The sequence below is a fragment of the Macaca mulatta genome, chromosome 19 (genome assembly GCF_049350105.2).
Source record: "Macaca mulatta isolate MMU2019108-1 chromosome 19, T2T-MMU8v2.0, whole genome shotgun sequence".
NCBI classification, from domain to species: domain Eukaryota; kingdom Metazoa; phylum Chordata; class Mammalia; order Primates; family Cercopithecidae; genus Macaca; species Macaca mulatta.
Window position 1 is genome coordinate 12,493,952 of NC_133424.1, and position 53,888 is coordinate 12,547,839.

General features: G+C 42.5%; 2 protein-coding genes and 2 long non-coding RNA genes across 9 annotated transcripts; 2 read left to right on the forward strand and 2 right to left on the reverse strand.

Annotated features, from left to right (window-relative positions):
• The first annotated feature begins 12,780 nt into the window (after nt 1-12,780).
• ZNF441 (zinc finger protein 441) lies at nt 12,781-28,634 on the forward strand. Of its 6 annotated transcripts, none has more exons than XM_015122971.3 (5): nt 12,781-12,907; nt 21,973-22,099; nt 22,981-23,044; nt 24,612-26,316; nt 27,378-28,634. In XM_015122971.3, exons 1-5 carry the CDS (start codon nt 12,905-12,907, stop codon nt 27,387-27,389), a joined length of 1,911 nt encoding a protein of 636 aa, XP_014978457.1. In that variant the 5' UTR covers nt 12,781-12,904; the 3' UTR covers nt 27,390-28,634. The 6 variants fall into 6 exon arrangements, with proteins under 6 accessions (XP_014978457.1, XP_014978458.1, XP_001108024.2 ...); XM_015122972.3 differs by having other exon boundaries at nt 24,612-26,182; XM_077977667.1 differs by lacking the exon at nt 12,781-12,907 and adding an exon at nt 12,973-13,298 and having other exon boundaries at nt 24,612-26,182.
• A 2,780-nt stretch (nt 28,635-31,414) lies between these two features.
• On the reverse strand, nt 31,415-33,576 carry LOC144336744 (uncharacterized). Its single transcript, XR_013409068.1, has 2 exons — nt 32,778-33,576; nt 31,415-32,189 (listed from the first exon to the last, which is right to left on the reverse strand). It is a non-coding gene; the product is annotated as an uncharacterized LOC144336744 (long non-coding RNA).
• Nucleotides 32,189-33,562, forward strand: LOC144336717 (uncharacterized). Its single transcript, XR_013409041.1, has 2 exons — nt 32,189-32,385; nt 32,617-33,562. It is a non-coding gene; the product is annotated as an uncharacterized LOC144336717 (long non-coding RNA).
• A 4,398-nt stretch (nt 33,577-37,974) lies between the features above and the next one.
• LOC715327 (mitochondrial import inner membrane translocase subunit Tim8 B) lies at nt 37,975-53,356 on the reverse strand. Its single transcript, XM_015122984.3, has 3 exons — nt 53,346-53,356; nt 52,495-52,502; nt 37,975-38,410 (listed from the first exon to the last, which is right to left on the reverse strand). Exon 3 carries the CDS (start codon nt 38,395-38,397, stop codon nt 38,146-38,148), a length of 252 nt encoding a protein of 83 aa, XP_014978470.3. The 5' UTR covers nt 38,398-38,410; nt 52,495-52,502; nt 53,346-53,356; the 3' UTR covers nt 37,975-38,145.
• Between the last annotated feature and the right edge of the window lie 532 nt (nt 53,357-53,888).

Sequence of the window (53,888 nt, forward strand, 5' to 3'; positions counted from 1 at the left end):
TTTAAGGTTACCATTAGGCTTGCAAACACTATCTTAGAACCCATTATTTTAAACTGATGACAACTTAACAGTGATTGTGCAAACAAATGAGAAAAGAAAACTCATGAAAACTCTACACTTTGTCCCTAAAACTTTTTGTTGTTTCTATTTATATCTACTCTACTGTCCATGTCTTAAAAAATTATAGTTATTATTTTTTGAATGATTCATCTTTTAGTTTTTCTACTTAAGATTCGGTCACACACCACAATTCCAGTATTATAATATTAACATTTTGTGTTTTTCTATGTACTTACTACTACCAGGGACTTTTTTTTTTTTTTTTTTTTAACCTTCAGAGGATTTCTTATTGCTCATTAACATCCTTTTCTTTCTAACTGAAAAACTGCCTTTAGTATTTCTGGTGGGACAGTCTGGTGTTCATGAAATCCCTTAGCTTTTGTTTGTCTTGGAAAGCCTTTATTTCTCCTTCATGTTTGAAGGATATTTTTACCAGATATACTACTTTAGGGTAGAAGTTTTTTCCTTCAGCACATTTAAAATATGGCCATGCCACTGTCTCCTGCCCTGTAAGTTTTCCCTTAAAAAGTCTTCTGCCAGACATTGGAATTCCATCGTGTTTCATTTGTTTCTTTTCTCCTGATGCTTTTAGGATCCTTTCTTTATACTTGACCTTTGGGAGTTTGATTATTAGATACCTTGAGGTATTCTTCCTTGGGCTAAATCTGCTTGGTGTTCTACAACCTTCTTGTACTTGGATATTGATACCTTTCTCTAGGTTTGGGAAGTTCTCTGTTATTATCTCTTTGAATAAACTTTCTACCCCTATCTCTTTCTCAGCCTCCTCTTTAAGGCTAATAACTCCTAGATTTGCCTTTTTGAGGCCATTTCCTAGATCTCATAGGTGTGCTTCATTCTTTTTTATTCTCTTTTGTCTCCTCTGACAGTTTTTCAAATAGCCTGTCTTCAAGCTCACTAATTCTTTCTTCTGCTTGATTAATTCTGCTGTTAAGAGGCTATGATACATTCTTCAAAATGTCAATTGCATTTTTCAGCTCAAGATTTCTGCTTGATTCTTTTTAATTATTTTAATCTTCAGCTCAAGATTCCTGCTTGATTCTTTTTTTTTTTTTTTTTGAGACGGAGTCTGGCTCTGTCACCCAGGCTGGAGTGCAGTGGCGTGATCTCGGCTCACTGCAAGCTCCGCCTCCCGGGTTTATGCCATTCTCCTGCCTCAGCCTCCCGAGTAGCTGGGACTACAGGCGCCCGCCACCTCGCCTGGCTAGTTTTTTTTTTGTATTTCTTTTTTTAGTAGAGACGGGGTTTCACCATGTTAGCCAGGATGGTCTCGATCTCCTGACCTCGTGATCCGCCCGTCTCGGCCTCCCAAAGTGCTGGGATTACAGGCTTGAGCCACCGCGCCCGGCCGATTCTTTTTTTTTTTTATTTTTCAAAACAGAGTCTCACTCTGTTGCTCAGGCTGGAGTGCAGCGGCATGATCTTGGCTCACTGCAACCTCCACCTCCCAGGTTCAAGCAATTCTCCTGCCTCAGCCTCCCAAGTAGCTGGGATTACAGGCACACACCACCACACCTGGGTTATTTTTGTATTTTTAGTAGAGATGGGGTTTCACCATGTTGGCCAGGCTGGTCTCGAACTCCTCACCTCAGGTGATTCATCTGCCTTGGCCTCCCAAAGTTCTGGGATTACAGTGAGCCACTGTGCCTGGCCTGCTTGATTCTTTTTAATTATTTCAATATTTTTGTTAAATTCACCTCATAGGGTTCTGAATTCCCTCTTTGTGTTATCTTGATTTCACTGTGTTCCTTAAAACAGCTACTTTGAATTCTCTCTCTGAAAGGTCACATATTTCTGTGTCTCTAGGATTGGCCCCTGATGTCTTATTTAGTTCACTTGGTAAGGTCATGGTCATGTTTTCCTGGATGTTTTTTTTGTTTTTGTTTTTGCTTTGTTTTGTTTTGAGATGGAGTCTTGCTCTGTTGCCAGATTGGAGTGCAGTGGGGTGATCTTGGCTCATTGCAACCTCCACCTCCCAGGTTCAAGCAATTCTCCTGCCTCAGCCTCCTGAGTAGCTGGGATTACAGGTGCATGCCACCACGCCCGGCTAATTTTTGTATTTTCAGTAGAGACTGAGTTTCACCATGTTGGCCAGGCTGGTCTCGATCTCCTGACCTCATGATCTGCCCACCTCGGCCTCCCAAAGTGCTGGGATTACAGGCATGAGCCACTGCGCCTGGCTCCCGGATGGTCTTGATGCTTGTGGATGTTCATTGCTGTCTGGGCATTGAAGCACTAGATATTTATTGTAGTCTTTGCAGTCTGGGCTTGTTTGGACCCGTCTTTTTGGGAAGGCTTTCTAGGTATTCAAAGGGACTTGGCTGTTTTTGTCTAAGCTATTTCTGCTTTGTGGGGTACTCCAAGCCTAGTTACACCTGGTTTTTGCAGACTCACAGTGGTACCACCTTGCTGGTCTTAGATAAGATCCAGATGAATTCCCTGAATTACCAGGCAGGGTCTCTTGTTCTCTTCCCTTACTTTCTCCCATATAAATGGAGTCCCTCTGTGCTGAGACGCTTGCAGCTGGGGGTGGGGTGACACAAGTACCTCATGTTCGCCAGCACTGGGACTGCGTTGGGTCACATCTGAAGCCAGCACAGCACTGAGTCTCACCCAAAACCCACTGTAACCTCTACCTGGCTAAAGCCTATGTTTGCTCAAGGCCCTAGGGATCTGCAATCAGCAGACGGGGAAGCCAGGCAGGTTTGTGTCCTTTCCTTCAGGGCACCAAGTTTCCCTAGTCCCTGACTGGGGGTCCAGAGATGGCACCCAGGAGCCAGGGACTGGAGTCAAAAATCTTAGAAACCTACCTGATGCCCTATTCTACTGTGGCTAAGCTGGTACTCAAACCATGAGACAAAGTCTTCCCACTCTTCTCTCCCCTTTCCACAGGCAGAGAAGCCTCTCCCACCATGGTCACCAACATCACAACCCATGGGTAATCTTGCCAGGCTGCTACTGATATTCACTTAAGACCTAAGGGCTCTTCGGTCAGCCTGTGGTGAATGCTGCCAGCCTGGAACTCACCCTTCAGAGCAGTGGGCTCCCCTCTGGCTCAAGGTAAGTCAAGACATGCCATGCAAGAGCCAAGGCCTGGTATTGGAGACCCCAGGAGCCCGCTTGGTGTTCTTTTTTTTTTTTTTTTTTTTTTTTTTGAGATGGAGTCTCACGCTGTTGCCCAGGCTGGAGTGCAGTGGCGCGATCTCGGCTCACTGCAAGCTCCGCCTCCCGGGTTCCCGCCATTCTCCTGCCTCAGCCTCCCGAGTAGCTGGGACTACAGGCGCCCGCCACCGCGCCCGGCTAATTTTTTGTATTTTTAGTAGAGACGGGGTTTCACTGTGGTCTCGATCTCCTGACCTTGTGATCCGCCCGCCTCGGCCTCCCAAAGTGCTGGGATTACAGGCTTGAGCCACCGTGCCCGGCCCCGCTTGGTGTTCTACCCCATTATGGCTGAGCTGGTACCTAAGGTGCAGGTCTAAGTACCCTCTACTTTTCTCTGTTTTTCTCAAGCAGAAAGATTATCTTACTGTATTTCCCAGAGCTGGGAATGTGCTGGGTGTCACCTGAAGCCAGCACACCTCAGAGTCTCATCCAAGGCCCACAGCATACTACCTGGGTGTTACCACTGGTAGTTCAGGGCTCAAGGGTTCTTTAGACAGCAGGTGATGAATCTTGCCAGGTCAAGGTCCTTCCCTTCAAGGCAGTGGGTTCACATCTGATCAAGGGTGTGTCTAGGTATGTTGCCCAGGAGCTAGGGCCTGGAAAGGGGCTCTGCTGACTCTGCCCAGTTCCCTATTCTACGGTGCCTGAGGTGGTACCCAAGATGCAAGACAAAGTCCTCTTTAGTCTTCCCTCTCCTCTCCTCAAATTGAAGGGAGGATTCACTTTTGTCGCTGTGAGCTGTGCTGCCTGAGGTTGGGGGACAGGTGGTGCAAGCACTCCCTTAGCCACCCAGCTGATGTCTCACTAGGTCATGAGCCCCTCCCCACTCATGTCCACTGGCTCTGAGCCCAGCACAGCACTAGGACTTGCCTAGGAATTGCAGTCCTTATTGCCTAACCTGCCTTTTAAGTTTATTCAGAACCTCAGAGCCCTTTAGTCCACAGTGACGAGGCTTGCAAAAACTCAAGTTCCAACTGCTGGGATGGGTAATTCCCCTCTGGCTAGGGTTGGTCTGAATGCTCCCTCTGTGGGTAGGCATCAGCTATTTAGCCTGGTTTTGCTTTCCACTGTGACAGGACAGCACTGAGTCAAATGCAGGGTCTCCTAATTACTGCATCTCCTTCACCAAGCACACAGATTCTCCAAGGCACATGGCCACTGCCAGGGGATGGGGAGGGCTGGTGACAGCGATTCAAGACTGTCTTTTCTAATTTCTTCAGTTCCACTTTCAGTGATATGAAGTTAAAAACAGGTGCTGTGATTGCTCACCTGATTTTTTTGTTCTTAGGAAGATGATTTTTGTGTGTGTGTAAACAGTTGTTACATTTGATGTTCCAGTAGGGGGCACATTTAGTGAAGGCTTCTATTTGGCCATCCTGCTCCATCCTCCCTCTGGTTTTACCATTTTGCATTCCCACCAATAGCACCCAAGAGTTTTGGTTAATTCACATAGTTGCCAGCATTTGTTATTTTGTTGTTCTTAGGTAGTGGCAAAATAATGAAGGTGAGGGTGTATGGATGTCATTGCGGTTTTGATTTACATTTCCCTAACCATGAGTGATGCTGAACATCTTTACGTGATTATCACCTATTTGTATATTTCATTAGAGGAATGTCTATTCAATTCCCTAACACATTTTCCAATGTAATTGTATTTTACCCAGCATGCACTGCTGAAACAAAATACCAACTACTGAGGGTATTAACCCACTAACCTTTTTTTTTTTTTTTTTTTTTTTTGAGATGGAGTCTTGCTCTGTTGCCCAGGCTGGAGTGCAGTGGCACAATCTCGGCTCACTGCAACCTCTTCCTCCTAGGTTCATGGCATTCTCCTGCCTCGGCCTCCCAAGTAGCTGGGACTATAGGCGCCTGCCACCACGCCCAGCTAAATTTTTTTTTTTTTTTTTTTTTTTTTGAGATGGAGTCTCGCTCTGTCGCCCAGGCTGGAGTGCAGTGGCCTGATCTCAGCTCACTGCAAGCTCCGCCCCCCGGGTTCACGCCATTCTCCTGCCTCAGCCTCCCGAGTAGCTGGGACTACAGGCGCCCGCCACCTCGCCTGGCTAGTTTTTTGTAGTTTTAGTACAGACGGGGTTTCACTGTGTTCACCAGGATGGTCTCGGTCTCCTGACCTCATGATCCACCCGTCTCGGCCTCCCAAAGTGCTGGGATTACAGGCTTGAGCCACCGCGCCCGGCCAAAATTTTTGTATTTTTAGTAGAGACGGGGTCTCACCGTGTTAGCCAGGATGGTCTCGATCTTCTGACCTCATGATCTGCCTGCCTCGGCCTCCCAAAGTGCTGGGATTACAGGCGTGAGCCACTGTGCCTGGCCGACTGAACCCACTAACTTTTAATTCTCACTGTACAAGACGGTATTAAGTAAGTCCAAGGTCAAAGTAGTGGCAGATTCAGTGCCTGGTAAGGGTCTGCTTCATGGTACAAGCAAGGCTGTCATCTCATTGAGTTCTCATATGGTAAAGACCAAAAGAAAGCTACTTAGGGAAACGTATAAGCCCATTCATAAAGGACTACCCTCATGATCTCATCTAATTCTAACTACCTCCCTGAGATCCCATATCTTCATTCCATACATTAGGAAGTAGGGCTTCAACACTTGAATTTCAGGAGACAAACTCAGTAACTTTCTACCCTGCCTTCCCAAATTTATATCCCTACATGCAAAATACATTTATTTCATTTCAACAGCATCAAAAGTCTTGAGTCAGTCCACAATGAGCTGTAAAGCCTAAACTCAAACTCAATTAAATATCAGCTGAATCAGATATGGGTGAGAGTTGAGGTAACATTCATCCTGAGGCAACATTCTTTTCCAAATGTGAGCCTTAGGAAACAAACCGGTTGTGTGGCCTAGTGTTGAGACAGGCTTAGGAAAAGCACTTCTATTTCAAAGAAGAGAAATATGAGAGGAGGAAGTGGTGACAGTTCCCAAGCAAGACAAAAACCTGGAAGGTAAGTTTCATATAAGAATAATCTTCTTTGACTCAATATTCTGGATAAGAAATTGGTGGGAAAGGCTGTCTGACATGATCGAGGATGACACTGAAAAACTTACACAAAAGCAAAGACAAATGTTTACTAACAAGGAACTCAAAAGATCTGCTGAAATCCTCTACGATGGCAACAATAATGACATTATGATGATGTAGAAGATTTAGAAGGTGCAGAGCCATTGATTGGGACCTGAAAACATTGCAGCAGTTTTTCAACAGGCAGAGGTGTTAAAGATTATTACCCTCAAGTAAGATCCCTCAGTGGAGCAAAGTCTCCACCTCATCGGAATAATTACAACATGCCTACAAACACATTTGATGATGCAAAGAAATAAAGGAATAAAGTTCCTATAACAATGTTTCTAACTAAGCATTTGCAAATATGAAGACCGAACCCTCAGTACTTATAGATCTTCAGCCCTCAAGCCAAACAGATCCTGACTGTATCATTTAGCCTCCTCCAAAGAGTCAACATCTACAATCAGAACCTTGTTCTCGTAACATAGATGATTGTTCTGATGTTCTGTCAGAAGATTCCATTTAACCTGATCTCTCACTACTTACCTACAATACCACATGTCTAGTCACCTCAACAAATCACAATGTTAGGCACCATACAGTGATCATCATCACTGTCATTATACCTGGGTAATCAAGAGAGACAAACTAGGATTTTGCTGAATATTAACATACTATTTCAGGTCAATTCTCAAAAAGAATCTGTGTGTATTGAAGGAAATTGTAACTTTCTGGCTGACATGTACTATTTAAGGAGGCTTGTGATGGTTGCTCCCGTACTGAATAAGTATAGACTTTTTCTCATTATAATTCCCTAAACAATATAACTATTTACATAGTATTTACAATGCATGAATTATTATAAATAACCTAAAAATTATTTAAAGTGTACAGGAGGATGTGCATAGGTTACATGCAAATATGTCATTTTTAAAAAGGGACTTCAGCATCTGTGGATTCAGGTATCCTTGGGAGGTAATAGAACCAATCTCTTGAAGATCTCCAGAGATAACTATATTCAAAATAAATGGAAACTACTTAAGTCTTTATAACATCTTTATATTCATAGGGCTTATCTCCAACGTGAATTCTTCCTCATATCTTAAATACAATAAGACTAGCAAATGCTTCTCCCACATTCCATACATTTAGAGAGTTTCTCTTTAGGGGGTCCTTTTATGTCAATTAAAGGAAGTGGGAGAACTGAATACTTTTTCACATGCCTTACATTCATACAGTTTCTCTCCAGTGTGAATTTTTTCATGTATACAAGGGGAACTGGAAAAACTGAAGGCTTTACCAAATTGCATACATTCATGGGCTTACTCCCAGTGAGTTCTTTCATGCCTTAGGAGGGAAACGGACGAAAACAAAACGCTTTCCTACACTCCTTACATTCATGGAGATTCTTTCCAGTGTGAGTCTTTTAATGATTTCAAAAGGAACAGACATCCCTAAAGGCCTTCCCACATCTACATTTATAGGGTTTCTCCCCAGTGTGCGTCCTTGTATGGCTTTGTAGAAAACTGGAAGAATCAAGGGCTTTCTCACATACCTTGCATTTCTGAGATCCATCTCCAGTGTGTGTTTTCACGTGTCTTTGAAAGCTTGTGCATGAAAGAATGCTTTCCCACATTGCTTACATTGATAGGGTTTCTCTTCAGTGTGCGTTCTTTCATGTCTTTGAACTAAACTAAGATAACGAAAGCTTTTCCCACACATCTTACATTTATGATTTCTATTTCCAGTGTATGTTCTCATGTATCTTTGAAAGCCTCTGAGATGAGAAAATGCTTTTACACATTGCTGACATTCACAGGGTTGTTTTCCAGTATGAGTCTTTTCATGTATTTGACTGTAACAGGAACAACTGAAGGCTTTCCCACATTGTTTGCATTTATGTTTCTCTCCAGTGTAAGTTCTTTCATGTCTTTGAAATGGTCTGTGAAAATTGAATATGTGGGTCTTTCCCACATATCTTACATTTATGAGGCCTATCTCCACTGTGTAAAGCTTCTGAGATGATTAAGTGCTTTCTCACATTCCTTTCAGTCACTAAGTTTCTTTCCAGGGTTAGGCCTTTAATGTATTCAAAGGAAGTGGCAGTAACTGGAGGCTTTCTCACATTGTTTATGTGTAGTGGCTTCTCTCCATATTCCTGATACTCATGTGGCTTGTGTTGAGCATGAGCTCTATGGTAGCAATTACCACGAATGACCCATGCTGACTTCTCCACACACACTGCTTTCATGTGGTTTTGCTCAAGAGAGACTTTTTTTTTTTTTTTTTTTTTGAGATGGGGTTTCTCTCTTGTTGCCCAGGCTGGAGTGCAATGGCTGATCTTGGCTCACTGCAACCTCTGCTTCCCGGGTTCAAGTGATTCTCCTGCCTCAGCCTCCCGAGTAGCTGGGATTACAGGCATGTGCCACCATGCCCGGCTAATTTTGTATTTTTAGTAGAGACCGGGTTTCTCCATGTTGATCAGGCTGGTCTGGAACTCCCGACCTCAGGTGATCCACTCGCCTCGGCATCATTTTCAGGGCTGGTAGATCTTGAGGCTTGGTTAAACAGAAAGAGAAGGGTAAACAGAGCTTTAAGAAGCTGGGCTAAGGATTCAAGGAATTCTCCAGCTCAGATCCATCCACAGAGACTGAGAGAGGTCAATTTTTTGCTTGATTCATTTTCTCTTTTTCTTTTGTTCCTGGCATTGTCAGAACACTGGGTGAATATAAGCTAAAGGAACAGAGACTTCAGTGACTACACTGGACAAGGAACATGGTCTCTATAAATACACTTTTGAAAGTTACCAAACAAATAAACAATTACAGCCTGCAGCAAACATAAAGAGCATAAAAAGGAAGGGGGAGAATTTGATTTACAGAGTTACTCTTATTATAATATTCAAATGTCTACTTTTAACCTTTATTTTAGGTTCCAGGGTACATAGGCAGTTTTTTTTTATATAGATAAACTTGTGTCACGGGAGTTCGATGTACAGATTATTTAATCACCTGGGTACTAAGCATGATACCTGATAGTTATTTTTTTCTGATCCTTTTCCTTCTCCACCCTTAAGTAGGCCCCAGTGTCTGTTGTTCCTCTCTTTGTGTTCACATATTCCCATTATGTAACTCCCACTTATAAGTGAGAACATGTGATATTTGGTTTTCTGTTCCTGTGTTAGTTAAGGATAATAGCCTCCAGCTCCATCCATGTTTCTGCAAAGACGTGATCTTGTTCTTTTTTATGGCTGCATAGTATTTCTTGGTGTATATGTGCCAAATGTTCTTTATTCAGTCTACTGTTAATAGGCATTTAGGTTGATTTCATATATTTGCTATTGTCAATAGTGTTGCAATGAACATAGGTGTGCATGTGTCTTTGTGGTAAAATAATTCATATCCTTTGGGTATATACCCAGTAATTGGATTGCTGGGTCAAACGATAATTCAGTTTTTAGTACTTTGAGGAATCACCACTCTGCTTTCCACAATGGTTGAACTAACTTAAACTCCCACCAGCAGAGTATAAGCATTCCCTTTTCTCGACAACCTTGCCAGCATCTGTTATTTTTTGACTTTTTATTAATAGTCATTCTGATTGGTGTGAAATGGTATCTCATTGTGGTTTTGATGTGCATTTCTCTAATGATTAGTGATACTGGGCATTTTTTTTTTTTTCATTTGCTTGTTGGTTACATGCATGTCTTCTTTTGAAAAGTGTCTTTAATCCATCTTGAGTTGATTTTTGTATATAATTTAAGAAAGGGGTTCAGTTTCAATCTTTTGCATATGGCTAGCCAGTTATCCCAGCACCATTGATGAGTACTTCCCCACTGCTTGTTTTTGTCAGCTTTGTGAAAGATCAGATGGTTGTAGGTGTGCAGCATTATTTCTAGGCTCTGTATTCTGTTTCATTGGTAATGTGTCAGTTTTTGTAAAAGTACCATGCTGTTTTGATTACCGTTGCCCTGTAGTATATAGTTTGAAGTCTGGTAGCATGATGCCTCCAGCTTGTTCTTTTTGCTTAGGATTGCCTTGATTATTTGGGAATTTTTAAGTTATTTTTTCCCAAGAACCAATCCTTGCATTTGCTGATCTTTTGTATTTATTTATTTAATTTTTTTTGGTATCTCAATTTCCTTCAGTTTAGCTCTGATTTTGGTCATTTTAGTTCTGATTTTGGTCATTTCTCGTCTTTTGCTAGCTTTGGAATTGGTTTGCTCTTGCTTCTCTAGTTCTTCTAGTTGTGATCTTTCACAACTTCCTCTAGTTCTTCTAGTTCAGATCTTTCTTTTTGATTTGGGCAGTTAGTGCTATAAATTTCCATCTTAACACTTCTTTAGCTATGTCCCAGAGATTCTGGTATGTTATTATCTTTCTTCTCCGTTTCGAAGAATTTCTTAATTTTGGCTTTAATTTCATTATTTACTCAGAAGTCATTCCGAACCAGGCCATTTAATTTTCACATAATTGTATGGTTTGGGGAGATTTTCTTAGTCTTGATTTCTATTTTTATTGCACTGTGGTCTGAGAGTGCAGCTGGTATGATTTTGTTTGCTTGGTTTTTAAATTTGCTGAGGGTTATTTTATGTCTGACTGTGTGATTTGAGAGTATGTGCCATTTGGTGAGGGGAAGAATATATAATCTGCTGATTTTGGGTGGAGAGTTCTGTAGATGTCTATTAGGTCCATTTGGTCAGGTGTTGGTGGAAGGCTAAGGAGGAACAAAGGCAAATGTTACATGGCGGCAGGCAAGAGACCATGTACAGGGAAACTGTCCTTCATAAAGCCATCAGATTTCATGAGACTTATTCACTATCATGAGAACAGTGTGGGACAACCGCCCCCATGATTCAATTACCTCCCACTGGATCACTCCCATGACATGTGGGGATTATGGGAGCTACAATTCAAAATGAGATTTGGGTGAATAAGTCTCATGAGATCTGACGGCTTTATAAAGGGCAGTTCCCCTGCACATGCTATCTTGCCTGCCACAGTGTAACATTTGCTTTTGCTCCTCCTTCGCCTTCCACCATGATTGTGAGGCCTCCCCAGCCATGCTGAACTGCGAGTCAATTAAACCTCTTTTTCTTTGTATCGCCATGGGTGCCAGCTCCCAGTTCATAATGTCTTTTTTTGTTTGTTTTTAAATAGAGATGGGGGTTTCACCACATTGCCCAGGCTGGTCTTGAGCTCCTGAGCTCAAGCAAACCACCCACCCCAGCCTCCCAAAGTGGTGGGATTATAGGCATGAGTCATGGTGCCTGGCCTCATAATGCTTTTATATCTGGTATTCTTCATAAAAATATGAAGATGAGTGTTTTCAAATTCAAAGTCTAATGTCTCAGCCTTTGATTTAAGCATTTAATTCAATAACATTTAAAGGCTTGATGGAAGGAGCATTTCCACACTGTGTTTAGGAGACAGGAGGGCAAATTGAACTCCCAGAGTTAAATCCATTAGTGCCCCTGACTCATCCCCAGGTTTTGATCCACCTCAGGGCTCCATTTCAGGAATTATCATTTGGCCTCCAAGCTTTGGAATATGTTTGGCCTCCTGAAAGGGGTTGACTTGTGAACTGTGGATGCACCAGGCTGCTTATCTGAGCTAGTTCAAGTTTTTGCTTTATAAAATATTGCCGCCACATAATTCCAGTTTTTCCACACATTTAACAATTTTATTTTGTTTTTATTTTTATTTTTATTTTTTTCGAGATGGAGTCTCCCTCTGTCTCCCCCACTCTCTCACTGCAGCCTCTGCCTTCCGGGTTCAAGCGATTCTCCTGTCTCAGCCTCCTGAGTAGCTGGGGATGTGCCACCACATACGGCTAATTTTTGTATTTTAGAGACAGAGCCACCATGTTGGCCAGACTGGTCTCGAATTTCTGACCTCAAGTGATCCACCTGCCTTGGCCTCCCAAAGTGCTGGGATTACAGGTGTGAGCCACCACGCCCGGCCTTGTTGGGCTGTTTTTATCTTCCGCACTGAAAATTAGTAGACTGAGAGAGAAGGTGGAAGAAAGGCTTAGCCTGTGCAGCCAACAGCCTTATCCCAAACTCCTGATTCCTGGAGGACATCAGGCCCTCCCTCCTGCTGCAGTGTGGCCTGGGCTCCCTTCCTGCTCTCAAATCAGGGGATAGCTCAAATGGACAGTGAGTCTGGAATTTCCTGCACAGACTTGTGGGTCCCTGTCCAGGAGGAAGAAGGAGAAAGGTCCCACTGAGTACAATCAGGACATACTGCCTAAATGCAAATATCCCCTGGGAGGGGGTCAGGTCACAGCGCAAGGAAGAAGCTAGTCCTCTCAAGGCCTGTGTCTGGAATCTGTTTATCAGGCTCCACTCCGCAGCTGAGATCGCTTCTTCCGTTACTCAGTCCCCGGGGGAGGGACCTGGCGCACTATCCAATCAGGGCCGCGGGGCGGGGTCGTGGGAACTGTCAATCAGGCGCGGTGCCCGGAGGAGGGTGCAAGGTTCAAAGAACCCGCCGAGTCTTCTCCACGCCCCCGCACTGGGCTCCGGGTTCTGTCACTGAGAGACGCCCTGGAACGTCTGTGGCAGCTTCTGTCGCGCTGGGACCCGCACTGACAGCGGGAGGCAGAGGGAGGAACCCGGACACCGGAAGCCGGGAAATGGTGAGTGTGCGAGGTCTGGTGTCCCGACGCGTGAGAGGAGAGACTGGTTGGAACCGGCCGGAACCGGCTGTGGTGGCACCAGGGCTTCCCCGCTGGCGACACCCTGGCGCAGCTCGGCCCTCGGTCCCCTCGGCCGCAGAATGGGGCTGGGGCGGCAGCCGGGACCCCGGGCGTCCTGTCCCGTCTTTGCGCTGCCACTGCGGCCCTGGCCCTGGCCCTGGCGGCCTCCCTGGGCAACTACGCGCCCGCAGCCCCGCGTCTCCCCGGATTGTGCGGCTGTAACCGGCACAGGTTTGCGGCCCGAGTAACTGCACCGAGACGCTGAGGGCTGCAGCAGAAACAGTTTAATGGGGGGAGAGGGGAGGACACTCCAGATCCGCCTTCCTGAGAGGTTTGGGAATGGGGTGTTTTGGGGTGTGGACGGGGGCGGCTGCGGCGTGGGGTCGCTGGATGGTGGGGAAGTGAGGGGTGACTCCTGGGACGGGAGGTGAAACCGCTTTCTTCTGCTGAGTGGGCTCCCTTGTGGGGTCTTCAGCCTGCTTGGCGCCAGCCTTTCCACTGGAATTCAGGATCCGAGAAAGAACTCAGGTGGCCCTTGAACAACTCTCAGAGATCGCATCCCCAGGCACAATGGGGATGCCGGCGGTCAGCGTCTGCTGTGACCTGACTCTCAGGGAGGCGACCCCGTGAGGCAGCGGGGCTGAGGGCATCTGGTTAATATCTAACTGCAATCTCGCCTCCAGCCTGGCTCGCAGTTCCTGTGAACCCGGTGAGGAGGCTGCACGGTGACGACAGGTCACCAGGCCGACTCGTGTGTGGGGTTTGTGTGTGGGAGGACCTGTGGTCTCTTTGGTCCTCAGTCCCTTCTTTCTTCCCAAGGGCGACCGCTTCCCCTCCGAGTCTTCCAGAGATGTGGGCAGCAGGGTCTCAAGTCCACCACTGTGTTCTCTCATCCTAACTCCTCCTAGGGCAGACAGAAAATCCCTTGGTTTCCAGAGCCTTCCTCAGGCTTTCTCTTCTCAATTCACAGCAACTTTATGAACTCCTTGTCCCCCAGTTTATATTTCAAACAGAGGCTAGTATTTTAATTGTCATTTTGTTTATACATAGCAATATATGGCTCTTTGTAAACGGTTTTGTGTTTATGAACATTTCACATGCGAGGAAGCAGAGAAAAACCACGACACTTGGCTGTAAAAAAAATGGATATTAATAAATAAAATTTTTGTTACTGCCTTCCCTTCATCATCCCTAGACAGAGACACCTTTTAAGAATGTGTTTGGATTGAGGTTCCTCTTTGGAAACGTTACAGGGTGATGAGTCCCCAGCCCATCCTCTATGGTTTCCTGGTCCTGGGTTTCAGAACTGCCTGGGGCTACCCCAAGATGCCCACAACTGCCAAGTCTCTTATAGTGTCAAGTGAATATCAGTCCCTGTGTGACCCCTTCCAGAGGACACCCTGAGGTGGAGATGGTGGGACCTTGTAGTAGAATGATGCCCTGTAGTAGGGGTCTCCTGGTATACCCTTCCTCAAGAAGCTACTTCCTTAGAACACTCAGCTTTTCTTCCCCCATCCCTTTCTTGGGGACATATGGCTAGCCAACCAATTGGGTGGTGGTATTAAGGGGACAGGACTGAAATGATTCTTCCCTTCTGATGCTCTCACACTAACGAAGGGAGAAAACTATCCCTACAGACAGGAAAACCAACCCCACTGAGGTGGTGCAAGAACTTGAAAAGCTAACAATGTAGTGTCTCCTGGGATCGTGGTTACTGAACACTTTGTGAGCAGCATGGGGATGGAGGATGTTCCAGGTGACAGGAGGACCTGACTTGACACACTCTGCATCCATAGGGAGGTGGTGAAAGGAGATGATGGTATAAGGGATGCATATGGATCAACCAAATTGAAGAACTGGGAGAAGATAGAGAACTAGAAGCTGTGTCAAGGGTCATAAAACCCCTTTTTTGGTATGAAAAACATAAAACCACATTCAAAATGGAAGCTGAGGTAACAAACTGAGTAAAAATTAATGAAAACCAGGAAGTCTATAGTTAGTTGATCATTGTATATGGAGATGCTGGGCAGAAGATGGATTATTCTCCTGTAGATAACCATTTGTCTCTATCATTTCCGTTGAAGTGTCTGTCATTTGTATCACTGCCTGGCAATACCTGCTGTGTCATAGGTTCTTGTACCTTAAGTAGATGCTCTTGTTCCAGAATTTGCTATTTTTCATTGGTTTATGTATCCATCAGTCTGCTAATATCATACTCTCCTGATTACTATAGTCTTCAAAGCCTTGATGTGTGGTAGAGAAAGACCCTTCCTAACTTAATCCTTTGGGCTGCTATAACAAATTACCATAGACTGCATGCCTTAAACAACAGATATTCATTTCTCAAAGCTGTAAAGGCTGGGAATTCAGTTTCAAACAGCAGATCAGTTGTCTAATAAGGGCCTCTTTCTCTTTCTTTTCTTTTCTTTCTTTTTTTTGAGATGGAGTATTACTCTGTCCCCAGGCTGGAGTGCAGTGGCATGATCTCAGCTCACTGCAACCTCCGCCTTCTGGGTTCAAGCGATTCTCCTGCCTCAGCTTCCCAAGTAGCTGGGACTACAGGCACATGCCACCACGCCCAGCTAATTTTTTGTATTTTTAGTAGAGACGGTGTTTCACTGTGTTAGCCAGGATGGTCTCGATCTCCTGACCTCATGATTCGCGCACCTTGGCCTCCCAAAGTGCTGGGATTACAGAAGTGAGCCACCGCGCCCCACCTGGGCCTCTTTCCTGATTTGCAGACGGCATTCTTCCCTTTATGCCCTCACATGGTGGAGATATATCTGTAATGTCTATCTAGTTTTGTGTATTAAGGCAGTTGTATTAGTCCATTTTCACACTGCTATAAAGAACTACCAGAAAAGAAGTTTAATTGACTCACAGTTCCTCATGGCTAGGGAGGCCTCAGGAAACTTACAATCATGGCAGAAGGGGAAGCAGGCACTTCTTACATGGTGGCAGGCAAGACGGCACGTGAAGTAGCAACTGTCAAACACTTATAAAACCATCAGATTTCATGAGAACCCACTGTCACAAGAACAGCATGCAGGAAATCTCCCCCGTGATCCAGTCACCTCCCACAGGTCCCTCCCTTGATACATGGGGGTTATGGGGATTACAGTTCAAGATTAGATTTCGGTGGTGACACAGAGCCAAACCATATTATCAGTGTTGGCCTTACAACATGAATTAGAAATTGTCCCCTCTGTTTCTATTTTCTGAAAGAGATTATAGAGAATTTGTGTCATTTCTTCCCTAAGTGTTTTCCAGAATTCAACAGTGAAACCATGCTGGCCTGTTCCTTTTTCTTAGGACTTTTTGTTTGTTTGCTTGAAATGGAGTTTTGCTTTGTTGTCTAGGCTGAAGTGCAGTGGCATGATCTCACTGCAGCTTCTGCTTCCTGGGCTCAAGTGATCCTCCCACCTCAGCCTCCTGAGTGGCTGGAACTACAGGCATGTGCCACCACATCCTGCTAATTTTTTGTGTTTTCTGTAGAGATGGAGTTTCACCTTGTTGCCCAGGCTGGTCTTGAACTCCTGGGCTCAAGCAGTCTGCCGATCTTGGCCTCCCAAAGTGCTGGCATTACACATGTGAGCCACCAAGCCTAGCCTACCAGTGCACCCAGCCTGGCCTGGGACTTTTATTATTTATTGATTCGATTTCTTTAATAGTTATAAGACTTTTCATATTACTTAGTTCTCCTTTAGTGAGAACTAATTTTGGTAGCTTGTGTCATTCAAGGAATTGGTGCATTCCATGTAATTTATCAACTATGTGGGCATGCAGCAGTTGTTCCTAATACTCTTTTGAGGTCCTTTAATGAACACAAGATTAGTAATCATAACCCCCCTTTCTTCTGAGTTAGCTTGGCTATGGGCTTACTCATTTTATTGATCTTTTGAAGGAACCAGCTTTTGAATTGTTGATGTTTTCTACTGATCTCTTGCTTGCTATTTCGTTAATACCTTCTCTCGTTATTTTCCTCTGCTTGATTTACATGTATCTTACTAAACTTTCTTTAGTTTCCTGAAGTGGAAGGTTTTTAAGCATTGGTTTTATATCTTTTCTCTCTAGAGATTGCATTCAATTCTTTTTTTTTTTTTTTTTTTTTGAGACGGAGTCTGGCTCTGTTGCCCAGGTTGGAGTGCAGTGGCGTGATCTCGGCTCACTACGAGCTCCGCCTGCCGGGTTCACACCATTCTCCTGCCTCAGCCTCTGGAGTAGCTGGGACTATAGGTGCCTGCCACCATGCCTGGCTAATTTTTTTTTTTTTTTTAAGTAGAGATGGGGTTTCACTGTGTTAGCCAGGACAGTCTTGATCTTCTGACCTCGTGATCCGCTCACGTTGGCCTCCCAAAGTGCTGGGATTACAGGCGTGAGCCACCGCACCCAGCCTGCATTCAAATCTTTAAGTTTCCTTCTAAGCACTGCCTTTGCTACATTCTAAAACTTTTGCTATGATATACTCTTTTTTATCAACATTGCAGTATTTACATTTGCTTGAGAATTCTCTTTGACATTTTTAAAGTTGAGAGGTTTGTGACTTAAATCTCCAGGTTTTTTAGGCTTTTCAAGTATGTTTCTGTTATTTATTGCTACGTTAATTATAATACAGTTTGATTGCATACTTTATAGAATTTCTATTTTTAAAAAGTTGTTCAAGTGTGTTTCATGATTCAGAATATGTATGGTCTATCTTGGTGTATACGTCATGTGGGCTTGAAAATAATGTGTAGCCTGTTGGTGTACAATGAAGGTATAAATACACATCAATTAAATCTAGTTAATTAATAGTATTCTTGAGTTCAGGTGTATCATTAGTGATTTTCTGCCAAACTGATCTGTCAATTATTGAAAGAGATGAGTTGTTTTCCTCCAACTATAGTTGTAGATTTGTGTATTCTGCCTTGTGGTTTTAATAGTTTTTGCCTTGTGTATTTTCATGATCTGTGTTTATGGGCATAGATATTAAGGATTATTATGTCTTGTAGGATTGACCTCTTTATCATTATGAAATATCTCCATCGCATGTAATTTTCTTTGACCTAAAATCTTATTTATCTGAATTTAGTATCGCTGTTCTGTATTTCTTTTGATTAGGGCTAGAATGGCATATATTTATCCATACCTTTCTGTTTAATGTATCTGTGTCTTTCTGTTTAAAATGGTTTTCTTGTGCACATTGATGGGCCTTCTTTTTCATTATACTCTGCCAGTGCCTGCCTTTTTTACTATGTTATAACTGTTGTATGTCATAACTGATATAATTGGATTAATATCACATATATGTTATTGTTTTCTATTTATTGTACACTCTCTGTTTTTTCAACTTTCTCCTTTTTGCCTTCTTTCATTTTGACTGAGCATGTATGTGATTCCATTTGCTTACTTCTATGAGTAGAGTAAATCTATTTGTTTCTTAAATTTTACTAGTGAATTCACTAGAGTTTGTAGAATACCATTCACAACTAATGAGCCTACAGTTTCAAATAACACTATACCGGCTTCAGGGGTAGTGCTGGTATAACAAACTATTCTGAATTCCTCTATTGTGTTGCCCAATACATTGCTGATATTATTATGTTGAGCAAACCTGTATCTATTATATTAGATCAGATAGGTATAAGAAAACTAAAGAATTTCAAATGTCTTCATGTAATTCTCAGACTCTTTGTGTGTGTGTGATCCAAATTTCTAATCTATTTAATTTTTCTTCTCTCCAATGAAATTCTTTTAACATTACTGGCAAGGCAGTTATATCAATCATACATTCTATCAATTTCATTCCTTTTTCTTTTTTTTCTCCTCAGTCTAAATAACTTCAATTGTTCTATCTTCATTTTAGCTGATTTTTTACTTTGGTTTCTCACATCTGTTGAACGTCTATAGAGAAATTTTCATTTTAGATGTTGTCCTTTGCAGTTGCATAAATTAAATATGGTCCAATTTCTAATTTTGTATTGATATGATTTTATCTATACATCCTTTTTCTGGTTTTCTTTTAGTTCTTCGTTCATAATTGCCTTTACCTCATTGAATATATGTAAAACAGTTGCTTTAAAGTTTTTATTCAGTAAGTCTAATGTCTGAGGTTCTCAGAGATGGTTTATCTAAATTAAATTTTTTCCATTGATGAACTGTATTTTCATGCTCCTTTACAGTCTTTGTGGACTTTTTATGTTGTAAAGCAGACATTTGAATGTTATAATCTGGAAATCAGATTCCTCTTCACCGTTTGCCCTTCTGGTTTGTGGAAGGTTTTAATTATTCGTTTGTTTAGTAACATTTTCAGAGTATGTTTGCAGAGACTGTATTCTCTGTCCATTGTAGTCACTGAAGTCTCTGTTCCCTTAGCTTGTGTTCATCCAGTATTCTGATAGATTTCCTGAATGCTAGCAGCTAAAAGTAAAAAAGACATGCCAAACAAAAACCCGACCTCTTCCAGTCTTTGTGGATGGGTCTGTGATGTAGTATTTGTTGAACACTTAGCCAGACTGCTTACAATTCTGCTTTAGCCTTCCCTTTCTGTTTTACCAAACCGAGAGATGATGCAGAGCTGAAAATGAGGGCCTCCCCAGGTCTTTTTTGAAAATGTGTTCTTTCCAGTGCATGCATTCTCAATTCCCCAAAACACTTGAGTGCTTTTGGATGCCTTTTTTTTTTTTTTTTTTTTTTTTTTTGAGACGGAATCTTGCTTTATTGCCCAGGCTGGAGTTCAGTGGCTCGATCTCAGCTCACTGCAACCTCCGATTCCCAGGTTCAAGCAATTCTCATCCCTAAGCCTCTGGAGTAGTTGGAACTACAGGTGCCCGCCACCACGCCTGACTAATTTTTGTATTCTTAGTAGAGACGGGGTTTCAACATGTTGGCCAGGCTGGTCTCGAACTCCTGACCTCAGGTGATCCTCCCGCCTTGGCCTCCCAAAGTGCTGGGATTACAAACGTGAGCCACCGTGCTCAGCCTGACTGCCCTAATTTCTGGGGGAAATTGTTCTCTCCTTTTTTATTCCCAGGACTTAGATGTTCTACCATTTGTCTTAATCATAATTTGTTGTCCCAGTTGTTTGAAGTTTTTTTATGTATTTTTGCAACATTTTGAAGCAGTTCCTGCCAAGCTTGACCTAATTAGGCTCCATCATTGATGAAATAAAAAAGAGAGCTTTCTTTCAGACCTTTGGATGGTCCACAGATGGATTGAAAAATACAAAGGGGCAATAACTTATAAATAAGATCTGATCTCCTCTCTCTAGGGATCCACATTGGAAATTTGGTCTGCTGTCTTCAAGACTGGCTCTGACGTGAGGAGGGGTTGGGAGAAGGACAAACAAAACTCCACCAAGCTTTCCTACTATTTTTCATCTTCCTTATTCTGTTTGTTTATCTCTGTGTTAATAGTACAGGATGCTGAATATAGTATATTCACAATACTTTATCTGTTTTTGGAAAGCTGTTGCTTTCTTGATTAGAAGGATTTTAGCATTTTTAGACGTTTGTGACTTCTATTAGATTTGGTCATGTAATTTTTAATGATGACAAAAAGATCTGTTTAGGGATTTAGGGAATATTGTAGATATTCATGAGAGGTGACACTGAGTTTTTTTCTAAGAACATATGCAATCTTTGCCCTTCTTTTCTTCTTTGACATTACTTAATAAAGTTTAACATTTTTCCATTGGGATGGTAAAATATCCTTATTAGTCTTTTGTCATACTAAACTACATTTGTTCTGCAGGAAACCATTTGCTAGCTTCCAAATGTTCTCTCTTAGTGTAGTCACATAGCACAGGCTAAATTCCCCAAGGCACAAGGGTCACTCATTACAGATGCAGTGACCAGAGTGTTTTTCCCTTATTTTTTTATTTTTTTGAGACGGAGTTTCGCTCTTGTTGCCCAGGCTGCAGTGCAATGGCGTGATCTCGGCAGCCCAGGCTGCAGTGCAATGGTGCGATCAACGGCGCAACCTTCACCTCCCAGGTTCAAGCAATTCTCCTGCCTCAGCCTCCTGAGTAGCTGGGATTATAGGCATGCGCCACCACGCCTGGCTAATTATTTGTATTTTTAGTAGAGGCGGGGTTTCTCTGTGTTGGTCAGACTGGTCTCGAACTCCCAACCTCAGGTTATCTGCCTGCCTCGGCCTCCCAAAGTGCTGGGATTACAGGCGTGTGCCACCGTGCCTGGCCTCAGAGTGTTTTTTTCATGGCTGTCTTAGTCTGTTTTTTGTTGCTTATAACAGAATACTTTTACCTGGGTAATTTATAAGAAATGATATTTATTGGCCGGGCGCGGTGGCTCAAGCCTGTAATCCCAGCACTTTGGGAGGCCGAGACGGGCGGATCACGAGGCCAGGAGATCGAGAGACGATCCCGGCTAACACGGTGAAACCCCGTCTCTACTAAAAAATACAAAAAAACTAGCCGGGCGAGGTGGCGGGCGCCTGTAGTCCCAGCTACTTGGGAGGCTGAGGCAGGAGAACGGCGTAAACCCGGGAGGCGGAGCTTGCAGTGAGCTGAGATCTGGCCACTGCACTCCAGCCTGGGTGACAGAGCAAGACTCCGTCTCAAAAAAAAAAAAAAAAAAAGAAATGATATTTATTTTTTACACTTCTGGAGGGTGGGAAGCCCAGCATCAAGGTTGGGCATCTGGTGAGAGCCTTCTTGCTGGTAACTCTCTTTTGCACAATAGGTAGTAGGACTTTGTCATGACAAGAACTGCAGACCCACTGTAGAAATAGAAATTAGGAGCGATCCAGGCGATAAGACTCACTTTCTTAACTCACCAACAAGAGGTGTGTTCCTATTCAACTGTTGCTTTACCAAACATGTTCAATTCTAGCATCAGAATTGTTGTGTGGGATAAAATGGTATAAAGAGAGAATAAGAGTGGGTTTACCATGTCCTTGAATAAATGTTTGGAAACCACAGCATCATGTGAAGGTTATGAAGTGAATCTAGATTCCCAGTGCCTTCAGTTTTAATCTTCCTCCTCTGTACATGTGGAATGTTTCAGGACTCAGTGGCATTTGAGGATGTGGCTATAAACTTCACCTGTGAGGAGTGGGCTTTGCTGGGTCCATCACAGAAGAGTCTCTACAGAGATGTGATGCAGGAAACCATCAGAAACCTGGACTGTATAGGTAAGGATGACATCATGCCTTCACTTAGTCAATTAGAGACATTTATTTCTTGGTCATCAGTGCTGTTCAATTATTTGAAATATGGAAAGGGGATATAATTGGCCCTTGAACCAGCCACCCAAGCAGTCATATATTTTCTTCTCCCCTACAACTTAACCACTAGTAGCCTACTGTTTACTGGCAGCATTATTGGTAACATAAACAATTAATACATGTATTTTATGTCATATGTATTACATGCTATATATTGTTACAGTACAGTAAGCTAGAAAAAGAAAATATTCATTAGGAAACTATAGGGAAGTGGAACATTATTTAGTATTCATAGAAAGTTTTCATTCTGATTTTTTTTTTTTTTTTTGAGACAGAGTCTTACTCTTGGCAGGCTGGAGTGCAGTGGCACGATCTTGGCTCACTGCAACCTCTGCCTCCTGGATTCAAGCAATTCTTCTGCCTCAGGCTCCCGAGTATCTGGGACTACTGGTGCATGCCACCATGCCCAGCTAATTCTTGCATTTTTAGTAGAGATGGGGTTTCACCATGTTGGCCAGGATGGTCTCGATCTCTTGACCTCATGATCCACCCGCCTCGGCCTCCCAAAGGGCTGGGATTACAGGTGTGAGCCACCGTGCCTGGCCCATTCTAACTGTCTTTACATTGAGTGGACTGAATAAGAGGAGGGGTTGGTCTTGCTGTCTCAAGAGTAGCAGAGACTGAAGAAATTCATCTGTAAATGGACCTGTGCAGTTCAAACCTGTGTTGTTAAGAGTCAACTGTAGTTTGGTGTGTGAATAATGCATGATTGCAGTGTACATAAAATCTTACAGTCTTTCTATAATTTTGTAATAATTTATAGTCATTTTTCTGGTTCTAACTTTCAGGAATGATATGGCAAAATCACGATATAGAAGAAGATCAGTACAAAGATCTCAGGAGAAATCTAAGGTAATTTGCACCCACAAGAGAAAGCTGTGTCCTTGGAGTGATTCATAGTATGCCAGAAATTTTATTTTATTTTGTTTGTTTTAGAGACAGTGTCTCACTTTGTTGCTCAGGCTGGAGTACAGTGGTATGATCATAGCTTGCTGTATAGCCTCAGACTCCTGTGCTCAATGGTCCTCCCATTTCAGCCTTCCGAGTAGCTAGGGTTACAGGCATGTACCACCACATGTGGCTACGTATTTTGTTTTTGTAGAACTAGGGTCTTGCTATGTTTGACCAGGCTCATCTCAAGCTCCTGTCCTTAAGCATTCCTCCTGCCTTGGCCTCTCAAAAGGCAGGTATTACAGGCATGACATGGAAAATTAACAAGCCCACCTTAAATTTATTTATTCTTAGAAAATTTTCTTCAGAAACGTATACTTAAATGTGACATAGCTATTCAGTGCTTGCAAAATAATTATCTTGGAAACAGTATTAAGAATTCCCATAGGAATGTCACTATCTTCAAAACAGCTGGGGTTGAGTTATCTTCCACATCGTTCTGTCCATTCATGTTCAAAGAGGGCATGAAACCTACACTTTGCATGATAATGTTAGAAATGTAAATCCAGGCCAGGTGGGATGGCTCACACCTGTAATCCCAACTATTTGGGAAGCTGAGGCAGGAAGACTGCTTGAGCCCAGGTGTTCAAGCAGTCTGGGCAACATGGCAAGACCCCCTTTCTACAAAAAATACAAAAATTAGCTAGGCATGGTGGCCTGTGCTTGTGGTTTCAGTCACTTGGGAGGCTGAGACAGGAAGGTTGCTTGAGCCCGGTAGGTCAAGACTGCAGTAAGCCCTGTTCACATCACTATACTCCAGCCTGGGCAACAGAGCAAAACCCAGTTTCAAAAAGAGAAAGAAAGAAAAAGAAAGGCTGGGTATGGTGGCTCACCCTTGTAATCCCAGCACTATAGAAGGTCAAGGTGGGCAGATTGCTTGAGCTCAGGAGTTCAAGACTAGCCTGGGCAACATGGTGAAACCTCATCTCTACAAAAAATACAAAAATCTAATCCCAGCACTTTGGGAGGCGGAAGTGGGTAGATCACGAGGTCAGGAGATTGAAACCATCCTGGCTAACACGGTGAAACCCCGTCTCTACTGAAAATACAAAAAATTAGATGGGCATGGTGGCAGGCGCGCCTGTAGTCCCAGCTACTTGGAAGGCTGAGGCAGGAGAATGGCGTGAACCTGGGAGGCGGAGCTTGCAGTGAGCCAAGATTGTGCCACTGCATTCCAGCCTGGGCAACAGAGTGAGACTCTGTCTCAAAAAAAAAAAAAAAAATCAGCCAGGCGTGGTGGCATTTGCCTGTAGTCCCAGCTATTTGAGAGGCTGAGGTGGGAGGATGGTTTGAGTCCGGGAGGTGGAGGTTGCAGTGAGCTGAGATCACACCACTGCACTCCAGCCTGGGCAACAGAACGAGATCCTGTCTAAAAACAAAAAAAAAGAAAAGAAATGTAAATCCAATACTTATTAATACAAAATCATTTATAAACAAACCTTTACTAATATCTTCTTATTTTTTACAGATGTCATATGGTAGAGAGATCCTGTGAAATTAAAGATAATAGTCAATGTGGAGGACCCTTTACCCAGATTCAAGACAGTATTGTGAACGAGAAAATACCTGGAGTAGATCCATGGGAAAGCAGTGCGTGTGCAGAAGTCCTCATGGGTCGTTCATCTCTTAATTGCTACATTAGAGTTGACAGTGAACACAAACCATGTGAGTATCAAGAATATGGAGAGAAGCCATATACACATACACAATGTGGGACAACTTTCAGTTATCAGCCCTCCTTTCAAATACGTGAAAGGCCTCAGCATGGAAAGAAACTCTATGATTGTAAGGAATGTGCAACCTTCAGTTCTCTTGAAAACCTCCAAAGACACATGGCAGTACACCATGGAGATGGACGTTGTATGTGTAAGTTGTGTGGAAATGCCTTTATTTGGCCTAGTTTATTTCATATGCTTGGAAGAACTCACACTGAAGAGAAACCATATGAATATGAGCAGTGTTCTACAGCGTTTCCTGCTTATAGTTCCTCTCTAAGACATGAAAGAACACACAGTGGAGAGAAACCCTATCAATGTAATCTATGTGGGAACGCCTTCAGTTGTTCCTGTTACACTCAACTATATGAAATGAGTCACACTGGAGAACAATCCTATGAATGTCAGCAATGTGGGAAAACATTTTATCATCTTGGAAGCTTTCAAAGACACATGATAATGCACACTGGAGATGGACCTCATAAATGTAAGATATGTGGAAAAGGCTTTCTTTCTCCCAGTTCAGTTCGAAGACATAAAAGAACTCACACTGGAGAGAAACCCTATGAATGTAAGTATTGTGGGAAAGCATTCTCTGATTGCACAGGTTTTCGAAGACACATGATAACGCACACTGGAGATGGACCTCATAAATGCAAGGTATGTGGGAAAGCCTTTGATTCTCCCAGTTTATGTCGAAGGCATGAAAAAACTCATACTGGGGAGAAACCCTATAAATGTGAATGTGGGAAAGCCTTTAGTGATTTCTATTACTTTCGAAATCATGAAACTACTCACACTGGAGAGAAGCCATATAAATGTAAACAATGTGGAAAAGCCTTCATTTGTTGCACTTACCTTCAAATACATGAAAGAATTCACACTGGGGAGAGACCCTATAAATGTAAACAATGTGGAAAAGCCTTCAGGTCTTCCAATTACATTCGAGTACATGAAAAGACTCACACTGGAGAAAAGCCCTATGAATGTAAGCAGTGTGGAAAAGCACTTTCTCATCTGAAAAGCTTTCAGAGACACATGATAATGCACACTGGAGACGGACCTCATAAATGTAAGGTATGTGGGAAAAGCTTTGATTCTCCCAGTTCATTTCGAAGACATGAAAGAATTCACACTGGGGAGAGACCCTATAAGTGTAAACTATGTGGGAAAGGCTTCAGGTCTTCCAGTTACATTCAACTACATGAAAGGACCCACACTGGAGAGAAACCCTATGGTTGTCAGCAATGTGGGAAAGCATTATCTGATCTCTCAAGCTTTCGAAGACACATGATAACGCATACTGGAAATGGACCTCATAAATGTAAGATATGTGGGAAAGGCTTTGATTATCCTAGTTCAGTGCAAAGACATGAAAGAACTCACACTGGAGAGAAACCCTATGAATGCAAGGAATGTGGGAAAGCCTTCAGTCATTCAAGTTACTTACGGATACATGTAAGAGTTCATACTGGGGAGAAGCCCTATAAATGTAAGGAATGTGGGAAACCATTCCATTGTCCCAGTGCCTTTCATAAACATGAAAGGACCCACAGTGTAGAGAAACCCTATAAGTGTAAAGAAGGTGGGGAAACATTTCATTGTATCAGTTCCTTTCATAAGCATGAAGGGACCCACTAGAGAAAACTCCTGTGAGTGTTGAACATGTGGGAAAGCCTTAAGTACTTTCAGCTTCTTACAAATACACAAAAGGACTCACACTGAAAAAAGTTGTATGATTGTAAAAATGTACTAAAACCTTCCATTTTTTCAGTACCTTTTGAAAACATGACCAAACTCATACTTTAAAAAAATATGTATAATGAATATGAGGAATATGAAAAAGACTTTCTTTCGCTAGCAAACTTTCAAAGGTGGATATTATGACACACTAGCAGTGGACCTTACTACTGTAAGGAATGTAGAAATGCATTTACTAGTCCTAATTCATTTCAGTTACATGAAAGATTTCAAATTGCAGAGAACCACTATGAATGTAAACAATGTGGTGAAGCATTTAGTAGCTTCAGTTTCTGTTGAATACAGTCCTCCTTAGTTTCTGAGGTGAATTGATTCCAACACCCTCGGGAATACCTACATTCAGAGATATTCAAGTCCCTGATATTAAACAGCATGTTTGCATATAACCTAGGCACATTCTTCTGTATATTTTAAATCATTTCTAGATTACTTATAATACACAATGCATTGTAAATTCTATATAAGTTGCTTTTGTATTGTTTAGGGAATCATGACAAGAAACAAGTCTACATGTTCAGTACAAACACAGCTGTCATTGTCCTAAGTACATGTTCATGTCAGCAGCAATGTCAGGATCTGTGGAGTTTGCGAGTGTAAGATCTTTAAGTGTTGAAGGTTCCATCTCTATAATTGCAGTTGCTTTAGCTACAAATATTATAGGAAGCTGTTCCTTCTTTTTCTTTACGTCACCAAACCTTCCAGTGGTTATAGGCATTTTGTTATCCTTCAAGTGACCTGGAACCTTTGTTGTATTACAGGATTGTACCTGAAGATCACATTCTTTAACAGTTGTACCTACTGAATCTATAAAACTACTGGGAGAAAACATTTTGAAAATACTTCAGGACATTGGTTTAGGCAAAGATTTTATGGCTAATACCTCAAAGCACAGACGACAAAGACAAAAATAGACAAATGAGACTATATTATACTAAAAAGTAGCTGTGCAAAGTAAAGGGAACAATGAGTGCAGAGAAAACCTGTTGATTATGAGAAAATATTTGCAAACTATGTGACAAGGGACTAATATCCAAATATACAAGGAACTCAAACATCTCAACAGCAAAAATATAAATAATCCCATTAAAAGTGGGAAAAGGACATGAACAGACAATTCTCAAAAGAAGACATGCAAATGGCCAAAAAGTATATGGAAATATGTGCAACATCACTAATGGTTAGGAAAATGCAAATTGAAACCACAATGAGATACCCTACTTAGAGCTGTTTTTACTAAAAAAGATAAAAAACAACAAATGCTGATGAGGATGTGGAGAAAAGAAAACTCACTGTTGGTCAAAGTGTAAGTTAGTACAACCACTGTGGAAAACAGTATGTAGATTTCTCAAAAACCTAAAAATAGAACCACCATATGATCCAGCAAACCCAGTATATCCACAGGAAAAACAATCAATATATCAAAGAGAGATTCACACTTGCGTATTTATCACAGCACTATTCACAATAACAAAGATATGGAATCAATCTAAGCGTCCATCAGTGGACACATGGATAAAGAAAATGTGGTTTATGTACACAGTGGAATACTATTTGGCCATAAAAAAGAATAAAATGCCATTGCTAACAACATGGATGGAGCTTGAGGTCATTATGGTAAGTGAAATAAGCCAGGCATAGAAAGACAAATGCCACATGTTCTCACTTATATGTGGGAGGTGAAAAACTTGATCTCATGGAGATAGGGAGTAGAATAGCAGGTATCAGAGGCTGAGAAGGGGAAATGAAGAGAAGTTGGTGAATACGTACAAATTTCCATTTACATCAAAGGAATGAGTTTGAAAGCAAACTAGAGTGAACTATAGTTAGCAGTAATATATTGCATATGTCAAAGTAGTTGGAAGAGAGGACTTGAAATGTTACCAACACATAGAAATGATAAATACTCAAGAGATCATGGATACCCCAAATACCCTGACTTGACCATTACACATTCTATGCATGCAACAAATACGTGTACCTTATATATATGTAAAATATGTATCAATAAAAGAAAATATATAAAATAGTTTTAAAATAACACTATTGTTAGGTGCGTGTGGGCTGAGGAACAGCCTGAGGTGTAAACTTAAGTTCTTCTCGGGTCTTTTCTTAGTTGCACCTGTCCCTGGGCATGTGTGGTAACTTTCTAATTTTCTCTGTATGGTTATTTTTGCACAACCTAATTTTCAGTGGCTCTCAAAAGGAGAGGAATAAAAACATTATGGGAAAAATAAAAGGCACCAGCCTGGAAGTCACTTCAGATGGAGGGCAAGGGCCTTTGAAAAATGGAGAGAGATGCAGCAGCAACAATCACCATCCACTTCTTTGTCTGTAACTCTGTGATCAGAAGCAGCAATTATCAAGCAGTGCACAGATCCCCAATATTTGGAAGACAGGTCCTTTTTGTCCACCCTGGCCTCCCCAGAACTGCATGCAAACTGCTGTTAAAACTTATGCATAGCTACCTGTCATGGAGCTGAGGAGGGGGAATGAGTCAGGGCTGCTGACTCAAGAGTTGAAATTGACCAAAATTAACCAAATTTTATTAGCCAATTTCCCTGGAAGCTGCAAACTTTTAATAGTATCCACAGTTTCAAAATAGCTACATCAGTTGGATTCTGCTAATGCAAATCCAGTTGAGGATACAGATTCTTCATGCTTTTTATTCTGCCATCTTCCCTGAATCCTCTAACCTGACTTTTTATGCTAATACATTACTTCAGGTCCCATCCCACATGTCACCTCCTCAGCAAGTCTTTCTGTCACCTCAGTTACTCCTTTCCACATGTACATTTTTTTCAATGTACTTTTCAGAATCAGGGAAATCCAATCTAGGTTTACAGACTTTACTGCTTCCTTATCAACCTATGAAAAGTCAAATCATATAAATGAACCAAACCGAATAGTGTCACTGTTACTTTTATGAAGTGTTATCCCATAGATTAAAAACAACAATCACCACCACCTGGGCATGGTGGCTCACGCCTGTAATCCCAGCACTTTGGGAGGCCGAGGAGGGTGGATCAACTGAGGTCAGAAGTTCAAGACCAGCCTGGTCAACATGGTGAAACCCCATCTCTATTAAGTATACAAAAATTAGCCGGGTGTGGTGGCGGGTGCCTGTAATCCCAGCTACTCGGGAGGCTGAGGCAGGAGAATTGCTTGAACCTGGGTGGCGGAAGTTGCAATGAGCCGAGATCGCGCCATTGTGCTCCAGCCTGGGCAACAAGAGCGAAACTTCGTCTCAAAAATAGAAAAGAAAAGAAAACTGCTTCGTATCGATTTGCAGAAAAAGAAAGGCAATGAACTCCCTCTTGTGGTGAGGATGGCATTAACAGCCACACATACTCCTCTAGGGTGTGGATTTCTGAGTTGTGCTGAGATCTCCAGAATTTAGAGCAAGTGATGGTCAGTTTAAAATATTCTGTGCCTTCAATGAACAGGTGGTGTAGCAGGTTAGAGAGAAGAGAAGCAAATAAAATGGATGAGGTCCTCACTTAGGATATCACAATCTCTCCTGGAAGACAATTTCAAATGAATAAATCGAGGAACATGAGAGAGCCACAAGGGGGTTCAACCTGAGTCCAGTTAGACTCCTTGAAAGGGAAAGCTATTTACACAATACTTTGGATTTAACTGCAGAAATGATTGGATGGGTCAGTGGTGGTGGAGTGGGGTTGAGACCGTTTAAAATAGGTGACCTAAACATGTGAAACCTCAGACACAGAGCCCTTGGTGTTAACCATGATCTGTTGAAAGAAAGAATGAAGCAGAGGGAATTGTCGGAAGCTCACATTTGATTAGCTCTTTTCTATATAACAGTGTGTTGACATAGAAATTATGTATTGACATCTTTTTCTCGAACTAATAATTATTTTGAAGGTTTTTTCCTGCCATGTAAACATAACCAACTCCTAGGAGCTTCCATGTGTATACTTAAATGTATAATATGTGTAAAGGTTCTATCAGACTTAAATCATCCATTTATCACACTTTAAATACCTATGAATGACCAGCCTGGACAACATACCAAGACCTCATTTCTACCAAAAAAGTTTATTTCTAATGATCCAGGCATAGTGTCATGCACCTGTAATCCTAGCTGCTCCAGAGGATGAGGTGGGAGGATTGCTTGAGCCTAGGAGGTTGAGGCTGCAGTGATCCGTGATGGCATCACTGCATGCCAGCCTGGGTGACACAGTGAGACCCTGTCTCAAATAAAAGAAAATGTCAAATAAGATGAATGTCATTGCTTAACCTCTTCCACACAGAAGAATTTATCAAGATGGTCTTCAGAGGTAGTATCATGAGGAAGCAGTACAGTGCAATGAGGAAAAAACAACAAAAAACAGTTGAAGGGGGCAGAAGACCTCAGTTCTACTCTCTATTTTCCCTAGATGTGAAACAACCTTGGGCAAGTCACTGCGCCTCTTTGAGCCTGTTATTTCATCTGTGAAAAGCTGAGATAATTAATATATCATAGATAATGTAGTGTTCTCAGTAGAAACTGAAACAGCACCATGAGATCAAACTCAGCAATATTCCTACAACAAAATGAGTAAATACTTGAAACAGAACAAAAAAGCCAATAAATAGCCTTTTTTTTTTTTTTTTTTTTTTTTGAGATGGAGTCTCGCTGTGTCACCCAGGCTGGAGTGCAGTGGCCGGATCTCAGCTCACTGCAAGCTCTGCCTCCCGGGTTTATGCCATTCTCCTGCCTCAGCCTCCGGAGTAGCTGGGACCACAGGTGCCCGCCACCTCGCCCGACTAGTTTTTTGTATTTTTAAGTAGAGACGGGGTTTCACCGTGTTAGCCAGGATGGTCTCGATCTCCTGACATCGTGATCCACCCGTCTCGGCCTCCCAAAGTGCTGGGATTACAGGCTTGAGCCACGGCGCCGGGCCAATAAATAGCCTCTTATTTCTTGATATCCGATTCGTGCCTACCTTACAAAAGAGTTTTCAGAACTTTTTGGTTTGTAAAACTGAAGAAAAGGGACTGTAGACTCATGGAAGTGTCTAAAGTCAGAAAGTCAGATTTGTCAGAGATGAATTTCTGAAATTAAAACATTTGGGAAGAAATACTTGTAATTCAGGGCATACACACAGACCGAGTGGTTTGGGTATGTCTGAAAAACAGAGAACATTGGAGGTTTCATGAAAAGGAGAAGTGTTACATGTGGTTCTTCAAGAAAGTTCATTGGCACTAGTAAGGTTTTTGGGAGTTGGAAAGTTCTGATCGGTAAGTGATGGCAATGAATAAAACTATTCCTAAAATCACAGCAAGTTGTTTCAGTAACTATTAGATAAAACTGGTTTCAGGATACAACTGGCTGTTTCAGCAGCTTAGCAGAGAATGACATGCTTGCAGCACTGGTATGTGCCCTGAATGCTTTTCCCCCTTGGCCTGTTGACTCATAGTTGAGTTTGGCAAGAATTTATATGATCAATATTCAGTTTGCTAATTCACAACAAAACTATTTTCTGCCACTCCATGACTAATGTTTTTAAGTAGCCTTCGGCCTTTGGCTTGAACTTACCAAAGGACTTTTCAAACTAAAAAAATGTCCACTCTTTTTTTTTTTTTTTTTTTTTTTTGACGGTCTCGCTCTGTCGCCCAGGCTGGAGTGCAGTTGTGCAATCATGGTTCATTGAAGCCTTGACTTCCTAGGCTCAGGTGATCCTCCTGCCTCAGGCTCCTGAGTAGCTGAGACCACAGGTGCATGCCACCATGCCCAACTAATTTTTATAGAGACAAGGTTTTGCAGTGTTGCCCAGGCTGGTCTCAAACTTCTGGGCTCAAGCAATCCACCTACCTTAGCCTCCCAAAGTGCTAGGATTACAGGCATGAGCCAAACATTTAAAGAACTAATACCAATCCTACTCAAATTATTCTGAAAAATAGAGGAGGAGGCCAGGTGCGGTGGCTCACACCTGTAATCCCAGCACTTTGGGAGGCTGAGGCGGGCAGATCATGAGGTCAGGAGTTCGAGACCAGCCTGACCAACATGGTGAAACCCTGTCTCTACTAAAAATACAAAAATTAGCCGGGTGTGGTGGCATGTGCCTGTAATCCCAGCTACTCAGGAGGCTGAGGCAGGAGAATCACTTGAACCAGGGAGGCAGAGGTTGCAGTGAACTGAGATCACACCACTGCACTCCAGCCTGGGTGAGAGAGGAAGACTCAGCCTCAAGAAAAAAATAATAGAGGAGGAAGGAATACTTTCAAACTCATTCTATGAGGCCAGTGTTACCCAGATACCAAAACCAGGCAAAGACACAGTAAGAAAACTATAGGTCAATATCCCTGATGAATATTCATGCAAACATCCTCAACAAAATCCTAGCAACCAAATTCAACAACACATCAAAAAGATAATTTATTATGACCAAGTGGGATTTATCCCAGGGATGCAAGGATAGTTTAACATATGCAAATCAATCAATGTGATACATCATATCAACAGAACAAAGGACAAAAACTATATGATCATTTTAATAATGCTGAAAATGCATTTTATAAAATTCGGCATCCGTTTATGATAAAAAAACCTTCAAAAAAACCAAGTATACAAAGAACATACCTCAATATAATAAGAAGCCGTATATGACGGACCCACAACTAGAATACTGAATGGAGAAAAACAGCCTTAAAATGTGGAACAGGACAAAGATGCCCACTGTCACAACTGTTATTCAACATAGTACTTGAAGTCCTAGTGGGAGCAATCAGACAAGAGAAAGAAATAAAGGGCATCCAAACTGGAAAGAAAGAAGTCAAATTATTCTTCTTTGCAGATTACATGATCGTATATTTGGGAAAAACCTAAAGACTTCACAAAAAACTTAGAACCAATAAATTCAGTAAAGTTGCAGGGTACTAAATCAACATACAAAAATCAGTAGCATTCTCTTCAGGATCACTGAGAGAAAAAAAATAAAAATTAAAAGCCAACAATCAATAGCATTTCTATATGCTAACAGTGAACAATCTGAAAAAGAAATCAAGAAAGTCCTGTTTATGATAGCTACAAATAAAATAAAATACCTAGGAATTAATTTAACCTAAGAAGTAAGTGAAAGATCTCTACAATGAAAACCATAAACCTTTGATGCAAGAAATTGAAAAGGACAAAAAATGGAAACATATTCCATGTTCATGGATTGGAAGAATAAATATGGTTAAAAATGTGCCTACTACCAAAAGCAACCTACAGATTAAAAGAAATTCCTATCAAAATACCAAGGACATTCTTCACAGAAATAGAAAAAATAATCCTGAAATTTATATGGAACCACAAAACAGCTGGAATAGCCAATACTATCCTGATCAAAAAGAACAAAACTGGAGGAATCACATTACTTGACTTCAGATTATACTACAGAGCTATAGTAACCAGAACAGCATGGTGCTGGCATAAAAACAGATAAATAGACCACTGGAACAGAATAAAGAACCTAGAAATAAATCTATACATTTACAGTGAACTCATTTTTGACAAAAGTGCCAAGAATGTTTATTGGGCAAAGGACGGTCTTGAGGAAAGGACAGTCTTTTTAGTAAATGGTGCTGGGAAAACTGAATATTCATATGCAGGAAAAAGAACCTAGACCCCTATCTCTCACCATATACAAAAATCAAATCAAAATGATTAAAGATTTAAACCCAAGACCTCGAACTATGAAACTACTGAAATAAAACATTGAGAAATGTCTCCAGGACATTGCAGTAGGCAAAGATTTTCTTAGGTAATACCCCACAAGCATAGGCAACAAAAGCAAAAATGGACAAATGGGATCACAAGAAGTTAAAAAGGAAACAATCAACACAGTAAAGGAAACTGTCAACAAAGAGACAACCCATAGAATGTGAGAAAACATTTGCAAACTATCCATCTGACAATTGATTAATATCCAGGATATATAAGGAGTTCAAACAACTCTATAGAAAAAAAATCTAATAATCTGATTTTAAAATGGGCAAAAGATCTGAATAGACATTTCTTAAAAGAAGACATACAAATGGCAAACAGACATATAAAAAAGTGCTCAACATCACTGATCATCAGAGAAATGCAAATCAAAACTACAAGGAAATATCACCTTACCTCAATTAAAATAGCTTTTACCCAAAAGATAGGCAGTAACAAATGCTGGTGAGGATATAGGGAAAAAGGAACCCTTGTACACCGTTAGTGGGAATGTAAATTATTACAACCACTATGGAGAATAGTTTGGAAGTTTCTCATAAAACTAGAAATAGAGCTGCCATGCAATCCAGCAATCCCACAGCTGGGTGGGATTGGAAATCAGTATATCAAAGAGAAGGAAAGGAAATCAATGTATCAAAGAGATATCTGCACTCCCATATTTATTTATTACAATAGCAAACACATGGAATTAATCTGAGTGTCCATCAATGATGATTGGATAAAGAAAATATGTTATATATACACAATAGAATACTATTCAGCCACAAAAAGAATGAATTATGTCATTTGCAACAATATGGATGTAACTGAAGGTCATTTTGTTAAGTGAAATAAGCCAAGTGCAGAAAGACAAACTTCACATGTTCTCACTTATTTGTGGGAGCTAAAAATTGCGACAATTGAACTCATTGAGATAAAGAGTAGAATGATTATCAAAGGCTGAGAAGGGTATAGGGGGTGGGGAATGGGAATGGTTAATGGGTACAAAAAAAAAGAGCAAAATGAGTAAGACCTAGTATTTGTTAGCACAACAGGGTAACTATAGTAAAAAATAATTTAGTTCTACATTTTAAAATAACTAAAAGTATAATTGGATTGTTTGTAACACAAAGGGTAAATACTTGAGGTGATGACCCCATTTACCCTGATGTGATTATTATGCACTGCATGACTCTTTCAAAATATCTCATGTAACCTATAAATATATACACTTACTATGTACCCACAAAATTAAAAATAAAACAAGAAAGGAAGAGAAAATATTTTAAATTTTATTCATATAAATTTATGTAAGGCCAGGCATGGTGGCTCACCCCTGTAATCCTAGCAGTTTGGGAGGCCAAGGTGGGTGGATTGCCTGAGCTCAGGAGTTCGAGATCAGCCTGGGCAACACGGTGAAACCCTGTCTCTACTAAAATAAAAAAAATTAGCCAGGTGTGGCGCCTGTAGTCCCAGCTACTTGGGAGGCTGAGGCAGGAGACTCGCTTGAACCCGGGCGGCAGAGGTTGCAGTGAGTCGAGACCCCGCAACTGCACTCCAGCCTGGGCAATAGAGCCAGACTCCATCTCCAAAAAAAAAAAAAAAAAAAAAATGTGTAGTACTAGTGTAATTTTGTAACATGGATATATTTGCATAGTGGTGAAGATAGGGCTTTTAGTGTATTCATCACTGGGAAAAAGTACATTGTATTCATTAAGTAATTTCTCTGTCCCCTCCCTTCCCACTCCCCACCCTTCTAATTCTCCACTGTCTATTATTTCACACTCTATGTTTATGTGTACACATTACTTAGCTCCCACTTACATGTGAGAACATGCGGTATTTGTCTTTCTGTGTCTGAGTTGTTTCACTTAAGATTGGGCCTCCACTTCTATTCATGTTGCTGCAAAAGATAGAATTTTATTCTTTTTATGGCTGAATAGTATTCTATTGTGTATATATAACACATTTTCTTTATCCAGTCATCTATTCATGGACACTTAGGTTGATTCCATATGTTTGCTATTGTGAATAGTGCTGTGATAAACATACAAGTATAGGTATGTTTTTGAAATAATGATTTCTTGTTTTTTGGGTAGATACCCAATAGTGGGATTGCCAGATCAAAGGGTAGTTCTGTTTTTAGTTCTTTGAGAAATCTCTATACTGTTTTCCATAAAGATTGTACTAATTTACATCTCACCAACAGCATATAAACATTCCCTTTTCTCTGCATCCTCACCAACATCTGTTATTTTTTTCCCTCTTTTTAATTATAGTCATTCTGACTGGTGTAAGATGATATCTCATTTTGGCTTTAATTTGCGTTTCTCTGATGATTAGGGATGCTGAGCATGTTTTCATATGCTTGTTAACTATTTGTATATCTTCTTTTGAAAAATGTCAGCTGGGCATGGTGGCTCACGCCTGTATTACCCACACTTTGGGAGGCCAAGGCAGGAGAACTGCTTGAGGCCAGGAGTTTGGGACTAGCCTGGGCAACATAGTGAGACTCTGTCTCTCTCTCTCTCTCTCTCTCTCTCTCTCTTTTTCTTTTTTCGAGATAAAGTCTCACTCTGTTGCCCAGGCTGGAGTGCAGTGGAAGGATCCCAGCTCACTGCAACCTCCGGCTCCTGGGTTCAAGCGATTCTCCTGCCTCAGCCTCCTGAGTAGCTGCGCTTGCAGGCGCATGCCATCACGCCTGGCTAATTTTTGTATTTTTAGTAGAGACGGGGTTTCACCATGTTGGTCAGGCTTTACTCAAACTCCTGACCTCATGATCTGCCTACCTCAACCTCCCAAATTGCTGGGATTACAGGCGTGAGCCACCACACGCGGCCCAACCATGTCTCTTAAAAAAAATAAATTAACTGGGTGTCATGACATGTGCCTGTAATCCCAGCTACTCAGAAGGCTGAGGCAGGTGGATCTCTTGAGCCCAGGAATTTGAGTGGCTAATATTGTATCACTGAATTCTAGCTTGGGTGACAGAATGAGACACTGTCTCTGAAAAAAGAAAAGAAAAAGAGAAAGAGAAAGAAAGAAAGAGAAAAAGGAAAGGAAAAGAAGGAGGAAGGAAGGAAGGGGGAGGGAGGGAGAAAAGAAAGGAAGGAAAAATGTCTATTTATGTCCTTAGACCACTTTTTACCTTTTTTTTTTTTTTTTTTTTGAGACAGACTCTCACCCAGGCTGGAGTGCAATGGCGCGATCTCAGCTCACTGCAACCTCTGTCTCCCAGGTTCAAGTGATTCTCCTGCCTCAGCCTCTTGAGTAGCTGGGATTACAGGCACCTGCCACCACACCCGGTTGAGTTTTGTATTTTTGGTAGAGATGGGGTTTCACCATGTTGGCCAGACTGGTCTCGAACTCCTGACTTCAGGTGATCCACCTACCTCAGCCTCTCAAAGTGCTGGGATTACAGGTGTGAGCCACTACGCTCAGCCTTTACCTTTTCTTAATGGGGTTGTTTTTGTTGTTGTTGAGTTGTTTTGAGTTCCTTGTGTATTCTGGATATTAGTATTTTGTTAATGTATAGTTTGCAGTTAATTTCTCCCATTCTTCAGGTTGTTTGTTCACTTTATTGATTATTTATTTTGCTGTGCAGAAGCTTTTCCATTTACTTAAGTCACATTTGTCTATTTTGTTATTGTTGCCTGTGCTTTTGAGATCTTTTTTTTTTTTTTTTTTTTGAACATTTCATCTTTTACTTTTTAGCACCAACAGACTTGATAACAGCCTGATGCTGATCTGACAATGGGTTGACAGCCTTCCCCCACAGGCCCTTAAGTCTGCTTAGTAACAAGTCCTTTGCTTCTGTCATTCTCCTGGGGGATGGCCTACTGCCCTCCTTTCTGTACAATCTGGGCAAACCGACTGGTGATGGCAAGAGTGGTGTCAATGAATCGGTCTACACAGCTGGAGAGACAATTTTCAGTGCGAGAGTCTAGGCGATTCCCTGGCTTCTCCACACATTTATCCCAACATAACTCAATGAAGTGATGCACCTGTGCAGTAAACTGCGCCTTCTGCTGTTCGGCGGCCACCAGGCGCTGCAACTCAGCTTCATCAGCTTCACCCAGCTCCGCCATTGTTCGCCTCAGGCTCGCTTTTGAGATCTTAATCAGGCATTTTTTGCCTAGACCAATGTCCAGAAGAGAGTTCCTTAGATTTCCTTCTAGTATTTGTATAGTTTTGGGATTTACATTTAAGTACATTTTGAATTGACTTTGTATATGGAGAGAGATCAGGATCCAGCTTCATTCTTTTCCGTATGGCAATCCAATGTTCCCAGCACCGTTTATTGAAACGGGTGTCCTTACCCCAATGCATGTTCCTGTTGACTTTGTAAAAAACCAGTTGGATGTAAATATGTGGATTTAGTTCTAGGTTCTCTATTCTGTTTCATTTATCTCTGTGTACGTTTTTATGCCAGTACCATGCTGATTTGATTGCAATAACCTTGTAGTATAACTTGAAGTTAGGTAATGTGTTGTTGTCAGAGGCATTCAAACCAGAGGGACTTCAAACTTCAAATGGAGGCATTCAAACCTCCATTTTGAAGGCTAGGAAATTGAGGCTGGGAATTGCTGGTCCTCATTCCCAGAAAGTTAGGCATACCTAGCCTCTAGATGTTTAGTTAAGGGAACAAATTAATAATGTTTATTAAACAGACCCGGACTTTGTAGTGTCCAGATATCCCAATATCTGGAGAACAAAGGCATTTCTAATTTTGCTTTAAAGATGTTAATATCTGCCGGGCGCAGTGGCTCAAGCCTGTAATCCCAGCACTTTGGGAGGCCGAGACGGGCGGATCACGAGGTCAGCAGATCGAGACCATCCTGGCTAACACGGTGAAACCCCGTCTCTACTAAGAAATACAGAAAAAAAAACAAAAAAAAAAAACTAGCCGGGCGAGGTGGGCGCCTGTAGTCCCAGCTACTCGGGAGGCTGAGGCAGGAGAATGGCGTAAACCCGGGAGGCGAAGCTTGCAGTGAGCTGAGATCCCGCCACTGCACTCCAGCCTGGGCTACAGAGCTAGACTCCGTCTCAAAAAAAAAAAAATTATATCGATTCTTGCAAAATATAGTAATTAAGAAAATTAATCTTTTATTACGAACCCTTGTAGCACAGCACATCTCCCCATATATACAAGCATTGTACCTAGGGTGGATACGTTCCTTCTCTTACTTACAGAAACGTCCACCTCTTTCTATGGAGTAGCTGTTTTTTCACCACTTTACTTTCTTAATAAACTTGCTTTGACTTTCCACTGCAGACACGCCTTGAACTCTTTCTTGCAGGAAATTAAAAAACCCTCTCTTGGGGTCTGGATTGGGACCCCTGTCCTATAACATTGCCTCCAACTTTGTTCTTTTTGTTTAGGATTGCTTTGGTTATTCGGGCTCTTTTTTGGTTCAGTATGAATTTTAGGATTGTTTTTCCTAATTATGTGAAAACTAACATTGGTATTTTGATAAGGATTGCATTGACTCTGTAGATTGCTTTGGGAAGTACAGTCATTTTAATGATATTAATCTCTCTGAATAATTAATGAAATTAATTCTTCTGATATTAGTTCTTTCCATAAGCATGAAATGTTTTTTCCATTTGTTTGTATCATCTACAATTCCTTAATCAGTGTTTTATAGATTTTTTTCTTTTTGTAGAGGCCTTTCACCTCCTTGGTGCAATATATTCCTAGGTGGGGTGGGGGTGTTATTTGGTCGCTGTCATAAGTGGTTTTGCTTTCTCGATTTGGTTCTCAGATAGATTGTTATTGGTGTGTAGAAACACTGCTGACTTTTGTACATTGACTTTGTATCCTGAAACTCCTGAATTAATTTATCTAATCTAAGAGATTTCTGGTGGAGTCTTAAGGATTTTCTAGATGTAAGATTATATATCACTGAACAGGAATAATTTTATTTCCTCTTTTCCAATTTGCATGTCTTTTATTTCTTTCTCTTGCCTGATTGCTCTGACCAGGACTTCCAGTACTAGGGTTGAATAAGAGTGGTGAAAGTAGGCATCCTTATCTTGTTCTACTTTTTATCTTTCAACTATTTCCCCATGCAGTATGATGTTGGCTGTGTGTTTATCATGTGTGGCTTTTGTTATTTTGAGAAATGTTCATTTTACACCTAGTTTTTTGAATTTTTATCATGAAGGATGCTGAATGTTATCAAGTGTTTTCTAAATCTATTGAGATGATCATATGGTTTTTATACTTCATTCTGTTTTTGTGATGTGTTACATATATTAACTTATGTATGTTGGACCATTTTTGCATTCCTGGTATAAAACCTAGTTTATCATGCTGTATTATCTTTTTAAGTGCTGTTGGATTCAGTTTGCTAGGGTTTTGTTGAGGATTTTCACATCTGTGTTCATCAGGGATATTGGTCTGCAGTTTTGTTGTTGTGTCCTTGTCTATTTTTGGTATTAGGATGATACTGGCCTCATAGAATGACTTAGGGAGATTTCCCTCCTCTGTGATTTTTAGGAACAGTTTCAGGAGTATTAGTATAGTTCTTTTTGTATGTTTTGTAGGATTTTTTCCTTGTTAATTTTTAAATTTTTATTTTTTTGCTTAGAGATGGGGTCTTGTTATGTTGGCCAGCGTGGTCTCAAACTCCTGACCTCAAGCAATCCTCCTGTCTCAGGCTCCACAGTGCTATGACTGCAGGCATGAGCCACCACATCTGGCCTGTTTGGTAGGATTTAGGTATAAATCCATCTGGCCCAGAGCTTTCATTTTTGGGAAATTTTTTATGGCTGATTTAATATTGCTGCTTATTATTGGTCTATTCAGGATACCTGTTTCTTCCTGTTTCAATCTTGGAAGGTTATACGTTTCAAAAAAAAAAAACCTATAGGTTGTCTAGGTTGTGAGTGTATAGTTGTTCTTAGTCTCTGAAGGTATTTCTGTGGTATTGGTGTAATGTCTTCTTTTTCATTTCTGGTTTTGTTCCTTTGAATCTTCTTTTTTTCTTGGTTCATCTAGCCAGAAGTTTATTACTTTTGTTGATATTTTCAAAGAACCAACTTTTTGTTTTGTTGATCATTTATGTGTTTTTTAGTCTTGGTTTTGTTTAATTCTGCTTTGATCTTTGTTATTTCTTTTTTTTTTTTTTTCCTGCTAACTTTGGATTTGTTTCATTCTTGTTTTCCTAGTTCCATGGGGGTACCATGTTAGGTTGTTAATTTGTGATCTTTCTAGTTTTTTGACATAGGCATATAATTCTATAAACTTCCCTCTTAGCATGACTTTTCCTATATCCCAGAGGTTTTGATATGTTGTGTTGCCATTTTTGTTCGTGTCAAACACAATTTTTATTTTCTGTTTTTATTTTTTCTTTGACTCAGAGATCATTCAGGAGCACATTGTTTAATTTCCATGCATTTATATAGTTTTCAAAGTTCCTCTTGGTATTGATTTTTAGTTTTATTCAGCGGTCAGAGAAGATGCTTGAAATGATTTTGACTTTAAAATTTGTCAAGACTAGTTTTGTGGCCTAACATATGGTCTGTCTTGGAGAATGTTTCATGTACTTATGAGAAGAACGTATATTCTGAAATCGTTGGGTTCTGTAAATGTCTGTTAGCTTCATTTGGTCCAAAGTCCAACTTAAGTCCAATTTTTTTGTTGATTGTCTGTCTTGATGATATATCAAGATGTATCAGTAGGCCGGGCGCGGTGGCTCATGCCTGTAATCCTAGCACTTTAGGAGGCCGAGGCGGGCAGATCACAAGGTCAGGAGATCGAGACCATCCTGGCTAACACGGTGAAACCCTGTCTCTACTAAAAATACAAAAAATTAGCCGGGCGTGGTGGAGGGTGCCTGTAATCCCAGCTACTCGGGAGGCTGAGGCAGGAGAATGGCGTGAACCCGGGAGATGGAGGTTGCAGAGAGCTGAGATCGCGCCACTACACCCCAGCCTGGGCGATAGAGCAAGACTCCGTCTCAAAAAAAAAAAAAAAAAAAAGATGTATCAGTAATCCCAACACTTTGGGAGGCCAAGATGGGTGGATCACTTAAGGTCAGGAGTTCGAGCACAGCCTGGCCAACATGGTGAAATCCCATCTCTACCAAAAATACAAAAATTAGCTGGGCATGGTGGCAGGCGCCTGTAATCCCAGCTACTTGGGAGGCTGAGGCATGATAATCACTTGAACCTGGGAGGCGGAGGTTGCAGTGCACCGAGATCTCGCCACTGCACCCTAGCCTGGGTGATAAGTGACATTCAGTCTCAAAAAACAAAACAAAATAAAACAAAAAAACAACAACAAAAAAATCAAATTCTGATTCAATTCAGAAATCATTAAGCATAAAGTTATATTTAAAGCATTGGGCTGGAATTTCAGGGGCATGGAGGAGACACAGGTCTTTTAGGGAGTTTAGAATGAGAGAGGAAGAATATACATTTACAAATAATTATTTTTTTTATTTATTTTATTTATTTTTTATTTTTGGAGACGGAGTCTCGCTCTGTCGCCCAGGCTGGAGTGCAGTGGCCGGATCTCAGCTCACTGCAAGCTCCGCCTCCCGGGTCTACGCCATTCTCCTGCCTCAGCCTCCCGAGTAGCTGGGACTACAGGCGCCCGCCACCTCGCCCGGCTAGTTTTTTGTATTTTTTAGTAGAGACGGGGTTTCACTGTGTTAGCCAGGATGGTCTCGATCTCCTGACCTCGTGATCCGCCCGTCTCGGCCTCCCAAAGTGCTGGGATTACAGGCTTGAGCCACCGCGCCCGGCCTACAAATAATTATAATTAAAGACAACGTGCCACCAGGCATGGTCGCTCATGCCTGTAATCCCAGCACTTTGGGAGGCCGAGGCGGGCAGATTACTTGAGGTCAGAAGTTCAAGACCAGTCTGGCCAACATGGTGAAACCCCTTTCTACTAAAATACAAAAATTAGCTGGGCATGGTGTCATGCACCAGTAATCCCAGCTACTCTGGAGGCTGAGGCAGAAGAATCCCTTGAGCCTGGGAGGCAGAGTTGCAGTGAGCCGAGATTGCACCACTGCACTCAAGCCTGGGTGACAGAACGAGACTCTATTTCAAAATAATAATAATAAAGACAGTATGTGAGGAAAGGGCAATAACAGTGCTCCAGCAAAAAGTTACAGAGATACAAAGATGAAACTAATTCTGGAGATAGTTGACTGGAAAAAGTGAGGTAAGAAAGGCTTCAAGAAGGAGAATAAATTTTTTGTTAGATTGAAGGCAGAGTTGAATTTGAGAGTTGAATGCTTGAGTAGCAAGGAAGGGCATTCTACCGAAGAGAATAGGAACAAAATGAAAATGTAGAGACTGAAAAATGTAGGGTTAAGTTGGAGAAAAGGCTGTAAGGAGATATTAATAGAGTGAGAAGTGAAGAATAAGTCTAAAGAAACCCAGGTTTGGTTAAGTCATACAGGATCTTGGATGCTGGCCTATGTAGGTAATGAGAGCCATTAAACATCTTTCAGCGAGAAGTAAAATAATTAGAATTGTAACTTTAAAAGTCTTTGGGTTAGGCATAGTGCCTCACATCTACAACCCAGCCCTTTGGGAGGCCAAGATGGGAGGATTGCTTGAGTCTAGGAGTTTAAGACCAACCTGGGCAACATAGTGAGACCTGGCCTCTACAAAAAATAAATAATTAGCCAGTCTCGGTGGCATGTGGCTGTAGTCCCAGCTACTCAGGAGGCTGAGGTGGGAGGATTGCTTGAGCCCAGAAGGTCAAAGCTGCAGTGAGCCATGATTATGCCATTGCACTTAGCCTGTCTTTAAAAAAACAAAAAAAAGTATTCATCGGGTTTCTTTGTTACCTCCTCTTATAGAACCAAATTCTTTTCTTTCAGAGCATTCAGTTTATAATCATACATTCATTGGTTGCCTTTCCCACTAGACTACAAATCCCAACAGAACAGCAACCATGACTGGCCTGACACATAAGTGTTCAATAAATATTAGCTAAGAATAAATAAAAATTATAATAATGTAGCAGCAGTATATATTATAGCATGGAATACAGAAAGTAGCATTAACTATGAGGTTATTGCACCATATGGAAGATGATGACCTGAACTACATCATAAAAAACGAGGCTTAGGCCGGGCATGGTGGTTCATGCCTGTAATCCCAGCACTTTGGGAGGCCGAGGTAGGCAGATTGCCTGAGCTCAAGAGTTCAAGACCACTGTAGGCAACATGGTGAAACCCCGTCTCTGCTGAAATACAAAAAAATTAACCAGGCACTGTGGTGCCTGCCTGTAGTCCCAGCTACTTGGGAGGCTGAGGCATGAGAATCACTTGAGCCCTGGAAGTGGGCACTGAGTGGAGATCACACCACTGCACTCCAGCTTGGGCTACAGAGTGAAACTCCTTCTTAAAAAAAATGAAAAACAAAAACAAACAAACAAACAAACAAACAAAACGGTGCTTAAATGTCAAGATACACAATTTAGTGAATGATTACATGAGGTGGTAAGGAAGAAAGAAGAATAAAGTATGAGTCCAGAGTTTTGAGCCCACAGCAACTAAAGAAGAGTAATTCTTAGGAGAGAAAAAGGTAGGAAGGCTTCAGAAATTATGGAAGTACATTTTAATGCAGATGTCAGGCCAGGTGCAGTGGCTCAAGCCTGTAATCCCAGCACTTTGGGAGGCCAAGGCAGGTGGATCACGAGGTCAGGAGTTCGAGATCAGCCTGGCCAACATGGGTGAAACCCCATCTCTACTAAAAATGCAAAAAATTAGCTGGGTGTGGTGGCACGCAACTGTAGTCCCAGCTACTGGTGAGGCTGAGACAGAAGAATCGCTTGAACCAGGGAGGCAGAGGTTGCAGTGAGCCAAGATTGCGCCACTGCACTCAAGCCTGGCAACAGAGCAAGACTCTGTCAAAAAAAGATTTTAAAAAAAAAAGCAGATATCAAATATAAAAAAATTCCAGGCCAGGCATAGTGGCTCATGCCTATAATTCCAGCACTTTGGGAGGCTGAGATGGGAGGATCACTTGAGGCCAGGAGATCAAGGTTACAGTGAGCTGTGATCATACCACCGCACTCTAGCTTGGACAACAAAGTGAGACCTTGTCTCTAAAAGAAAGAAAGAAAATAACTTCACTTCCGTGTATACTTTTTGGATTCATATACCTCATAATCTTCACAATTCCATTCCTGTTCTTGTACTTCCATTTCTGTTAGCCGTCTTTAGGATTTTGCTCTAGGAGCATCAGTTCCAGAAAAAAAAAAAAACAAAAACAAAAACAAAAAAAACTAAATCCTGGGATTCACTGAAAATTTCAGCATCTGTAACTGAAGTTTATAAGGTATATTCTTGAATATCCACTTAGGCTCACATGAATGAAAGTTCATCCCAACCAGACTCAAACTGCCTAGGAATGTTGCTAGGACTATTGCTGGTAACATACCAAAAGCCCATTGGCTGTACTTTTTTGTAAGTAGTGTAAGATACAATAAATCTTTCTGAGTTTCTCTTCATAGAGTTTAGCCTGTTAACTTCCTTATCCTTTGTTCTCAAACTCAACTTTCTTGTTCTTCCTTGCCCCTAGTTACCATAAACAGCCTACTCCCTTCCCGTCAGCTCTAATCAATAACTCACATCTGTTCCCTTGGTTACCTGTACCCATTATTCCCCTGAAACTGCGTGTCTCACACGCTCCACCTCTGTACCTCACATCCCCCTCCCCTTCTATAGTTAGGAAAATATGTACAAGTAGCCAATTGGGTCAGCTCAGATTGCTACCCCAGCCCATGTGGGAGTAACACAGAGGCAGGGACTGCGTTAAGGATAAAACCCCCCTGGTCTCCTTTATTTTCTGTACACTTGTGATCTTAATTGACGCGAGTGACACCATAATAATAAGGCAAAAATAAATTGCCTTGCTGAGAGGGTTAAACTTTTGCCTGCATGCTGGTTTTACTTTGCAGCACCGAGTATTTATTCCTGGAGCATTTTATATCCAACAGTAGGATAGAAGACACATTGCTGCCTTCCTCTACAAATACTGAACTACAGTCTAAGAAACTATAGGCACCAGAATGCAATGCAGCACCAGCATGCATGTCTAATTGCAGGATCTGAATTTCATTCTGTGGTTTGGTTTCCAAAGATTTCACAACACCTACTATGGCCAAGTTCCAATCCATTTCCCTATACTCCACTTGACACTGTCTCACTACTATCTCACTACCTGCAAAAACAACTGTTTTTAATAGAAACCTTTCAAAAATCTGACATTCTGGTGGAGCACTTCCCAAAATAAGCTTTAGATTGGCCAGGCGCGGTGGCTCACGCCTATAATCCCAGCACTTTGGGAGACCGAGGCGGGCGGATCACGAGGTCAGGAGATCGAGACCATCCTGGCTAACATAGTGAAACCCCATCTCTACTAAAAATATGAAAAAATTAGCCGGGTGTAGTGGCAGGCTCCTGCAGTCCCAGCTACTCGGGAGGCTGAGGCAGGAGAATGGTTTGAACCCGGGAGGCGGAGCTTGCAGTGAGTGGAGATAGCGCCACTGCACTCCAGCCTGGGCGACAGAGCGAGACTCTGTCTCAAAAAAAAAAAAAAAAACTTTGGATTACCTGAAAATTAGTAATGTGTGACAATTGACTGGGAAGAAAAGCAAAGCACTCCCAGGATTTTTTTTTTTTTTTAAAGAAATGGGGTATTGCTCTGTTGCCCAGGTTGAAGCACAGTGGCGAGATCATAGGTCACTGAAGCCTTGAACTCCTGGGCTCAAGATCTTCCCACCTCAGCCTCCCAAGTAGCTGGGACTACAGGTTCAGGACACCATGCACTGTTAAGTTTTAAATTTTTATTAGAGAGGAGGTCTGGCTATGTTGCCCAGGATGATGAACTCATGGGCTCAAGCAATCCTCACACTTCAACCTCCAAAAGTGTTGGGATTATAGGCGTGAGCCACTGCACCCTGCCTGGAAGTCTTTTAATTCACTTCAATTATCTTAGAATTTTCCTTCTCCACTTTATACATAAACACAGTGGAAATGAGGGTGTTTGTCTCAGGTAACTGATCAAGGAGGTGAGTAACCTGCAGGGAGAAGCAGAGCCTAAGGCCAGTGAATCCCCGCTGAGGCCAGTCCGGAGCCTGCAAAGGGAGGTAAAGGGAGCTCCCCTGGGTGTTTCCTGGGCAGCCTGCCCTCCACTGCGGGTGGCCTCCAGCTGCCCAGAACAACCGCAGAAGGAATGTGGATCCTAAGAAGCTACAGAGCCCTGGAAAGCAGGAGACTCACATGCAGATGCACTTTGTGTAGGGGGTTGAGGGGGAGGTTCTGTCCTTTCTGGGGTTGTACCTAGAGCCTAGGGATGTTTTGTGGGGGCAGTGTTTGCTTTTTACATGCAAAGTGTCCCGGCGGCAGACTGTAATTTGTACATACAAAGGCAATCTGTGAAGGTCAGGTTCAGTAAGACTTGTCTGACATTGAAATGAGACCACCACTTCCCCTGCTGTCTTTCCCAGCTTCTCCTCTATCTTCTCTTTCCTAGTTTATAAGACAGGAAGAAAAGGAGAAAGCAAAAAGTTGAAAAGAAACAGAAGTGAAATAAATAGACGACCTTGGTGCCACCACCCGGCCCTGGTGGTTAAAATAATAATAATAATAATATTAACCCTTGACCAAAACTACTTGGGTTATCTGTAAATTCCAGACATTGTATGAGAAAGCACTGTAAAACTTTCTGTTCTGTAAGCTGATGCATGTAGCCCCCAGTCACGTTCCTCACGCTTGCTTGATCTATTATGACCCTTTCACATAGACCCTTTAGAATTGTAAGCCCTTAAAAAGGCTAGGAATTTCTTTTTTGGGGAGCACGGCTCTTAAGATGTGAGTCTACTGATGCTCCTGGCCGATTAAAAACCTCTTCCTTCTTTAATCCTGTGTCTGAGGAGTTTTGTCTGTGGCTTGTCCTGCTACATTTCTTGGTTCCTCGACCAGGAAGCGAAGTGATTAACAGACGGTCGAGGCAGCCCCTTAGGTGGCTTAGGCCTGCCCTGTGGAGCATCCCTCCAGCCAGCTTGAGCGACACGGATCCTGGGAGCACTCCCTGATAGGCAATTGCCCCGGTGGAACGCCTCATCAGAGCAGTGCACAGCAGGCCCCCACGGAGGATCAATGCAGTGGCTGAAAACCGGGAAGGAACTGGCACTTTAAGTCCAGACATTTGAAACTTGGTAGGACTGATCTTTGGAACTTGCCCACTCCATTTCAGTGGAAGCGTGGCCTGATCACCCACGGCGTGCCTGTACCGCCACTTTGGTTTTTGTTTTTGACTTAACTTGAATTGCTTGATACTTTGGTTTTGATTTTGACCTTGCTTAAATTTCTGGATACTCTGATTTTGGTTTTGATTCTGGTTTGGTGTAAACTGAAAAAGTGTGTGTGTGCCCTTTTTACCCCTTCTTTGTTTTGTGGTGTGCGTGTAGTGTGAGCATGGTGTTTTTTCTCGAGGAAACATAGGTCAGACACAAAATAAGCCCACTCCACTAGGAACTATGTTAAAAAATTTTAAGAAGAGATTTAATGGAGACTATGGGGTTACTATGACACCAGGGAAACTTAGAACTTTGTGTGAAATAGATTGGCCAGCATTAGAAGTAGGTTGGCCATCAGAAGGAAGTCTGGACAGGTCCCTTGTTTCTAAGGTATAGCACAAGGTAACTGGTAAGTCAGGACACTCAGACCAGTTCCCATACATAGACACTTGGTTACAGCTGGTGTTAGACGGCCCCCCCAACAGTGACTAGGAGGGCAGGCAGCAGCAGTGCTAGTAGCAAAGGGACAGATAGCCAAGGAAGGATCCCATTCCACCAGCCAAGGGAAATCAACTCCTGAAGTTCTGTTCAACCCGACATCAGAAGACCCATTGCAGGAGACGGCACCAGTGATCCCAGTGGTGCCCTCCCCTTACCAGGGAGAGAGGCTCCCCACTCTTGAGCCCACAGTGCTTGTGCATCTGCAAGACAAGCATATCCCTAGGCCACCCGGAGTAGACAAAAGAGGAGGTGAAGCCTCGGGAGAAACCCCTCCCTTGGCAGCTTGTTTAGGACCTAAACCTGGGATACAAATGCCCCTGAGAGAGCAGCGGTATACTGGGATAGATGAAGATGGTCACATGGTGGAGAGGTGTGTTTTTGGGTACCAGCCCTTCACCTCTGCCGACCTTCTCAACTGGAAAAACAATACCCCTTCCTATACTGAAAAGCCACAAGCTCGAATTGATTTGCTCCAAACTATTGTCCAGACCCATAACCCCACCTGGGCTGATTGCCACCAGCTGCTCATGTTCCTCTTTAACACAGATGAAAGGCGGAGAGTGCTCCAAGCAGCAACTAAGTGGCTAGAGGAACATGCACCAGCTGATTACCAAAACCCCCAAGAGTATGTAAGCACCCACTTCCCAGGAACCAACCCCCAGTGGGACCTAAATGAAAGAGAGGGTGTGCAAAGGCTAAACCGATACAGGGAAGCTCTCTTGGAAGGATTAAAGAGGGGAGCCCAGAAGGCCACAAACATTAACAAGGTCTCTGAGGTTATTCAGGGAAAAGAAGAAAGTCCAGCACAATTCTGTGAGAGACCGTGTGAGGCCTATCATATTCCCTTTGATCCCGATAGCCCTGAAAATCAGTGCATGATTAACATGGCAGACATTAGAAGAAAACTGCAGAAACAGGCTGGGTTTGCAGGCATGAGTACATCGCAGTTATTAGAAATAGCTGGCCGGGCGCGGTGGCTCACGCCTGTAATCCCAGCACTTTGGGAGGCCGAGATGGGCGGATCACGAGGTCAGGAGATCGAGACCATCCTGGCTAACACGGTGAAACCCCATCTCTACTAAAAAATACAAAAAACTAGCCGGGCGAGGTGGCGGGCGCCTGTAGTCCCAGCTACTTGGGAGGCTGAGGCAGGAGAATGGCATAAACCTGGGAGGCGGAGCTTGCAGTGAGCTGAGATCCGGCCACCGCACTCCAGTCTGGGCGACAGAGCGAGACTCCGTCTCAAAAAAAAAAAAAAAAAAAAAAGAAATAGCTAACCAGGTATTTGTAAACAGGGATGCAGTAAGCCATAAGGAAAACTGCAAAGAGAATGAATGTCTGGCCCGGCAAAACGCCGACCTGTTAGCTGCAGCAACCAGAGGGGTCCCCCCAAAGAGGCAAGGGAAGAGGGGTCCCGGGAAAGAAACTCAGCCTGGCTGTCAGAGTCTACAGCTTAACCAGTGTGTTTATTGTAAAGAAATAGGACATTGGAAGGACAAATGACCTCAGCTATAAAGAAAACAAGGTGACTCAGAGCAGGAGGTCCCAGACAAGGAGGAAGGGGCCCTGCTCAACCTGGCCAAAGGGTTATTGGACTGAGGGGGACCGGGCTCAAGTGCCCCCAAAGAGTCTATGGCCAGGATGACAGTTGGGGTTAAAGACATTGATTTTCTTGTAAACATTACAGGGGGCTGAACATTCGGTAGTAACCGCTCCGGTCGCCCCCTTATCCAAAAAGACTGTTGACATAATCAGAGCCATGAGGGTTTCAGCAAAGCAAGCTTTCTGCTTGCCCTGGACTTGTGCTGTAGGAGGACATAAAGTGATTCATCAGTTTCTGCACATGCCTGACTGTCCCTTGCCCTTGTTGGGAAGGCACTTGCTTAGCAAGCTGACAGCCACTATCTCTTTTACAGAGCATGGCTCTTTGCGGCTAAAGTTACCTGGGACATGAGTCATTATGATCCTTACGGTCCCCTGAGAGGAGGAATGGAGACTTTTCTTAACTGAGCCAGGCCAAGAGATAACACCAGCTCTGGCTAAGCGGTGCCGAGAGTGTAGGCGGAAGACAACCGTCCAGGGTTGGCAGTCAAGCAAGCCCCCGTACTTATAGAAATTAAGCCTGGGGCCCAGCCGGTTAGGCAAAAACAGTACCCCGTCCCCAGAGAAGCTCTTAAAGGTATCCAGATCCATCTCAAATGCCTAAGAACCTTTGGAATTACAGTTCCTTGTCAGTCTCCACGGAACACTCCCCTCCTGCCTGTTCCCAAGCCAGGGACCAAGGACTACAGGCCGGTACAGGATTTGTGCTTGGTTAATCAAGCTACAGTGACTTTACATCCAACAGTACCTAACCTGTACACATTGTTCGGGTTGCTGCCAGCTGAGGACACCTGGTTCACCTGCTTGGACCTGAAAGATGCTTTCTTTAGCATCAGATTAGCTTCTAAGAGCCAGAAGCTGATTGCCCTTCAGTGGGAAGATCCAGAGTCAGGTGTCACTACTCAGTACACTTGGACCTGACTTCCCCAAGGGTTCAAGAACTCCCCCACCATCTTCGGGGAGGCCTTGGCTCAAGACCTCCAGAAGTTTCCACCAGAGACCTAGGCTGCGTGTTGCTCCAGTACATTGATGACCTTCTCCTGGGACACCCCATGGCAATCGGATGCGCCAAGGGAACAGATGCCCTACTCCAGCACCTGGAGGACTGTGGGTATAAGGTGTCCAAGAAAAAAGCTCGGATCTGCCGACAGCAGGTACGTTACTTAGGATTCACTATCCAATAGGGGGAGCGCAGCCTGAAATCAGAAAAAAAGCAGGTCATTTGCAGTCTACCAGAGCCTCGAACCAGAAGGCAGGTGAAAGAATTCTTAGGAGCTGTGGGGTTTTGCAGACTGTGGATCCCAAACTTTGCAGTATTAGCCAAGTCTTTGTACGAAGTCACCAAAGGTGGGGACCAAGAACCTTTTGAATGGGGATCCCAACAACAGCAAGCCTTTCATGAGCTAAAGGAAAAACTTACGTCAGCTCCAGCCCTGGGGCTACCTGATCTGACAAAGCCTTTTACGTTGTGTGTGTCAAAAAAAAAAAAAAAAAGGCAGTTGGAGTTTTAACCCAAACTGTGGGGCCCTGGCGGAGGCCTGTGGCCTACCTCTCTAAACAACTAGATGGGTTTTCTGAAGGATGGCCCCCATGTTTGAGGGCCTTGGCAGCAACTGCCCTGCTAGTACAAGAAGCAGATAAGCTGACTCTTGGGCAAAACCTGAACATTAAGGCCCCCCATGCTGTGGTGACTTTAACAAATAATAAAGGACCTCATTGGCTAATGAATGCTAGACTCACCAAGTACCGAAGTTTGCTCTGTGAAAATCCCGGTATAACCGTTGAAATTTGTAACACCCTGAACCTCGCCACCTTGCTCCCGGTATCAGAGAGCTCTGTCAAGCATGACTGTGTAGAAGTGTTGGACTCAGTTTACTCTAGCAGACCTGACTTCCGGGACCAGCCTTAAGCATCAGTAGACTGGGAACTACACATGGATGAGAGCAGCTTCATCAACCCACAAGGACAGAGATGTGCAGGGTATGCAGTGGTAACCCTGGACACTGTTGTTGGAGCCAGATTGTTGCCCCAGGGCTCTTCAGCCCAGAAAGCTGAACTCATTGCTTTAATTCAGGCCTTACAACTCAGTGAAGGTAAGACTAAACATTTACACTGACTCTCGGTGTGCCTTTTTAACCCTTCAAGTACATGAAGCATTATATATATATAAAAAGGGCCTATTGAACTCTGAGGGAAAGGACATAAAATATCAACAAGAAATCTTACAATTATTAGAAGCAGTATGGAAACCCCACAAGGTGGCAGTTATGCATTGCAGAGGACACCAGCAAGCTTCCACCTTGTTGGGTTTGAGGAATTCGTGCGCCGACTGGGAGACTCGAAAAGCAGCATCTGCCCCTTTCCGGGCATCAGTCACAGGCCCCCTGCTCCGTCAAGCACCTGATCTTGTACCTACTTATTCTAAAGAAGAAAAGAACTTTCTCCAGGCAGAAAGAGAACAGATGATGAAGGAAGAATGGATTCGGTTACCAGATAGAAAAGTAGCTGTGCCACAGCTCCTGGGAGCTGCAGTTGTACTGGCTGTGCATGAAATCACCCATCTAGGTCAGAAGTCACTTGAAAAGTTGTTAGGCTGGTATTTCTACATTTGCATTTGTCAGCCCTTGCCAAAACAGTGACACAGCGGTGTGTTACCTGCCGACAGCATAATGAGAGGCAAGGTCCAGCCGTTCCGCCCGGCATACAAGCTTATGGAGCAGCCCCCCTTGAAGATCTCCAGGTGGACTTGACAGAGATGCCAAAGTGTGGAGGTAACAAGTATTTACTAGTTCTTGTGTGTACCTACTCTGGGTGGGTGGAGGCTTATCCAACATGAACTGAGAAAGGTCGTGAAGTAACCCGTGTGCTTCTTCGAGATCTTATTCCTAGATTTGGACTGCCCTTATGGATCGGCTCAGATAACCGGCCAAAGTTTGTGGCTGACTTGCTACAGAAGACGGCAATGGTATTGAGGATCACATGGACACTGAATGCCGCCTACCGGACTCAGAGTTCGGGAAAGGTGGAGCGGATGAATCGGACTATCAAAAATAGTTTAAGGAAAGTATGTCAGGAAACAGGATTAAAATGGATACAGGCTCTCCCTATGGTATTATTTAAAATTAGATGTACTCCTGCTAAAAGAACAGGATATTCCCCTTATGAAATATTATATCATAGGCCCCCACCCATATTGCA

Excerpts from the sequence above, each read along its gene's own strand:
- ZNF441 (XM_001108024.5), top strand. Across the intron at positions 22,100-22,980 it reads CAGAAACCTGGACTGTATAG|GAATGATATGGCAAAATCAC; the intron begins GTAAGGATGACA and ends TCTAACTTTCAG. Across the intron at positions 23,045-24,611 it reads GATCTCAGGAGAAATCTAAG|ATGTCATATGGTAGAGAGAT; the intron begins GTAATTTGCACC and ends TATTTTTTACAG.
- LOC715327 (XM_015122984.3), bottom strand. The coding sequence starts at position 38,397 with ATGGCGGAGCTGGGTGAAGCTGATGAAGCTGAGTTGCAGCGCCTGGTG.